General features: G+C 41.6%; 1 protein-coding gene across 3 annotated transcripts; it reads left to right on the forward strand.

Annotated features, from left to right (window-relative positions):
- The first annotated feature begins 28,336 nt into the window (after window positions 1-28,336).
- Window positions 28,337-59,242, forward strand: TLX1 (T cell leukemia homeobox 1). Of its 3 annotated transcripts, XM_073555793.1 has the most exons (3): window positions 28,337-28,799; window positions 31,279-31,480; window positions 58,304-59,242. In XM_073555793.1, exons 1-3 carry the CDS (start codon window positions 28,337-28,339, stop codon window positions 58,524-58,526), a joined length of 888 nt encoding a protein of 295 aa, XP_073411894.1. In that variant the 3' UTR covers window positions 58,527-59,242. The 3 variants fall into 3 exon arrangements, 1 of the variants encoding a protein (XP_073411894.1); XR_012222581.1 differs by lacking the exons at window positions 28,337-28,799; window positions 31,279-31,480 and adding an exon at window positions 45,087-45,158 and having other exon boundaries at window positions 58,304-58,421; XR_012222582.1 differs by lacking the exons at window positions 28,337-28,799; window positions 31,279-31,480 and adding an exon at window positions 47,761-47,895 and having other exon boundaries at window positions 58,304-58,381.
- Window positions 59,243-72,089: the final 12,847 nt, after the last annotated feature.

A 72,089-nucleotide genomic window follows, 5' to 3' on the forward strand; every position in this document is an offset into this window, starting at 1 on the left:
TAGTCCCCCTCCCCCTCTCACTTCATCATTTGCAGTCCCCCTCCCCTCACTCACTCCATCATTTGCAGTCCCCATCTCCCTCTCACTTCATCATTTGCAGTCCCCATCCCCTCTTACTTCATCATTTGCAGTCCCCATCCCCTCTTACTTCATCATTTGCAGTCCCCATCCTCCTCTCACTCCATCATTTGCAGTCCCCCTCCCCCTCCCACTCCATCATTTGCAGTCCCCTTCCCCTTACTCACTCCATCATTTGCAGTCCCCCTCCCCCTCTCACTTCATCATTTGCAGTCCCCCTCCCCTCACTCCATCATTTGCAGTCCCCCTCCCCTCACTCCATCATTTGCAGTCTCCCTCTCCTACTCACTCCATCATTTGCAGTCCCCATACCCCTCTCACTTCATCCTTTGCAGTCCCCCTCCCCTCACTCACTCCATCATTTGCAGTCTCCCTCCCCCTCTCACTTTGTCATTTGCAGTCTCCCTCCCCCTCTCACTTCATCATTTGCAGTCTCCCTCTCCTACTCATTCCATCATTTGCAGTCCCCCTCCCCCTCTCACTTAATCATTTGCAGTCCCCCTCCCCTCTCACTTCATCATTTGCAGTCTCCATCCCCATCTCACTTCATCATTTGCATTCGCAATCCCCTCACTCACTCCATCATTTGCAGTCCCCCTTCCCTCCACTCACTCCATCATTTGCAGTCCCCCTGCCCCCACTTCATCATTTGCAGTCCACCCCCCCCACTTCATCACTTGCTGTCCCCCTGACACCCTCACTTCATCATTTGCAGTCCCCTCCCCCTACTTCATCATTTGCAGTCCCCCTCCCTCCCACTTCATCATTTGCAGTCCCCTCCCCCTACTTCATCATTTGCAGTCCCCTCCCCCTACTTCATCATTTGCAGTCCCCCTCCCTCCCACTTCATCATTTGCAGTCCCCATCCACCATTTAATTCATTTTATAAAGAAAAAAAAATGTTTTTCCTACTTACGTCACTGACAATCCCCTGCAGGTGCAGCTCCGCTTCTGGTGTCCTTGTGCACCCTGTTACCTGACCGGCAGTCCAGAGAAGTCAGAGGGAGCTGGAGCTGTGCACCCGTTCAGGTTAGATGGGTGTGGAGCTCTGAGAAAAACTGCCAGCACCGCGCTCAGTACTTTATTGCACAAGGTGGCCACAGAGCATAAGCACAAGAGGTTCGTTTGGGCCCCCCTCTATACTGCTGCTCACCGGGCCCCATACAGCAGTAAGGAGAGGAATGCACTGATGGTGGCTCTATTCATGCTCTAAAATATGTTTGATTCTCTGCACCTGCATTGTCTCGCGGCTGTTCAGCAGCCTCAACACATGGAGGAATTGTCTAACAAACAGGCAATGTGTTGTGGCTGTCGAACAGCCGTGAGACATGCAACCGCGGGGACTCGAACATATTATTCGAGCATGTTGAAGTCACTCAGTTACCACCCGAGCATAGTCATATACCACCTTATCTAAGCACGTTCGCTTATCTTTAGCTGGCACCAATCCATTTTAAAAGGACATTTTCCACCCACCCCTGATATTGGGATCGTTTGGAGTCCCGGTATTCTGATGCACACTGATCCAAAGAATATGTGAAAATGTTTAATAATGGGCTTAATATTTTTATCTCTACTCACCTTTAACTGAGCATGGACCTTTTTAGCCATTGGGCTACATTGGCTGCTACCATGATCCATAGTTAAAAGAAACGTATAGATTCAGTATGACTTCCTGATTTGTCTGTGTCCACCAGAAAAGAGCAGAAACATCTGTATGTGTTTATTCAGGATTGATTCGGCTCCACGAAATAAACCAGCGCTGCCCCTGTTTCCCCTTGCTATTTGCTCGGAAGATTCAGCATTATCTTTTCCGGTTAAATTGGTCTCTAATGACGATACATTTGATTTATAAAGCAGCAGCTTTGGTAGAATTTTTTTTTTTAGTATCATGGAGAGAAGGGAATACATTGAAAGCTCTTTCTCTGTTGTCTTAATCAAACTGACAGATCCCTCTCCAGTGACTTTATTAATCCAGAACTGAAGGAATGAATCTAAACACCCCCTCAGGAACCGCAGGATCTTATCAGTTAATGTACTGCCATGATATACAAAAACTAATAAATACCCAGCTCTCCTACAGCCAAACAAAGGGTTTTATTGTCGATTTTAAATAAAATGCTCTGACACGCGAGGCCTGGCAGGTGGCTGCCATTTACAGCGTCTTATATCATCCAGAATAGTAAATGAAATGCTCGGTGCAGCAGGTCTCCTCTGTCATCTCAGCATCAGTCAGCGGCACGGAAAGCAACATATTCTCTTCTGTTTTTCCAAAAGAAAAAAGCCTAATAGGCAAAACGCTCCATAAAGAGACCATCGAAAATCCAAGCAAAACATAGTATCACCAGTTAATAACGTGCATTAAAGGGCTGTTCCTATGTTCATCAATGGGTATTTTTGGCGAGTGCTACTAAAAACCAAACAAGTTTGCAATTTATTGTTTGTTAAAATTTTCATCTGTTCTTGAGATAGCAACACTTTTCTTTTGTTTATAGCTCGTTGACTTGGAAACCGACCACTGCTGCGAAACAGCAGAACATGTGCCATGATTACATCCTCTTTTGTATTAAACCTGTAAGCACTTTATTGAAACTGACCAGGCTTGCTGGTACGTGCTGTCTGCAAGCTAGACAATAACAGTGGTCGGTCTCCTAACTGTAAATAAAAGTGTTAATATCTCAAGATTGGCTCCAAATTTACTGGGCCGTTTACTGCAAAAGTGCTGGTTTTTACAAGCACTATATGACAATATGCATCTATGAAGATGGGAACAACCCTTTTAGAAAATATGAACATCTTTGGGGATTTTTTTTTGTTACGTATATGCATGTATTTTGGGCTAAAACCAATTTTTGCCATTGGGTTTCATTAAGAAGTTTACTCCCCGAAGAAACCTACGTGAACGCGCGTCGGGGCTGCACTGGACATCACATCACACATTCAACTTTATGGGTAAGGCCTGTTTCACACATCCGTTTTACAGATCAGTCGTAATCCGTGAAAATGGCGGAAAACGGATCCGTCGGCAGATTGACAGCAACGTGTGGCACCGGACAGTTGTTCAGACGGATCCGGCGAATGTTGAATTTTAAAGGAACCCGTGCCCGGAAAAAAGGGGAGAGAGAGATTCCCCGGAACGGCATTACTGGGTTAAAAATGATCCCGGAGCAAAGCTCCCGGGCATGCGCACATGAAAATAGTGGACCGTCAAGAAGAAAAAACGTTGCAGTGTCTGTTTCATCCGCCCGGGAGCCAGAAAAATTTTGGCGGATCCGTCAAAAAACGGGGTGACGGACGACCATCAATCAAGATCCGCCAATAATGTAAGTCTTTTTTGGCGGATCCATTTTTTTCAAAAATTTGCGGATTATGACTGACGGGAAAAAACTGATGTGTGAAAGAGGCCTAAGTTGGCCTTTGTCCTGATATTGCCTCATATGTGACTCAGCCCGTGCTCTACTTTATATTATGCACGCTTTCATATATTAGGGAGTTAATAGTACCTGTTACCTCTATGGAAGCATGCCTGTTACATATAGCTTAGGGCTCAGCTAATGAATTTTTTGTGACATTTCTGGGCAATTGTGCTGCACTTTATCTGCAGTTAGCAGTTTATGCCTTCACTAATTATGAGACTATTGCCATTTTTTTAGACTTAGTTTTCCCTGATCCTGTTTACAGTTGGGATGTTTGTATGTCCGTTCACACCTGAGCCGTTTTCTGCTTCTTATATTTTTATGCTTCATTATCTATTAAAATTATTTTTATTATTATACTATGGACTTATACTCCACGTTTTTTGTAGGTGTAAGGGGAAGCCAGGACTATAGTCATGGCCAATCAAAAATTATAAGTTAAACCGCACCTCATATAGCCAGAGTCCTACAGAACACTAAGTAAGACGCACGTCACATCCAGGGAGTTCATCCCGGAAAAAAGTCCATACCAAATCGTAGAAAAGACAGCTCCTCAAATGTTGGTGAAAAAGAATTCACATTTTATTCTGCCTCCTGTGGCAATATTTCGATCCAAAGATCTTTCTCAAGCACAGTGCTTGAGAAAGATGTTTGGATCTAAACATTGCCACAGGAGGCAGAATAAAATGTGAATTCTTTTTCACCAACGTTTGAGGCGCTGTCTTTTCTACTATTTGGTATAGTCGTGGCCAGAGACACTGCAGCATCTGTGTCCCTACCTTCCCTCACAGAAAACTGTAATCCACTGCTCAGCATACCTGCGTCTTCAGGTTCGGGTCCCCCTGGGCACTTCCCAAGCGGCGATGACCCTTCTCCGGGGCGACTCCCAGTAATGGAGACACAGTCCAGAGTAACTTGAACATTTTCTTTACTTATGACTTCACACATTATATCCACTGTTGACAAATCACGGGTTACACATTCAACTTCACTTGTTCCCTGAGCTCTCCCTACTGTGCTGACGCATCCATACGGCACACATCTGGACAGGACCGTCTTAGACTGCTTCCCAGTTTCTTCCTGGCCTAACCTTGCCATGATGACAATTCCTTCTGCCTTTTTCACCCCAGACTTGAAATCATCTACTACCCGGTTTGGTTGCCTCTGGAAAAGCATCCGGCCCGTCTATATCATTCCCTGCGAAGCTTCAACTTCCTTCTTTTCCTCACTCAAACCGACTCCCGCCCTAAAGGCATCTGCCAAAGCTATGAGTCGCCACATCTTCTTCCTACTGTACTGGCCCACTGCAATGATGCCCAGTGGCCGTGGATAACGTGGACTGTCGCTGTCTAACATTGCGTGGCTGCCGAGCCGTCCTGGGCCTATAGCCTATGTGGATACTTGGGGCACTCTGGCCCCGTCTGACTAACTTCCCTTCTGCTCTAACCTTAACTCCCGGCAGCCCCTCCTACACTTAACCCTATATTGCCTACTAACTATTCTGTATACTAGAGTGTCCCCTCTAGTGTCTAAACAAGAGCACTATGCTTTCCCTATACTGTACATGAAATGCAGTGAACATTATCGCAACTATGTGCAAGTAATAGCAACAAAACATGAAGACAAGGCAATGGTATTACCCAGAAGGGGTAGCAGTTCCATACAATACATGAGGTAGTACATGTAAACATGTAGCAATGCCAGTTAGCAAAAAGTCATAAATACAACAATGAACATTAATAACTTAACCCCTTTACATAAGATCAATATTATTGGCAGTGTCCATCTATATTCCTTACTGGTCATTTATTATGGCATAGGGCCAGTTTTGATATTTAAGTAGTATGTTTCAGTGGATTTTTATTTCCTTTAACCCCTTAACATCCATTGAGGGGTATAACCCGTCATGGCAGGATGTAAGTTCCCGCACCATGACGAGCTATGCCCGTCATGCATTTAAACTCAGTGCTGAAAGCTGTCATAGACAGCTGTGAGGCACGGGAAGAGGTGCGGGGACCCTTGCAGTCGGTCCCCGCACCCAGAGCGCTGTGATTGGTCAGTCAATCTGACTGACCAATCACAGCATGAACGGGCAGGAGATGTTGAAATTTCAGCATCTCCTGCCCGGTAAGTGCAGGAGCTCAGTGCTGCCAGAGGCTGAGTTTCCTGCACTTACAACCAGGAGCGGCATCCATGCCTGCTCTTGGCTTTTAACCCCCTGACTGCTGCAATCAGGTGCGTTCAGGGGGGAGGCAGAGGGTCAGGGGCTCCCTCTGCCTTCTCATCGGCGTCCCCGTGATTTAATCACGGGGCCCGATCTCTGCCATGATGACCCGAGGTTGTCATGACACCAACCTCCGGGTCATTCAGAAAGCCTCTGAGACCATACTCACAGCATGGTCTCAGCAGCTTTCTCCATAGGTATAAAACATTGCAATGCTGAAGCATTGCAATGTATTACACCATCAATCTAAGTAAAAAAAAGTGATAGTCCCACAAAGGGACTAGGTAAAAAAAAAAACATTTTTTTAAAAAATATGTAAAAAAAAAATTTAAAAACAAATTTCCCAAAAAATACACTTTTTTATGTAAAAAAATAAACAAAAAAATACAAATGTTTGGTATTACCACGTCCGTAAAAATCTCATCTATAAAAGTGTCACCCTAGTTAACCCTTTCAGTGAACACCATTAAAAAAAAACACAAAAAAGTAGCAAATTATGATTTTTCCAAGCAGTATCATCATACCGCTTGGAAAAAGTGGAATAAAACGTGATAAAAAAAATGAAAAAACGAATGGTAATAAAAATAGTATCACTAAAAGCGCCATCTTGTTCCGCAAAAAACAAGCCACCATTCAGCTCCATCAGCGGAAAAATAAAAAAGTTATAGCTCTTAGAATAAAGCAATACTAAAATAATTATTTTTTCTATAAGAGTTTTTATTGTGTAAAAAACGCCCAAACATAAAAAAAGATATAAATGAGGTATCGCTATAATCATATTGACCCGAAGAATAAAGCTACCTTACTAATTTTACCACACGCGAAACGGAGAGAAAAAAAAATAATTCCTGAATTGCTGGTTTTTGTTAATTCTGCCTCCACAAAAATCGGAATAGAAAGCAATCAAAAAACGTTCTGTGAACAAAAATGGAACCAATAGAAACATCAGCTCGTCCCGCAAAAAACAAGCCCGCACATGACTCTGTCGGCCAACATATGGAAAAATCATAGCTCTCAAAATACGACGATGCAAAAATTTCATACAAAAAATTCTTCCAAAAAAAAGCGTCTTTTAGTGTGTGACAGAAGCTAAACATGAAAAAAGGATATAAATCTGGTATCGCTGTAATCGCACCGACCCGAAGAATAAAGTCACTTAATCACTAATACCGCACGAGGAATGGCGTAGAAAATAAGACCAATGCTTCACCTTTTGTAATTTGTTCATTCTGCCTCCCAAAGATCGCAGTAAGGCGATCACAGTGGTTTACCCTCACATATGGGGTATCAGCGTACTCAGAACAAATTGCACAACAACTTTTGGGGTCCAATTTCTCCTGTTACCCTTGGGAAAATAAAAAATTAGAGGCGAAAGGATCACTTTTGTGAAAAAAATATTTTTTTGTATTTTTTTAAGTATCTATGTTATAAACTTCTGTGAAGCACTTGGGAGTTCAAAGTGCTCACCACACATCTAGATAAGTTGCCTAGGGGGTCTACTTTCCAAAATGGTGTCACTTGTGGGGGGTTTCCACTGTTTAGGCACACAGGGACTCTCCAAACACGACATGGCATCCGATCTCAATTCCAGACGATTTTGCGTTGAAAAAGTCAAACGGCGCTCCTTCCCTTCCGAGCTCTGCCATGCACCCACACAGTGGTTTATCCCCACATATGGGGTATCAGCTAACTCAAATTGCACAATAACTTTTGGTGTCCTGTTACCCTTGGGAAAATAAAAATTGGGGGGTGAAAAGATCATTTTTGTGGAAAAAATATGATTTTTTAATTTTACGGCTCTACGTTATAAACTTCTGTGAAGCCCTTGGGGGTTCAAAGTGCTCACCACACATGTAGATAAGTTCCTTTTGGGGGGTCTAGTTTCCAAATTGGGGTCACTTATGGGGGGTTTCCACCGTTTAGGCACATCAAGGGCTCTCCAAACGCGACATGGCATCCGCTCTCGATTCCAGCCAATTTCACATTCAAAATCTGAAATGATGCTCCTTCCCTTCTGAGCACTGCTGTGCGCCTAAAGATTGGTCTTCCTGTACACATGGGGTATCGTTGTACTCAGGAGAAAATGCACAACAAATATTGTGGTTCATTTTCTCCTGATACCCTTGACAAAATAAAAAAAAAATTGTGCTCGAAGAAAAAATTTGGGGAAAAAAAGTTAAATGTTCATTTTTTCCTTCCACATTGCTTCAATTCTTGTGAAGTACCTAAAGGGTTAATAAACTTCTTGAATGTGGTTTTGAACACTTTGAGGGGTGCAGAATGGTGTCACTTTTGGGTATTTGCTGTTATATTGACCCCCCCAAACTCACTTGAAATGTGAGGTGGTCCCTAAAGAAATGGTTTTGTAAATTTTTTGGAAAAATGAGAAATCGCTGGTCAACTTTTAACCATTATAACTTCCTAACAAAAAAAAAAATTATGTTTCCAAAATTGTGGTGATGTAAAGTTGACATGTGGGAAATGTTATTTATTAACTATTTTGTGTGACATCACTCTCTGATTTAAGGGTACAAAAATTAATAGTTTGGAAATTGCATCATTTTCAAAATTTTTGACAAATTTCTGTTATTTTAATAAATAAACGCAAGTCATATCGAATAAATTTTACCACTAACATGAAGTACAATATGTCATGAAAAAACATTCTCAGAATCAGGGGGATCAGTTGAAGCGTTCCAGAGTTATAACCACATAAAGTGACGTGGTCCGATTTCAAGTTTAAGGACCGGTCATTAACCTACAGTGCCTTTGTCCTTAAGGGGTTAAACAATAAAATAAAGCAGTTAGACAGTGTAAATAGAGAAGGGTACAAACATTTTTAATAAAGTATATTAGAAAACAGATTAGATTATGGTGCAAGCGGCGGGTCTTTAGTGGTTTGTTTAGAGTACAGAACCACAATTCTACGTGCATAAATTCCACTTTCCTAAAAATAGAAAACCCCTTTAAGACAAGTTGCTGTGACCTCACTCATCATTGGAGTGTTTCCATGAGGTAAGCTCTAGGACACATACCCTCTGTATTTGTTGTGCGCCTCTGGTTAAGTAACATGGTATTTCCTTAACAGATAGTTATATTTAGAACATGGTACGGTGATTATATTTGTGATGGCAGCAGAAGATAAAGCACAGGGCACCATGAATCATAACGCTGGCCTTGCAGTAGCGTATAAGTAAGCAAATTTGCCTCTAGGGGCTTTTTTGTCTGTTTTAATAAATAGTTTACCCTTACTTTCTTAATTCTGAGTCTGTCTGAGAAAAAATTGTGACATCTTCAAGTTGGATCTTACATTCGGATCGTACTCAGCCATGCAAGTCAATGATGGTGGCGGAAAGATCTGACAACACTCAGATGACATCGGAGTACAGTCCGATTTCTGCCCACTGATAGAATGGAGAAAATATAAAAATTGCTTTCTCCATCTTCTCATCTGAGATAATTAGATCACACTATGATCAAACTCTGATCAGAGTGTAATTTGCATAATCAGCCCGATTCTCTCGTAAGAGAGAATCTACGGCCGTCTGCACCTAGCTTGACATCGTCCAATCAGTGCTATCAGCATCATATTGTATGGCAACACACTCCGTTTATAAGAGTATGGGCAGGTACAGATCACCATTTGCTCCACATCTGAGAAAATCAGTTTGATTATGCTAATCACATTCTAATCAGAGTTTGATCAGTGTTTGATCAGTGTGTGCCCTGATTTTCTCAGAGATGTCTCCTTCTCACCCAGTGTCTTAAGGTACTGTCACACTTAGCGATGTACCAGCGATCCCGACCAGCGATATGACGCGGTCAGGATCGCTGGTACATCGCTAAGTGGTCGCTAGTGAGCTGCCAAACAGGCAGATCTCACCAGCGACATCGCAGGGGTCGGGGGTCGCTACTTACCTGTCAGACAAGGCGATCCTGACGTCCTCCCGCCCGCATCCACGTATCGCTCATAGTCACAGCAGGAAGCCCAGCAGGAAGCTGACGACAAGAAACGGTCCAGGACCTTCTCGCGCGATCAGCGATAACCAGCGGGGAAGCCGGTCAGAGGTAAGTATCAGACATAGCGATATCGCTAGCAATATCTCTATAACGTCACAAAAACCAGTGACGTTATAGCAATATTGCTAGCGATATCGCTTAGTGTGACAGGCCCTTTAGGTATGGTTTTGTAGCCCATTTCAGCTTTTTGCAGGTCTATAATCTTGCCCCTGGCAGCCTTAAAAATCTCTTTGGTCTTGCCCATGTTGTAGAAAAATGCTAGCTGCTGTACTCCTACACTCATAAAGGTTTTGCACAAAGTGCAAAGCCAGGAAAATATTATAAGGACAGTCATCCAAAGACCACTGAAAGGCAGCAACTTGTAGACCTCATTCAAATATTTTAAACCACTAGTTGCTGCAATCCTACACTTATAGAGGCTTTGCAACAAAGTACAAAGCTAGGAGAAAATTATAAGGATGGATGGTCATCCATAGGCCTCTGAAAGGCAACAACTGGCAGGCCTGTTTCAAATATTTTAAAAGTGTACTTGCTGTACTCCTATACTCAGGGCCTGCATAACCACCAGATGCACCTGGGCAAGTGCCAGGGCTGTAAGAGTATGATCGGAATGGTTATATGTCTCCCCCATTTTCCCTGTGCCCTGTTACAGGGCCCTGGACAAATAGGAGACCAGCACGCTATGGAGCCTATGAGTCGAACTCCATGGAGCAATGTGTGGAGCTCATTATAATCAATGGGAGACTACATGGTGCCCATTATACTGTGTGGAGCAATATATGGAGCCCATAATACTGTATGGAAGACTATGTGGTGCCAATTATTCTGTTTGGAGAACTATGTGGTGTCCATAATACTGTATGGAGGACTATGTGGAGCCCATAATTGTGTATAGAGGACTATGTGGTGACCATAATTCTGAATGGAGGACTATGTGGGGCCCATGAAACTGTTTGGAGGACTATGTGGTACCCATAATACTGTTTTGAGGACTATATGGTGCCCATAGTACTGTATGAAGGACTATGTGGTGCCTATAATACTGTATGAAGGGCTATACTGTCTGGTCTAAAATGATAAGTTTGCAGTCACTCCGTGTGAGGATTCGACATTTTCTGAGCTATTGTAGAATTTACAATAGATATCACTCATGTAATTTAAGAAGTGAAATCTTTGGCATTGTACTATACCTATATTTCTTATCTGTGCATCATGAATTGTCGTATGTGTTATAGGGGCCCATTGAGACTCTTTCACCTGGAACCCAGAAATCTTGAAGCCAGCCCTACTTACACTTATAAAGGCTTTGTGCAAAGCCAGGAAAAAAATATAAGGACGAACGGTTATCCATAGGCCCCTGAAAGGCCACAACTCTCAGGTCTCATTCAAATATTTTAAAACTGTAATTGCTGTTCTTATGCACAAGTACAAAGCCAGTTAAAAAAAAATTATAAGCAGAGCAATGCAGTAATCCTCTTTATATGTCCGCTTCTTCTTCACCATGATGCCGGGGGGACTGCCTCCATCTGCTTCCTGGAGCCTGATTCCCAGGTGCCTGAGCTGTATGTGACCTGGCTTCAGGTAGTGCCGGAGCTACAGACATATGGAAATGAGCAACAACCCCTTATGTCACCTGCATCATCGGCTGCTCATGCATAGTAGGTGGGGAATCCCAGGGACAGTACGATCTCTCGGGGGTGGTAGTAGCAGTGTCTGGAGCTGCCTTAAGAAGCCTCTCCCAGGCCCGTTCATTCCTCAAGATGGGTTCATCTCGCTCCCCTCCTTCGGGAATCATACCCACTGCATACCAGCAATGTTCAACACTCTATTTTAAGAAGTGTGACCCTAGTTCCGTCACCTTTTCCAGCCTTCAAGGCAAGTGTTCCATTTCTACTACCCGATGGTTGCACGAGACATATGTGACTACCCCCCCCCCCCCCCGGGATGCCAACTCTCGGTACCTAACGGCTAGCAGGTTTGATAATATTTGACCAGACCAGGTCCTGGCTCGCCTCCTTGTCTCTTCCAACCAGCCTAGATCCTGCAGTCCGCTCACCAGTTACTGAATCCTGGCTCTCCCGTCTGCGATCTGCAAAATCTCTAGTGGTAAAGGATACGGTCTGAGTTCGTTCCTTGGTGGATCCAGAATATCGACCGGATGAGGACCACAGGCTTTTGTCAACTCTGCTGTTGCTCCGATATTCTGCCAGTCATTCCCTTGAGAGTCTCATGTGGCTGACTAATTGAATACAGTAAAAAAGTAACACTTTTTTTTGGAGTGTTATAAATCACATAATGATGTCACGGTAGCTGAAGCGGGTCAGTTGGACCCCTCAGCAATTCCCTCATGTTCACAACAATTGTCAATAGTGGGAAGTGGCACTTGTGGATGATATAGGACCCCCTGTAGCGGTGGTGTCTGGGTGCTGGTTTTGGAGCGCCCATGGTGTTTGTGCATTCTCAAACAGCCAGACACGCAAGTGAACTTGTAAACATAACAATTTTACTGAAAGAGGTAACGGCGTACAATCTCTCTTTTAAAGGCAAAGTTCACAGTATATTGTGCATATGAAAGTAATGATTCTCTCCTCATGAGACAAGCAAGGTTATGGCCTCTCAGGGCGGCTGGAGCACAGTTCTCTTCACTTGCTATTAGAGGAAGTGCTCTGTGCAGTCCAAGAAATGTTACACTGATGGAGGGACCTTCACAGATTGGCTTTCTGTGGAAGCACACTAAGGTGTGGAAGTACTCAAGGTTTTGAGCCTCCTGTTCCCTTTCACAGGGGGTAGGTTAAGCAAAGTCAGTAACGTGGCAGCCACGTGGATCTGGTCCTGGCTAGAAGCAGATAGGATAACCAGCATGCAGGAGAGTACATGTGCAGCTTTAACTCTTCTGACAGGATGAGACTTCACTCCCTTATGGAGGAGAGTATATGGAGAATGATGTCTCCTCAGTGTGGACTCACATGGAAAACTATAATGGGAGCAGTAGTGTTTGCTCCTTCAGGCAGCTTGAACCGCCCAGAACTGGAAGTTACCTTAGGAAGTATTTGAATCCTGAGCTGGGAGTTACCTCAGGAAGTCTATGTGAGCTGGAAGACTCCTCCCATCTGTTTCTATGGCAGCTTGATGTGAGGAGACTAATCACTTAACTTTCATATATACATTGGCCAGTAGATGGCAGCAAAGCACATTTTTGAGTCATCAGTATACAATGCAATTTATTACATTTTCTAGCTCACAGTTTCCAAACTAATTCTGACATACTGGAACAAATCTACTGTCACACAACAACTGCCTCATTCAGCAGAAGTAGGATGGGTACCGGGATACCACAATGTGACATGGCCAGCCAATCACAGTAATGCCAAAGCCAAGATGGCTACAGCATTACAGCGACTCACAGGCAGTCCCTGCATGCTTATTGGCTGCGTAACAACGCCAAAGATGCGGGGCACGGATTAAATTTCTATATAAAGCACCGCCCATTACTCGCCAAGTAGCGAGTGCATCCGAGCACTGTCATAGTCAAGTGATAACTGAGTATCATCGAGCATGTTCGCTCTTCCCTAGTGAAAATCCCTCAAGCAAGAATTGAGAAACTCTTGTCTGGCTATGAAAAATGTTTACAAGTTTTGATATTTGCAAAAGGGGTGCTACTAGGTACTAACTATGCAGGTCAGAGTCAATACAAACAGAGTAATCTATTTCAAGGGTTTATTTCTGTTAATGTTGATGATTATGGCTTGCAGCCAATGAAAACCCAAAAGTCATTATCTCAGTAAATTAGAATACTTTATAACACCAGCTTGAAAAATGATTTTAAAATCTGAAATGTTGGCCTACTGAAATGTATGTTCAGTAAATGCACTCAATACTTGGTCTGGGCTCCTTTTGCATGAATTACTGCATCAATGAGGCGTGGCATGGAGGCGATCAGCCTGTGGCACTGCTGAGGTGTGTATATATATATATATATATATATATATATATATATGTGGCCAGCCAATCACAAAAATGTGTATGGCAGACAATCCCCGCATGTTTATTGGCTGTCTATCAGCCATTAAACATAGGGCTGGGACTCGAGTACTCGCAATTAGAGTTGAGCGTCTTTGGTCGGATCGGGTTTTATGAAACAAAATTTGAGTCGGTAGAAACTGGTCCGACTAGGGCAAAAAAAATCGGAGTTTCGTCCGAAACCCGACCCCAATGCAAGTCAATGGGGAATAAAAGTCGCCATTGAGTGGATGAATGTCATCCGCTCAATGCCGACTTTTATTTCCCATTGACTTGCATTGGGGTCGGGTTTCAGACGAAACTTACTTTTTTTGCCCTAGTCGGACCAGTTTCATCTGACTCAAATTTTGTTTCATGAAACCCGATCCGACCAAAGTCGCTCAACTCTACTCGCAATACTCAATGGAGTAACTAGTGTACCCGAACACCCTGATGCTCAATTGAACATGAAGCAGTGGTACACTCTCTAATCACTACTATGTATCTATCAGAATGAACTTGTACTATTTTTGCCAATAGAAAAAGGTTGTAAGGCAGTCTCACGTCAAATGTACAAATGGCATATATAAGGGAGTCTCAGCGGATAATTGGTTAAGAGAATCAAGAGTGTCTGATTGTAACACAGAAATAAATGTTCTATTAGTTTTGGAAGGAGACACTTGATTCACTTCTGAGAATCAGTAATAGAGCCTAAATATATATTTTCAGTTACTATTAACTCCAGGACTTGCAACATCTGGGAATCTCCCATGATGTCATTAGAGCAGGAATGCTGGGAGGTGTAGTGCAGCAACAGATGAAGGTCGTATTACAGTCTCACCAGCCCTCTGTCAAGTGGAAAGTGATCACTTTATTCAGCTGGGAGAAATGAATTGAGAAAACGTTAAATTGTGTAATGCTATTGACTTTTAGTAAATTTAGGCTTAATGTCAATTGCTGTCTATGGAGCCTAATCGATGGGAAGATTGAATTTCACTGAACAGTTTGACTGAGATTCTAGCCAGACTGCAATCATTGGAGGTGAAAGCACTCAACACATAGAGACCCAGAGAAATGTTCTACAAGCATCAACTGACAGCATGAAATAGCCTGAAATGTGTCATGTGCTGGGTGTAATGAGTCTGGCTACAAAAGATGAGAGATAGATAGATAGATAGATAGATAGATAGATAGATAGATAGATAGATAGATAGATAGATAGATAGATGGATTAATATTAGAGATAGTGTTAAGAATACCAATGCAGTAGTCGAAGTTTCATATCAATAGTAGATTTTACTGGTTACAGGCCATTGTCTGTCTAAAACTCTCATATTAAATAGAAAATATCCCCAGGTGCCTTTTATTCGGATGGTGATATATTAGAATGACACAGAGAATAGTGCAGTCTGTGTTTATCCATGTATCTATAACCAGCCAGGAGAACCCTCACCTTTCACTGCTGCTAACAAGTAGGAGCTGTCACATGAGGGATCATCTGTTATCAAAATTAATATTACCCTTTCACCATAGAAATCCTATTATATCTGAATGACATATTGGACTTTTCTACTAAAAAAAAGAATTTAGGAGCAATAATACTATGTAACCTGAAAGTGACAATATCTCTCTATCTACTGTATCTATCTATCTATCTATCTATATATCTACTGTATCTATCTATCTATCTCTATATCTATCTATCTATCTACTGTATCTATCTATCTATCTATCTATCTATCTCATATCTATATCTATCTAAATGCAGAAGTTGGAGGCAGCACTACAAATAAAGTCCTTCATCATTTACTGGTGCACGGTTAAATAAAGGATTTTATTTGAAAAGTCACTTCCAACTCCTGTTTTCTGATTTGGCTACCGACAATTGGATCTGGTCCTGGAGGCTGGCACCTTATTCTGCCCAGTACTGCTACTTATCTATCTATCTATCTATCTATCTATCTATCTATCTATCTACGTATTTATCTCTCTTCTTCCTCATTTCGTTCTGTGTGAAGCACGCCTGTTATTTCTTTTATGTCTTACATGATTTAATGTAGTTCTGATGCCGGGATTATCTACAGATCGAGCAGTAACTACAGAAATCCTACTTGGAGTGCACATATTTCTACAGTGCAGACTTTGTTATACGCAGCAGTAGAGCCAGGAGACCCTGCAGCCTGGAACCCCCCCACCCGGCACTCCTGGGGGTCCAGGCTTCTCCTGTGTCGGTGATGAGTTGCCTCTTGGCTGGGACACTCAGTGTTAATCATATCCCTGGTGTCAGTTCGGAGTCTCCTCTCTGTGTCCTGGCTGAAGCTGTTCTCCTCGTTCTGAGCTATTGACAGATCATGGTTCTGGCAGAACAACAGGTACCGGATCGTCACTTAGAGGCAGTGTCAGGTCTCCTTGTCATGTCTTCTGTCTCTCCCAGGATCCTGCATGTTCCCCTTTCACTTCTACCAATGGCACTTAGAGGATTTTATCACCATATATAAATGATATGGGAAAACTAGTCCATCTGCAATCTGCAGCACCAGACAGACATCATTGATATATTTGGGGTTCTCATAGTATTTGTCTATATTTGTCTCCTATGTTCCTATTTTTACAAATCAATTTTTTTTTAAGATCAGTACATGTTACAGAACTAAACTGTATGATAATTCAGAGAGAACATTATGGCGCATTAGATGCGCACAGATTAGACAAAGGTCGCAAAGCATCACATTACACAGAATGCAAAAATGGATAAGTTTTATTTCTCCTCCTCTGTTAAATTTTTTTCCAGCCTTTATAAACCATTGGAAAAGCTAAGTGGAGACCAATGTGGCAGATTAAAAGGTAAAGCAACCTTGGTCTTTCTGGTGCTCTCTTTGGGCATCCCTTGGCAGGCAGGAGTCTGGGAAAGCTGGGTGGGAGCTGTTATTGTTATTGTTTAATTATTGAATATAAAAGAGACATAAGATGAGACTAGTAGCTGAATGTTGTGTGTCTATTACCAATTAAGGACTGTAGAGGGTTAATCCATTGGGGGCTAATGAGGAGGGGGCTGCTCCTTGAACCCTTCGTCAGCTTCTTTCCTTCTGAGTGCTCCTTCCTTTCCTAACCACAAGAAGTTTGGTTGATGGAGCTGGCGCCAGAGGGTTCCCAGCAGAGTTCACTGGGCAGGTAGGGCTGGAAATGTGATCCTCACAGACAGGGGATTCAGGAAGGGAGATCCAGGCAGACAGAGAGCTCATCAGGCCCCATAGACACTTACTCTCTGTCCATCACCGGCTAAAGTGGCCTTTCAACTAAGGTGCCTGCTCTTTACTTGTGTGTGCACCACAAAGGTACAAGGAAATCCTGTTCCTTCCATTAACTCCAAGCTATGCAGTCACTGGAGATTGTCCCTGGCTCCCAGTATAATCACACTCTCCATAGCTGCCTATAGAAAATGTTTTTTTTAATTCCATATAATAAAAGTTTATCTTAAAGAAGCAGGACACAACAGCCCACCCCAGACCATGGCAACTCATCCTGGAAGCCTAGAAGGCATCATCCCATCCTCTGCCTGCCTCATAGGCTGTGCTGAGACTTCTGCTTCCACAGATGCTCCTGATCCTGAACTCCAACTTGCCTAAAGTGCTGCAATTGATAGCTAAAGGGCAGTCAATAAAAGACTTTGATTGCTCCCATCCCTTTGGGGTGAACTGGATCACTTTATGGCAGATGCTTCACACGACTGGAACCATATGGCTGTCACATGTCGTGTTATGGGGGCATTACCCAGATAATCACCCCCAAGATATATACAGCTGGAATCATTCTACAATATTTCAGGTATTTAGCTGCAGAAGGTCGTTCAAGAGAGGAATAAGCATCAAAAGTCGCAAATTTAGATTGTAAGCTCTTGGGGGAAAAGCAATGAAAGTGGCACATCATATAGAGTCACTTTTATTACAGTCACAAAAATTATTATGTAATTATTAAAATTGATTATTCACGACTGTAGCGAAGAATGAGAAAAAGCAAAACTGCTAAATTATCAGGGTTTTTTTTCATGCCAACTTTTATTCCTAATAATAACACTGCACTTTTCTAGGTTAAAACCGTAGTTACTGTAAATAGAATCATAATATTAATAATAAAATGTACTATTGTATAAATTGCACTTGACACAATATATTTAATAATAAATTTAATAATTTATTCACCCCGAAGCTGCCTTACATTTGTAATATATATATATTATTTATTTTCATCCTCAGTAGAGATGGCAAAATGAAGAAAAGCAATAATGAAAAATGACTATAATGCAAATAATAAATATAAGTTAGCATATATTGTTTTGTCTTATTTGTCATTATCACTTCATTAATTTATTTAATTATATTTGTTTATGCTTAATTCTGAATTCATATATGTGTTTCTAAAAATGTGGCTATTATATTTATGATTTTAGATGTACTTTGAAAATATAATAATAATATTATTTCTAATACGTTATACAATTTAACTAAAAACTAATAAAATTTACAGAAATATTTACCCTGGTGTTGGCTGTTATAGTAATTTTTCACTATGAATATTATTATTATTACCATTAATTCTTATTTTATTATTATTACTAATATTATTTACTATTATTACCATTATTTTTATTATTATTATTATCATTCATTCTTATTTGTATTATTTATTATTAGTAGTAGTAGTAGTAGTATTACCATTAATTCTTATTTTACTATTATTATTATTATTATTTACTATTATTACCATTGCTTTTATTATTATCATTCATTCTTATTTGTTTTATTATTTATTATTATTATTATTATTATTATTATTATTATTATTATTATTATTATTATTACTATTATGATCATTACTGTTATTATTTTATTCTATAACTGCTTTTTTGTATAATGATTATTTATCATTTTTAGCAATATTACAATTTTGGAAATCTCGTGTTTGTTGTGCATTAGTAGTAATATTAGTAGCTGTAGTAGGGAATATCTGTTACTTCTTCCTAAAGATCTTTAAAAAGTTTTCATCAATTAATGTATTTATTAATTATTTCCCAGCCCCTTCATTCCCTCTCCAGTGATTCTCCCAGTCTCTGGGCTCTGCTGTTATTTCGGAGGCAGCTTTACCACTGAATTATTTACCTATAGAAGGAAACTGTTCCAAGTTTTCACTAATGGCCTAAAATCTGCGAGGAGGATCGTCACATGAAATCTTAATGCTGGTCAATTGCTGGACAGAAAAAAAAAAAAAAGAAAATCGTGCATAAAATATTCATATATTAATGCTGGATGTAAAGGGAAAAGCCCCCTGGTGCCAATCAATTGTGCACAATGCTCTGCTGCCGACTTCACAACAAAGAAGTGCAGCGATGGCTGCGGCTGCAGACCACATTGTCCTTCTACTCTGTGACTCTTTTGACTTGATCTGTCCATCTTATTTTTGGAACCAAACAGAAATCCCCCTGCGCTAAAACCTTCAAAATAATGTTTAATAATTGCCAAATGATATATAAATTAAATATACTTTACAATTGTGCTCATTAAAAAAAAAAAAAAAGCTTGATCCATTTGATTCCTGTGTAATAAGTCATCTTTATATGGGGTGTAAATCATCAATTTTCTTCCATTTGAATAGGTTTCTATCCTTGTAATATAGGGATCAGTTGGTTCCTCCTAAAACTTGTAGGCAAAGAAGAGTCCCAGATTTTTTTTCCACCTGTCCATCATTGCACCAGTCTTGCCAGAGAGGCTAAAAGACATAAAATATTGACATTCTTGCTATATATTTGTTGTAAAAAAAAATCTTAATTAAAATACAAATGGATATATTGAAGTTATTCTTTGTTTTTGGAACATTTTTTTTCTGTAATGAGTCACAATAGTCGATCCCAGCTCAAGGCCAAGACACACCATTTATGCTTTTTTTGCTGGGAATCAAATAGTATCCAAATGGATTTTTGGACATTTTTATTCAAATTGTTATCATTGGATCTGATTAGACTGGGATTCCTCAGTTGTGTCTGGCCAAGTCTTTATTAAGACACTGTTGCTGCAAAAGTTGTGGATTTTGCATGATACATTTTTCTGATTGGCGCAGATGTTCAGTGTCAAAATGAATGCCATCATTTGTGAATGGAGAGCTCTGCTGGGTTGACCCTGACATTTTAGCCTTCCTTATGAGGCCCCCTTATAATTCCATCATTTTTACTGGAAGAAAAAGCACAGGATTCTGCACTGTTGGTTCTGTTAGAATGAGGACATCCTAAAGAAAACCTAATGGACCCCACTAGGTCTAAACATTACAGCTGGCATCTCTTGGGTCTTGGGCAGAGCTTTACATTACCAAAATGCTAATGTAAATCTAAACTTTGATTTTAGGAGGAGAAAATCCAGGTGACCGGCGCTCCCAAAAGCAAAAAAATAGATCATTCACCAGAGTTGATGAAAATTAGAATAAAAGATCATTTTAAAAAATGCAACACGTTTCGCTGTTCCCAGTCTTCCTCAGGTGTCAATACATGGATACAATACTAATATTCTATATATAGGTAGTATGTTATTATTGTTGCCAGGTATTGACACCTGAGGAAGGCTGTACACAGGCAAAATGCATTGTGTGGTTTTTTTTTTTTAATACATTTTTATTATCATTTTCATCAACTTTGGTGAATGATCTAATTTTTGCCTTTGGGATTGCTGGTTGCCTGTATTTTTACCTCCTGATTACGCTCTGCTGGAATTCTTCTTAGAAGCCTATTCCACAGCAGTCAGGTCATTTGTTCCTTAGGTACATGGAGTGTTGCCCAATCTGCCCAACCCCAGCAGGTGAAAGGCTTTTCTTTTAATGGTCACTCATACCTATACTTACCTACTACACCCAGGAAAGCCCTACTCTCGCTCCCACTTTTTTTTTTCCATATAGTAAGTAAACTTTGATTTTGGTATAAAATGAGGGGCAAAGATATTCTAAAATGACTGGAATTTGCTGGGTAAAATAGCAATTTTTTTTACAGAGTCTGCAGTGGAGAAACCTTGTGGAGTCTAATATATAGATGGGCACCAAGACAGGAATTTTGGGAGAGTAGAGTTGACTAGTCCTGATCCCATTGTTAGCGACAACAGGGGCATAACTATAGTTGCTGGGGCTGTAGACCCACCTCTGTCCTGTATTTTAAATGGGCCTAAAGCAGAAGTGGACATATCATTGGTGCAACCAGTGCTGCCACACAGGGGTCCAAGAGGTAAGGGGGACCATTTACACCTCCAAAGAAGGTACGTTGAGCTAGTGGGTTTCAAGGGCCCATATATTGTTCTTGCCCAAGGGCCCTCTTCTGTCTGTGTCCGCCAGTGGCCCAAAGGTGTCACGCTGTGACGGTCTTCAGTAAGGAAGGGGTACTCAAACTGTCCCTGGAACTGGGACTCTAACTATCCCTGTCCCCAGGGGTTACTCTTGAAGGTACAGAGTTACAAGTCTCTGACTTTACTATGCTCCTTGTTATGATTGGGTCTCCGAGGAGGAAAGCAGGTCCAGGCTAAGCCACAGAAAACCAGAGAGGTTAGTACCTAAGCGGATTGCGGACCCCTGATCCTATCCACACAACTAGCAGTAGCCGTGGAGCGTACCTACGATGATCCTAGATGCCTCGGCACAGCCGGAGAGCTAACTAAGCCTAAAGCAAGAAAGGGGAAATCTAAACTGCCCCAGAGCAGACCCCAAAGGAATAGACAGCCCCCAACATATATTGTCAGTGAGACAAGATGAAAACACAAACGCAGGCAGGAAAATAGACTGAGCAAATGATGGGGCCCACTGTTGTGAGTTCATTTTCCCCTTCACTACTGAGGCCCGAGGAACTCCCTCTTCTGGTGAAGAAAGGTAGTGAGCCTGATTGTCAAACACCTGGGGCTGATGATGATGACTGGCTGAGTGGAGTTAATGACTGGATATAAGGCTGCCGACGTCCTTCTGGCCTGCGGGTGATTTCTCTGTGGACTTCTAGGAGACCAGTCTGATTCCTGCTCATCTAAAGCTAAGATTTCTGCTTTGCCTTTTTGCATTAGTGTTTTGTTTTCCTTGCTTTTCTGGATTCTGCCATTCCCTGCTGGGGTGAGCTGAATCTCCTTTTGCCTGTTGCTCTGTCTTCAGAATATTCCTGAGTACTGACATAGCCTTTTTTTTTAAGCCTAGCGTCTTCAGGGCCTTTTTTTACTGTCAGTTTGTTGGCTCTTATTTTCATAGGGTTTTTTCACGGATTGCAGACAGCAGCCTTCCTGTCCTTTCCTATCTATGCTAGCTTGGGCCCCATCTTTGCTCAGTCTATCTTTCTGTCTGTGTTTTGTTCTTTCTTCTTGCTTCACCGTCATTATATGTGGGGGGCTGCCTTTTGCTTTGGGGTCTGCTCTGGGGCAGTTTAGATTTCCCCTTCTGTCTTTAGGCTATGCAGTCCTCCGGCTGTGATCGAAGGGCCTAGGGCATCGTAGGAGCCCCCCACGGTTACTGCTAGTTGTGTTGATAGGTTCAGGGGTCTGCAATCCGATAGCTGCCAACTTCTCTGGTTTTCTGGACTTAGCTAGCATTTCTATTTTTGCCTCCTACGGTGACTCAATCATAACAGCCCACACTGACTAGACAGAACAGGAAAGGAAAGACACTGTCTGCAATCACACAAAAAACCCTGCAAAAAGTCCAACACGTCTGATGCAGAAAACACTGAAGTCACACGACTTCGCCCCCACTATATCAGCACTCTGGTATATTCTGAAAGCAGAGCAAAAAGAGACCAATCTAACAGGGGATAAAACAAACTGGCACAAGCAGTAACATATGGGCGGTGATTCAGCACAGCCCCAGCCGAAGCTGGCTGACCCGCACCAAGAAGAGATAGACAAAACCAGATCAAATGCAAACAGAATAGCAAATAAACCACTTAGCTGAACATGCAGGGACAGAGCTGGAGAAATCAGACCTCAGGAGGAACAGGAAGCAAATCACCAGCAGGGATAGAGGGAGTCAGGTGTCTTAAATCCCAATCTGAAACCCCAGATCTCCAATCGTCATCATCATTGTCAGGCGGCAAGCCTCTGTCAATCAGATCAGCTCCAATACCTCCAGTAACCACCAGAGGGAGCCCAGAAAGAGAAATTGCAACCACTCTGTCGATCTGACCAGCTCCACTACCTTCAGTAATAACCAGAGGGAGGCCAGAAAGCGAATTCACAACAGCTCCTGTTAAATGAAGATCTGTCCGCTCTCGCACCCCATGAGGCATGGGACAGGAATGTAAGGTAACCAAGACACAAAGACAAAACAGGGATAACAGAAAGCAACAAACATACAAACATCTCCAGTTCGGAGCAACGTCTCCAAGGAGCTAGAAAGCAAAACTGGCAAGGCAGAAAAGGTCTGGCCAGGTTTTATGGGGAGAGGCAATGACCAGTTAGAAGCAGCTGTAATGGAGCTGCAAGTTTCTGAGCAGATTAGAAAGGGTCGGTAACCTCTTTAGCACCAGAGAAAACCAAATCCATGTAATATCAGACACACACACAGGCTAAATGGAAGATCTGCGATTCACAATACGTAGTAATCTTTTAACGCCAGATCTCCCAGGAAGACTTGACACTTGTGACAAAAGGTAGAATTAATTCCATATGAGAAGACCAATGTTATTAATGACAATGATATTTAAGGACACTGTTGTAGATTTTATATGTGGACCCATGAGCTTCCAGTTACATCACTGGGCTCCATTCATACGGCTCATACAAAATCAATACTGGGCAATCCGTATCTGTATACACTTGCTATATATACTTATGTGTATGAGGCCTAAGAAGAGATGACAAACATGAAGTAACACTCAGTGGAGCAGTCTGATTACTGGATGAGGCCTAGGCATTTTTCCACATGTCCAACCGTCTGGCAAGGCAGTGAACCGCTGGTGGGACACTGATTTAAGAACAGATGCCATTGTTTACAATAGGATCATTCATATTCATCAGTTGTCGCTCCAACAAAAAGCTGAATCAGAAAATGCCACATTTTGCAAATATCAATCCAACCCACCAGTTTTGCAGTAGAATCTATCTGGTGGAATAGTCTGATGGCAACTGGTTTATTTTGACATCAGTTGTCATCGGTTGAGGCACAAAAAACTAATATGAAAAGTCTGGATATCTGGAAACCCAACTTTATGTGGACTTGAATTGGAAATATGGACTTTCAATTTAGTAGCCTATTATGGGTCTGTGTGGCCTAGATTAGTAATACAAAAGAGAGAGCTATGAGGGTACATACTGCACCACTGCATGGCTTTAATTTTACATGGTGGCACACGAAAAAATAACATTAGAAAAGGATAGAAAGTCTGCCCCAATAAACATGTTCAAGCAAATGCCATTCTGAGCCCAACATATAGAGTAAAGAAAGTGCAAGGCAAGGGTTTGTTTCCTGCCCAGCACATGTGATAATGGATTATAAATCCTTGGCAGGGGAGGGTAATGCACCTGTCTACATAAATATTATCAAATATGTCAGCAAGAGAATTTATCTACATCTTATGTGAAGATGCCATGAACTGTCTAGTTGTGCAATAAGTGCGGGTGGCAATTGGGAAATGAATCATTTCATCCTTCATTATTTTAATTGCAGTGTTTTATTAATTTGTACAATGCGCTTAGTACTTGTTTTGCATGTATATGTAAAGTTTCTGTCTATCTATCTATCTATCTATCTATCTATCTAGAGAAACAGAATACAGCAGCACATGTACATGAATCTAGGCCATGTGAAAACACAGAAAAACATTAAAACCATTCAATTTAGATAATAATCCTCAAAAATATTTTTTTCAATAAAAAATTTTTTATTTACAGTAAGATGAAAAATGAAGGTTCTTAGTGCACAAATTGGCCATTTCATGTAAGCCCATCAACCACGGCAAGGTGACCTCCCCTGATGGGTCCCTGCTCTACCGTACATAAGCCACTTCTGGGCCACCAGCCTACAATTTTGGACAAACATGTCACTACCGGGTTAAGCCTACAATTTATGGGCAGGTAGAGCTGATTGCGGCCACCTGCAAGGCCAATGGGAGGGGTGCAAGATCAGACTGTAGGCAGCTAGAATCCAGCAACTAAATAGAGAAAAAAAAAAAAACGACCAGCACCTTATTGGCCTTGCAGGTGGCTGCAATCAGCTCTATCTGCCCATAAATTGTAGGCTTAACCCGGTAGTGACATGTTTGTCCAAAATTGTAGGCTGGTGGCCCAGAAGTGGCTTATGTACGGTAGAGCAGGGACCCATCAGGGGAGGTCACCTTGCCATGGTTGATGGGCTTACATGAAATGGCCAATTTGTGCACTACGAACCTTCATTTTTCATCTTACTGTAAGTAAAAAAAAATTTTTTTGAGGATTATTATCTAAATTGAATGGTTTTAATGTTTTTCTGTGTTTTCACATGGCCTAGATTCATGTACATGTGCTGCTGCATTCTTTTTCTCTATATTGTGCAGTTTTTGCAGCTTGCACTTGTTCACACTAGGAGGTGCTGGTCGGCTTTTTTTTCTATCCATCTATCTATCTATTATTTATCTATCTGTCTATTTTTAACTACCATCTCTTTATTATCTTTTTTTCTACTATTTATCCATATCTATTTATCAATATATCTATAGATTGATCTATATATCTACCTAATTATCTATCAATCTATTTGATTAAAAAATAAGGCTGCCCTCTAATATTTACCAAAAAGTGAAGTGCATTTTCTTTAGCCCACATGGTGTGGCGACGTTTTGGCTCACATGAGCCTTTCTCAAACAGAAAGCCTCATGTGAGCCAAAACATTGCCACTCTATGTGGGCTAAAGAAAGTCCACTTCACTTTTTGGGAAATATTAGAGTGCTGCCTTCTTTATTTTGCTTTTATCTGTCTATTATCTATCTATCTATCTCTCTCTATCTCTCTATCTATTAATCTATTATCTATCTATCTCTATTAATCTATCTCTCTATCTCTCTATATATCTATTATCTATCTATCTATATATCTCTATCTATCATCTATCTATTATCTATCTATCTATGTATTATATATCTATTATCTATTAATCTATGTTTCTATCTATTACCTATCTATGTATCATCTATCTATCTATCTTTCTATCTATCTAGTGATCACCTTAGCATAAATTCACTTATGCTATAATTATCTTATAATGACCTAACCATAGAATATTCTATATATTATCTATCTGAGCCTCCTATATCTATATAGATAATTGCATTGACATCCCTTACACTGATTATTATAACCATTACTGAACACTGCTCCTTCTTCCCAGTGTCAGCTGCATACAAAAACAAAAATGGGGCAACAGAATGCGCTGATGGCTCTTCTTGTGTTGTCTTTAGTGAAGAGTCTGGAGGACAGTGGCAGACTGGTGGGAGATAATATTCTGCTGGAAAAACAAAGAGGACCGGAGCAGAGGATCACTAATGATGGCCCGAGGCTGGAGACTCTGCCTCCATGTCCTGGGTGGCAGGAGGCTCAGCTTCCATCCTCACTACCAGACACAGACACTCACTGCAGTGGAGGCTGCACTCAATCCGAATGGGGCTAATGAAGGAAAAATAAACCGAATTAGCGGCTCCTGTGAAGGTGATTATTCGTCCTGGTGGCGATTGTGCCAATAGCAATGGCAGGAGACTAGGAGGTGTCAGAGCCTGCAGGACCCCCATACACCCACATGTAATGTGAGGGGGAGGTCAGGAGAAATAATACCTCACCCCATCGCCATTACTCACTGATTAATTACACAATTGAAAGGGAATTGACATAAATTGTGTATGGAAGATGCATTGCCTGGTGCAAAGCAAATGACACTGATAACTGGGGGGCAATTTATAATGTTCTGGTGTCAACACGATGTTAAAGGCTCCAATTATGGCCCCAGATCGCAGAACCCCTGGAAAGAAAGTATCTGGAATAATAAGCACAGTGCTGGTAGTTACAGTCGCATTTATGTTATGGCATACCAGGAGCAAACCAGGGGGTGAAGCATTCACAACAGCAAAAAGAGAAGCATCACAAGGGGAGAGGTGGGAAGTAAAGAAAAATCATTATATACATATATACTCTTACAAAAGCATTGGTGGAGGAATAAGATTGTCTACGATAATTTACCTGCGTCTGTCGGGATTGCGGCTTTGAGTATAAACCAAAAAGAAGATAAATGATAGATAAATAAAGATTTAAAACTCAAAGGTATAATATATATGTAAAAAAGGAAGGCAGCACTCCATGGAATTCAAGGTGAAAAAAGGTGGACTTTATTCAAACCCACATAGCATGGCGACGTTTCGGCTCGCACTGAGCCTTTTTCAATGCTATGTGAGTTTCAATACAGTCCACCTTTTTTCACCCTGAGTTCTTTGGAGTGCTGGATTTGGGCAAGTATTGGGTCCATTGCTGAGGAGGCCTGAGCACCCGCCTGTTGGTATTGCGCTGTTCCATTTTTTCATAATATAAATATTAATTATATGACATTTAGGTTAGATCGATGAAAGACAATGGATGGACAAATACACCTATTAATCTATACATACAGTAATAATGAAGACAATTCAACATTTATGATAGGATAGAAATATACAGACAGATTGATAGATATGATATCGATACATTGCTGATTGACAGATGGATAGTTATTGAATGAATAAATATTTACATAATAGGTGTAGATCTAAATGTATCGATCCATTTGCTTACTAATCTATTCATCTATACACATATATCTACATACACAAATAGATATAAACAAACACACATATATATACACACAGAAGAATATATACACACAAATATATATAAATAAACACATACATACACATTGAAGAATGTATACACACATACACATGTATACACACAAATATATATATATATATATATATATATATATATATAAATAAACACACATATATATATATATATATATATATATATATACACAGAAGAATACACACACACACATATACAAACACAAACAGGCATGTATACCCATGCACACACAGAAGAATATATACATGCACACACACATATTGCACATATATACTCTCTGCACTATCTGCACTATATCTAGATCTATATCTCTATCTGTAGGCTGCTTTTCCTGCTGTGTGCTCTGCAGCCTGTCCTATAGGCCACGCCCCTTTGACCTCACTGTGTAGGGCTGTACCTGGCATATGGACCTATGGCCGCAGCGGGGTTTGGCTGGGAGGAAGGAGACTCCTTTCTCAGGATGTCATTCAAGTGCATGTTGAAGTGTTGCAGCCAATAAGCAGTGAGCTGGGGAGGCAGAGTCCTGGCTGCCTCTCTCAGGCCTCCTGGCTGGGTGATTGATGTCACAGTTTGCACAGAGAGCACTAACCAAATGCAAAAAGCACTATCCACTTCAGCTCTTCCTTTGCTCTTTTTATCCTGCCCCAGGAATTGGAAGCAACTGAAGCGAGACCAAGCCACATTTTTTATCTCTTAAGTGATCTGAGCTGTGGGGCTGGAGCTCCTCCATAGAGTGGGAAGGGAGCATGGATCACATAGGGGCTCATCACCTGCACCAGAGCCATGCAGAGCCCATCAGCTTTGGAATTGATCAGATCTTGAACAATCCAGATCAGGGGAGTTGTATGATTTCCAGTTCCAGGCTCCAGGATTCAGACTATGGCTTGGGATGCATTGTAAGCAGCGCCTACAACACCATGACAGGCAACTACAGCAGCAACAGCACCGGGGGATACAACAACAACGCCTGCAGTATGGCCTCCTATAACATGAACATGGGGATGAACATGAATGGAAACAACCTCAACTCTGCTGGGGTTATAAGGGTTCCGGCCCACAGACCTTTATCTGGCAGCGTGCACCAACCTATTTCCACTGGAATGCCTACTGTGCCCAGTGTGGCGGCCATGAACAATATGAACAATCTCACAGGGTTAACTTTCCCCTGGATGGAAAGTAATAGGAGATACACTAAGGACAGGTTCACAGGTAGGTACCTGCAAGCTCTGCCTGGCCCCCGTGCTTTACACTGCTGCTACCAGTGCAGGTAGGGCTGTCACTCTGTGACATCAAAGGAGGTTCCATGCAGGACATTAGACTTCTGCTAGGACCAAGAGTGTGCTGGCCTGCTGGACTGACAGCTTTAGAGGTCTCAAAATAAAATATATTATTATTATTATATTAAATTGTATTATATTTATTAATAATAAGAATACTACCAATAAAATATAATAATATAATTATTATTAGAATTATAATTATTATTATAACATAAATTAATATAATAATACAATTACTAGTATTATTAAAAGTATTATTATTAATAATAGCAATAATTATATTTTCATTATTATATTAATTCACTTCATTATTCCATAAGATTATAATTATCTTATTTATCATCAGTTATATATTATTTGCTAAGACTAAATATAAATTTCACTAGTCCATAAAATAAAAATGACTATTATTTTATTATGTATTATTATGATAGCAGTGGTAGTAATACATTCGTGTTTATTTGTATTTTGTTTAGTATTATGGATGTGCATATATATATATATATATATATATATATATATATATATATATATATATGACCATTTTAGTAATTCTTATATACTTTATATACTGCAGATTTTGTTTTCTACAGTTATTAACTGTAATACCAAAATACAGACATGGACAGTGATTTTGTCTATTTTATTAATATATTTCACCAGACTGCAGAAATAGAATAGATGGAACTGCATAGTATATGGTTAAGCTTCAAAACCTTATATGACAGGCTGATTAAATGACCCAATAACAGTTTTTAAAAAAATAGAGTTTTGGATAGGTTCATTTTATTTAGAACTGCGAGCCTATTTAGGTAATGCTGAAATCACAACAGATAATCAGTGCTTAGAAACCCATATATATATACATATCGATTGGTAATGCTGCAATAAAATTAGGGAAAAGCATTAAAACGTGCAAACATACAGATCCTATAAATATAAATAAATATATATATATATATATATATATATATATCATGATGTATAACATGCTAATTAATTAGTTGAGCCGAAAAATTGATCTATTATTATAATTGGCATTTCTCTTTGCTATCACACTATCACAATGTCACGTGTTTCATTTAGACACATGTAAATAATCTGTGCATTCCTGTATATATTTTTAAGAAAAAAGTAATGAAAAAGTAATAAAGCTCTACAACCAGAGCTAAGTATAAGAAAAAAATGTTAGGTGTCCTATAATTACTTTCCCAACGTTACCACAATTATAAGAAAACAGTCATGAAAAAATAAACTCCCTACAGCCAGAACTATCCTTAGAATGTGTAGAAAATATCATAAGCAGGTGTCTCAAAATTACATTTTATATATATATATATATATATATATATATATATATATATATATATATATATATTAGAATTTGTATTGTTGGATCTTTATTGTTGCTGCAATTTCCTTTCCATATTTTTTATTTCAACATTTTACTTTACACGTTCTTTTTAATGTTAATTACTTCAAATGTATTTAACTATTCTTTTCTTTATCTATAAATGTGCTTTGTATATTTTGTATACGATTTAGATAGAATTATAAAAACAGATAGATATGTTGGAAATGTTATGATATTGTACAGACAGATGAAAAGAAGATAGACAGAAAGAAACATATATATATATAGAGGGAGAGAGAGATAATAGATAGATAGATAGATAGATAGATAGATAGATATTAGAGAGACAGATAATAGATATTAGATAGATTGAAAGAAAGAAACATATATTTGTATAGATAATAGATAAATAGATAGATAGAGAGATATGGGTTAGATAAATAGATAGATAAATAGAAAATATATACAGTAGATGATAGATAATAGAGATAGATAGATAATAGATATTAGACAGATAATAGATAGATAGATAGATAGATAGATAGATAGATAGATAGATAGATAGATATGAGATAGATAAATAGACAGGCATATACATGACAGATATTGGACAGATAATAGATAGATATTAGATAGATAGATAGATAGATAGATAATAGATATTAGATAGATAATAGATAGATGATGGATGAATAGATAGATAGATCGATAGATATGAGATAGATAGATAGACAGGCATATACATGACAGATATTAGACAGATAATAGATAGATATTATATAGATATTAGATAGATAGATAGATAATAGATATTAGACAGATAATAGATAATAGATAGATATTAGATAGATATTAGACAGATAATAGATAATAGATAGATATTAGATAGATACACAGATGCTTTGCCGCCGTGTTCCTGTGTGTGTTGCTGTGTCCCCGCTTCTTTCCGGTACTGATGACCCTTGTCTGTCTCTCCGCTGCCGGTGCCGCTGCTGCTCCTCCTCCGTCCTCCGCTCAGTGGCGCTCTCACCGTTCACTGTAACACGCCGTATAGGTCACCCGTACCAGAACCGGACGCCGCCGAAAAAGAAGAAGCCGCGGACCTCGTTCACCAGGCTGCAGATCTGCGAGCTGGAGAAGCGGTTCCACCGCCAGAAGTACCTGGCCTCCGCCGAGAGGGCCGCGCTGGCCAAGGCGCTGAAGATGACAGACGCCCAGGTGAAGACCTGGTTCCAGAACCGCAGGACCAAGTGGAGGTAACGCCGAGGCCACACTCCCCACCTGCCGGCCGGCCTGTGTAGACATAGATTATAGTAAAGTACACATGTGGAGGGAGCACACCACAGAAATGGTAGGAGGAAATTAATGGCCCATTAAGTCAACGGTTCGGTCCAAAAGTGTGGACCTTTCTCGTTTGAAAAAACTTTCCCGCTTTTTAACCGAAGCTTCGCCTTAAAGGGGGGGGGGGGGGCATTAAAATCCCTTTTTCCATGATTGTGCTGTGCTGCCCCCAGGTGTTTTTCTCATGGTTGGATGTTTGGTTCTGGCCAGGGTGGCTCTGCACCTTTATTATTCCAGTGCTGCTCTCTTTTTTTGTATTCCTTCAGATAGATGATAGATATAATACCTGAAGAAGCCATGACAGGTCACAGTCAATGACGTAGGTTTATGACTTCACCCGAAGACATTCCCTGGCTCTCCATCCATTCCCATCAATGTAACCTTCTAACATGTAGAAGATGGAGAGACGTGTAGATAAATCTCAGATAGACGCACAGCAGACGGATGCCTGATATTACACCCTGCCTCTCCATTCTCCTTCCTAGTAAATGCCTCCTCTGGGAACTTTCCTCATGTCCTTGGACCTGTTGTCAGGGGCTGAGATGGAGTCTGGCTGCTGGCTGTCAGAAGCACACAGGCACCTGGTGCCAGCGCTGGGCAGTGTGGCCTCGTGTCCTGCAGCCAGAAAGCAGCCTGCGCTGTGGGTGCTGATTGTCCTGCGGCACTGAACGTGTGGCCTTGGTAATGGCAGCCATAGTGGCCTCATCCCCTGACAAGCAGGTAGCGCTGCACGGGAGCATCCGAGGACGTCTGCTGCTTACACAGGGGACTGAGAAGAGGGGCTGCCATGTGCCAACATCTGCACAGAGGGCTCTGGGGTGAGAGGCTGCTAGGACTAAGCTGTATCCGGGCTTCTGCTCATCTCTCCGGTGCATTTCCTTCCTTTGGGCCTTGGTTACTGTTCACACTGCACGATTCGTGCACATTGGCAGCTCCTGTGCCGGGTTTGCGGCATCATCTTTATGGACAGTGAGTGCAGAATATCCATTCAGTAAAATAGATCCATGCAACACTGTGAACATGCCAGTCACCTGGAGCTGACACCCTCACCATGAGAACGACTCCACAAGTCTAGGAAAGACAGGACACTGGACTGAAAATGGTTAATTAGAATTAGCTCACCTTTATAAGGACTTGAAACCGCTTCTCCTCTATCTATTATCTATCATCTATCTATCTATTTATCTATCTAATATCTATCTATCCATCTATCTATCCATTTATCTATCTTATTATCTATCTCTCTATCTATTACCTATCTATCTATCTATCTATCTATCTATCTATCTATCTATCTCTCTATCTATTATCTATCTCTCTATGTATTTATCTATTATCTATCACCTATATATCTTGTCTATTAGCTATCTACCTATCTATCTATAACAAAAAATGGAATAGCACAGTATAGATGATTTCAGGGTGCAACGTCATCCAAACAAATATCCATTTGTATAAATAATAAAAAAGCAAAAAGGAGACAGCACTCCAATAAATGAGGAAAAAAGTGGACTTATTGCTAAAAAAAATATGCAAAAAATTTTTTTATTTAATTAGCCCATGTGTCAAACATTTGAGAAAGGTTCTGTGTACCAAAAGGTTGCCACATAGGCTAAAATTAACTTTTATTTTGCATATTTTGGAGTACCGCTTTTCTCTAATTTCTTTGCATTACAACCATATTGTTATTTGGGAGGCCTTGAACCCACAATTCTCCATTCATTGTGTTGTTCTTTCTTTCTTTCTTTCTTTCTTTCTTTCTTTCTTTCTTTCTTTCTTTCGTTCGTTCGTTCGTTCTTTCTTTCTTTCGTTCTTTCTTTCTTCCCTCATAGTAATATTTATCTTGCTTATTAAGAGGAATATTTTAATGATCAGAAGGCATGAATGATATGTCATCTAAGGTTAACAATATTGCCGGCATCTGATGTTACTGTATATTGCCGCACAATATCCCATGGTGCATATAGGAAATTGTGCATTCAGATGAAATTGCAATTAATTTGAACAGTTAAACGACCTTTTTTTTCTACCAGTTCATAATTACATCAGCTAATTAACCCCTTGAGTGACTGAAACCTTCCGAGCATTACAATTTCTTATGTGTGATAGGATATCAATATTCGCACTGCATTTTTCTATTATCTATCTATCTATCTATCTATCTATCTATCTATCTATCTATCTATCTATCTATCTATCTATCTATCCTTTTATTTTATGTTTGTCTATGCCTCTTTATCCCCTGTCTTGTTGGGGTTGGTGTATGAATTTATGTTGATATGAGGATGGTATTATACTTAAAAAGGACATTTGATATTCATATATACACACTTGTCATTATGCATAATAACGTTTACAAGTAACATTATACCATTATTGCTCTGATATATATATATATATATATATATATATATATTACAACTGTGCTTATATATAATTAAACACAGTAGTAGTTGTTTAAGAATTTCTGATGGATGGATAGTTTTAATATATTCTGCGTATAGATATATATAAAAGCATGGTAATGGATAGTATTTCAAAATTTTTAGTGCATATATATATAGTCCTGTATCCTACTATATGGACGATCTCATGCTCATGTTACAGTGCTACATTACCTGTGCTGCTCAGTATTATGCTAAATTATTACAGACTTGTTATATATATATATATATATATATATATATATATATATCTCGGAAATACAAAGCTATACATCACCAGTTGTTATCTATAACACAACAATCCAGACTATATATATATATATATATAGGTGGAGTTTACTCACAATCTTGCTCTATTGCAAAAGATGTCATGAATGTCTTCTGAGCCCCCAAAGTGACAAGTGTGTAATAATTGCGGTGCTCGATGCCTCCATGGTCACATGGGAAATCACTACAGACAGGTGATATTTTTCGCTTTAGTTGCCCAGAACTACATTGTGTGTCCTTGTATATCATTATAGTGGACCATCCAGTGTTATATATAACAATACCTGACTATTCACAGCTGTGTATCCTATAGACTATTCAGTGCAGCACAATATACTACTAGCCTGTCTAGATCTGTCTGTTATAATACTAAACTATCAAGGGCTCCATTTTTCATGCTGAAGATAATAATACTAGAATAGTTAGAATTATGTATCATAATATTAAATTATCCAGTGCTGTATATTGTTATATTACTGTATTATCCAGTGCTGTAGATGATTATGTTACTGGATAATCAAGTGTTGTTTATTATTATTTTACTAGATTATCCAGTAATGTACATTATATTACTAGATTATCCAGTGATGTACATTATATTACTAGATTATCCAGTGATGTACATTATATTACTAGATTATCCAGTGATGTACATTATATTACTAGATTATCCAGTGATGTACATTATATTACTGGATTATACAGTGCTGTATATTATTATTATATTACTGGATTATACAGTTACTGGATTGTCCAGTGCTGTATAGGATTGAATTACTAGACCATCTAGTAGTGTATATTGCTATATTATTATAACATTATTAGACTATCCAGTGCAGTTTATCATATTATACTATGCAGTGCTATATTATACTTTTATGCTACTAAACTATCCAAGCTGTCAATTCTTATACCACAGTAACCATTGACATATATTTTATTAGACTTTCCAGTGCTGTATGGTATTCTAATATAATATTCTGTGTTGTATACTAGATTATTCAGTTTAGTACACTGGAATAATAGTTCCATGCTGTATTGTATAAAACTATTCTGTGCTGTATGCTACTATATAGACTATTCCTGTCTTATACTAAATTATATACTGCTAAAAAAAATACAGGGAACACTAAACAATACATTGTGTATGTATGTATATATATATATATATATATATATATATATATATATATATATATATATATATATATATAGCTAGACTTTCCACTCCTGTCTATTTTATCCCAGGCTGACCCCTACAATATATTTACTTCCAATCTTATCTATTATCATACTAAATTACCCAGTGTTGTATATTATTACGATGCCACATTATCCAGTGATGTGTGTAATGATATATCTACACATCACCAGACAATCCGTTCTGTATATCTTTCTGTTGTACATTATTATAGTAGGTTATTCAGTGTTGCACCATATTTTGCTAAATTATCCAGTGACATATATTATTACAATAGACTATCCTGTGTTTTATATTTTTTTATAGTAAACTATCCAGTGCTATATATCGTCTATCCTTGTTGTCTATTCAAGATGCATGAGCATTGTGTTTTATTATACTAGACTTCTCAGTGCTGTATATATATATTATAAAAGATTATCCAATGCAATATATATATACAGTATATATATATATATATATAATTATTCTAGGTTATCCAGTGTTTTATTTGATCAAACTACACTATCCAGTGCTCCAGTGCTGTATGTTATTTGTAGATTGCCCAGTGCTTTATTTTATCATACCAGGCAATCCATTATCCAGTAGGTTTTTTAATACAAGACTTTTCTGTACTGTATAGTATATTATTATATCAAACTTTTTCATATCAATAGACTATCCAGTGCTGTATGTTTTTGCACCGGACTTTTTAGCATCCTATATTTTATACTAATCTACCCATTTCATTTTACAAGACTATTCAGTAATATAAATAATTAATATTATCTATCTACCCCAAATATATTGCTTGTCCTATAGACCATTTGCTGAATTAACTCTCAATTATTCTGAAATCCTTTACATCCAGCTTTATGGTGATTTCATGTGGCGGAGATTGGCTGCTGCTCCCGCTCATATATTTCCTATTTGCAGTTTATAATTATAAAATCCCAATTTGTGCAAATTGCTTTCAACTATATGTATCAAGAATTGTGATACTACTTGTTTTGGGGAGGTGAAAAAATAATCCTGCTTGCTCGTGCTTCTCTACTTTGTCGTTAATGCTATTTTCCCACGATGAGCTTTTTGTGGTTTTTTTTTTTTACGTTATGTATTTTTGAAAAAATGTAGGCGACCTTTTTTACTTAATGGGTGCAGAAATGGTGGAGAAAATCTGCAACATCAAAAACTCACCAAAAGCTCATCATGGGGACGTAACCTTATGCTAGCAGTAGCTGAGCTTATGTGTACAGGGACCTTTTAGCCAAGTTTATGAAATGCAACATTTCATTAAAAAAATGACATACGCGTTGCATCTGCAACTGTTGTAAGACCTTGCTGCCATATATCCTCCTTTCTATAATTTTTCATCTTCTTTGTGATTTGTAAACTTTGGAGGAATTCTGACATCAGGTCTGATCGCCTTTATTTTCTATGGGATCATTCCCGGCATCTGGTGAACCAAGTCGGTCTTAAGCCCCCGTTACACATAGCGATATCGCTAGTAATATCGCTATAACGTCGTATTGCTATGTGCACACGCTGCGGATTGGTCTGCGGATTTTTATCTGCAGAACCGCAGGTAAAACCACAGGTAAAATGACCTTGGGTTTTACCTGTGGATTGGCCTGCGGTTTTGCTCTGCGGTTTATCACCTCTACAATGGAGGAGATGGTAAACCGCAGCGGAATCCGCAGAATAGAAGTCACATGTCATTTCTTTCTGTGGATTCAAAACCGCAGCTTTTCCGCAGTTAAAAATTCGCAGCGTGTGCACAGCAGAATGTAAATCTCATAGACTTACATGCTACTGTACACTGTCTGCAGAACTGCTGCAGATCCGCTGCGGCCAAAACCGCAGCGGATCCGCAGCAAAAACCGCAGTGTGTGCACATAGCCTTACTGAAGGATTATAAACATGGCATGAAGCATTTGTAAATCTACCTATTGACCCCGGACCGGTAGATAAAGTACACAACTTTGTCACCAATTGTATAAGGCTCAGGAAAAAAAAAATCTGAGGACCGGACGCAACGGAAAACCCAATGTCAAAACTATGGGCCACAAAGCAAAAAAATAAAAGCACCACACTTTCTCGAATATAAAAGCTGACAAATAACTGATGAGGCTGTCATATTACACCCAGAATTAGCACCTGGACTGTTCTGTCACTGACATGCCATTTGATTCATTGTAGCTACCAATCTCATGGACACCTTGACCATTGTTGGTCTCTAGTGATGAGTGAACGTGCTGGGATAAGGTGTTATCTGAGCATGCTCGGGTGCTAACTGAGTGTCTTCGGTGTGCTCGAAAAATATGGTCGAGCCTCTGTGCTTGCATGTCTCCCGGCTGTTCGGATTGCCTAACAAACAGGTAATCCCTGCATGTGTTACGCCTGTCGAACAGCTGCGAGACATGCAGGCGCAGAGACTTGAACGTATTTTTCGAGCACTCCGAGGACAATTAGCCCACGAGCATGCTCAGATAACACCTTATCCCAGCACGTTCGCTAATCACTATTGGCCACTACGGACACTGCACATATAAGAAGAGTGCCATAGAGAGAAGTCTGCTGACAACCCTTATCATATGTCCAGGCCTCCAGTCTCTGATAGTTTCCTGTGTAGTCATTGAGTTCCATTTTAGTTAGTTTTGAGGTTGGATTTTCATGCGACGTGTTGTGTCCAGTTGAAGCAGTGTCCCACAGGCAGGAGACCACTGAGTGACCCCAGCTTTTACATACTTCACAATGATCTGTAGTGATCTTGTATACTGTTTGTATATCTGTTATGCCTTGAACAATAATTGTCAGAATTTAAAGGAATAGTTTCCAATGTAGTGCGAAGAAGTCTGACAATGGAAGGCTTGGCTGCCACAAACCAGTTGTGTCCAGACAGGTGTTTTATGTCTGAGCCGGACACAACTGATGTGAGGTTGTGCACCTGTCCAGCTGGGTCAAAAAATGTTGCCCGCAAGGTTTCTTTCATATAGCTTTAGGACTAGTCCAGAGCGACCATGGATGTCTTGGAATTATCCCATCAAATTCTATGGGATCAGTACAGGCATCAGTTTCCCTACCACGCCATAGGGGAAGAACATAAGACAGACCCTTGAATGGAAACAAGGCCTTAAAGATATTGGTATTATTGCCACATGAAAGCAAGGATTCTTTTTAGTATGGGTATAAAGGATTCTTATTATCAGCCTGTCATTCTTGCTAAGGGATGCACTAAACCAAACATTTCTATGAAGCTCCATTGATCCTAAAGAATGCCATTTTGGGGCACACTGGGTGCGTTGGCAAACTTTTTTTTCTGTATGAAATAGCGTAGTAGACTACAGTAATACTCAAAGAGGCAGTATGAAATGCTAAGCAGTACGCTGTTTTCACAGTAGGACCGTATGACGGACTGAATTCATAAGTACTGGCATTTACAGTCTGCTAGTACTGCCAGACTACGAATAAGAGCTACCTAGTTCGAAATGCGTCAGATCTACTGGATTCACAGGGCACAGTTCCCAGGGACTGCCCTATTTTTTCTGCGTTTTAATGAAATTATAATATTTTTTTGCTTTTAACCACGCTCTCTCACACCTGTTGCTGCATACTCATCTCTATAATATGGAAAAAACACCTATGATGTGTCCAGAGCTTTAGGGCACATTCACACTAGTCTAGTTTTCCTTCTTGCAATTCTTGTCCAACTTTTCTTAAAAAGTTAGTCTCACAGAAGGCAACTAGAGCATATTTATTTTATTTGCTTATATGGCGCCAATAATTTCCACAGCGCTTTATCATCATCATCATCTCTGTCCCCATTGGGTCTCATAATCTAAATTCCCTATCAATATGTCTTCGGATTGTAGGAGAAAACCCATGCAAAGACTTTGCAGATGTTGTCCTCTGTGGGATTCGAGCCCAGGACCCCAGCGCTGTATAGCAACAATGCTAACCACTGAGCCACCGTGCTGCCCATCTATGGTATGTGCCATAAATGTCTAATAGATGCCACCAGTCCCACCTCTGGGACAGCCACCTAGCTCCAGAACAGGGGTCTATCTCTATGGTCACTGTGGTTGGGTGTCTGTGGGAACCCCCACTTTGGAGCTAAGCGATGGGTCCCTACAGGATCCATGTTGTATCCGGCATCATTGGTTTTATTGACGTAAATCTCTCTGAGCTGGAAAAAGAAACAATGAATATTGGTCTTTCCGGCTCTGGATGTTGGGCTTGGGCACAAAGTGCTCCTCTTTGCCATCGGCATTGTCCGGCTCAGGCAAAAAAGAAGTAACAGGACTCAATTGGTAAATGTGAACCCTGCTCTGAGGGATCTCTACAATGCCGGTAACGTTGCTGATGCTAAAAAATGGTAGCTCAAAAAGTGACCTCACACAACTCCCTGGCAAACATGTAGACCTTCGAGCAGCGGCAAATCTCTCAATTGTGGAGGGAAACTTAAAAAATTGAAAGGAGCTGTAGCCCTGAGGGTGAAAATCTAACATAATTAGAGATCAGTCAGTAAGATGGCGGTGTAGTAGCAAGGACATTTTGCAATTTTTGCCTTCAGCAAAGATATAGTCGTTAGGCTTATGTATCCGTGGCATCCAGCTTGTCTCAGTTGTCAGTCCAGAGAAAGACGTGAGCTGCACTGACAGACCTCAGTTTTTCCCATTGCCCCATCTATGTTAAAAATGTGTTAATAACAAGTATGTCATTGAAACACAGCATACAACAGTAATTGATTGAGTAAAACGCTTCTAGTACATGGCCCTACAGGACCGATATCAGTAAAGAAATGACACCACACACTTTAATAATGGAAGAAAAGTCGCCGTGAGTTTATTTTGGGTTAATAATAAATAAATAACCAAACCGTTAAATAAATAATTCCATAAAATTATCCAATATTACCATACCAGAGAAACAATCCGCCCCTTAACCCCTTAAGCCCCAAGGGTGGTTTGCATGTTCACAGGAATTTTTTGAATGTTTAAAAAACATGAACATTTAACTTTTTTTCACAAAAAAAATACTTCAGGTTCAATTTTTTTTATTTTATCAAGGGTAACAGGAGAAATCGGACTGGAAAAGTTTTTGGGCAATTTGTCCTGAGTACGCTGATACCTGATATGTGGGGGGTACCACTGTTTCGGTGCATGGCAGAGCTCAGAAGGGAAGGAGCGCCGTTTGACTTTTATAATACAAAATTGGCTGGAATTCAGATCGGACACATGTCACGTTTGGAGAGCCCCTGATGTACCTAAACAGTGGAAACCCCCCACAAGTGACCCCATTTTGGAAACTAGACCCCCCGCGGAACTTATCTAAATATGTGGTGAGAATTTTGAACCCACAGGGGCTTCACAGAAGTTTATAACGTACAGCCGTACAATTAAAAAATCATATTTTTTCCACAAAAATGATCTTTTCACCCCAATTTTTATTTTCCCAAGGGTAACAGGACCCTAGAAGTTATTGTGCAATTTGTCCTGAGTACGCTGATACCCCACATGTGGGAGTAAACCACTATTTGGGTGCATGGCAGAGCTCGGAAGGGAAGCAGCGCCATTTGACGTTTTTGGCTGGAATTGAGATCGGACACCATGTCGCGATTAGAAAACCCCTGATGTACCAAAACAGTGGAAACCCCCCACAAATTACACCATTTTGGAAACTAGACCGCCCAAGGAACTTATCTAGATGTGTGGTGAGCACTTTGACACCTCCAGTGCTTCACAGAAGTTTATAACGACGGGCGTGAAAATAAAAAAAATCGCATTTTTTCCACAAACATGATCTTTTAGTCCCCATTTTTTTTATTTTCCCAAGGGTATCAGGAGAAATTGGACCCCAAAAGTTGTTGTCCAATTTGTTCTGAGTACGCTGATACCCTATGTGTGAGAGAAAACTACTGTATGGGCACACGGCAGGGCTCGGAAGGGAAGTAGTGACGTTTTGGAGTGCAGACTTTGATGGAATGGTCTGCGGGTGTCATGTTGACTTGGAAAGCCCCTAATGTACCTAAACAGTGGAAACCCCCCACAAATGACCCCATTTTGGAAACTAGACCCCCTAAGGAACTTATCTAGATGTGTGGTGAGCACTTTGAACTCCCAAGGGCTTCACAGAAGTTTATAATGCCCGGGCATGAAAATAAAAAAATCGTATTTTTTCCACAAACATGATCTTTTAGTCCCCATTTTTTTTATTTTCCCAAGGGTAGCAGGAGAAATTGGACCCCAAAAGTTGTTGTCCAATTTGTTCTGAGTACGCTGATACCCTATGTGTGGGAGAAAACTACTGTATGGGCACACGGCAGGGCTCGGAAGGGAAGTAGTGATGTTTTGGAATGCAGATTTTGATGGAATGGTCTGCGGGTGTCATGTGTGTTTGGAGAGCCCCTGATGTACCTAAACTATTGAAACTCCCCACAAGTGACCCCATTTTGGAAACTAGACCCCCCACGGAACTTATCTAGATGTGTGGTGAGCACTTTGAACCCCCAAGTGCTTCACAGAAGTTTATAACGCCCGGGCGTGAAAATAAAAAAATCATTTTTTTCCACAAAAATTATATTTTTGCCCCCAATTTTTTATTTTCCTAAGGGTAACAGGAGAAATTGGACCCCAAAAGTTGTTTTGCAAATTGTCCTGAGTTCCCTGATACCCCATATGTGGGGGTAAAACACTGTTTGGGCGCATGGCAGAGCTTGGAAGGGAAGGAGCACCGTTTGACTTTTTCAACTCAGAATTGGCTGGAATTGAGATCAGACGCCATGTTGCATTTGGAGAGCACCTGATATGCCCAAACAGTGGAAACCCCCCAATTCTAACTCCAACCCTAACCCAAGACACCCCTAACCCTAATCTCAGCCCTAACCCTAGTCCTAGCCCTAACCCTAACCCTAGTCCTAGCCCTAGCCCTAACCCTAGCCCTAACCCTAATGGGAAAATGGAAATAAATACATTTTTTTAATTTAATTATTTTTCCCTAACTAAGGGGGTGATAACGGGGGGTTCGATTTACCATTTATGGCGGTTTTTATGTTTGCTGGCTGTCGCACGCTAAGGCTATGTGCACACGCTAGCATTTTTAAACGCTCAGGAAAAGGATCCCCTTCCCAGAAATCGCGCGTCTTTTTCCGCACGTTTTTTGTGCGATTTTTGACGCGTTTTTGACGCGTTTTTTGACACGCGATTTCTGGGATCATTGGGGATGGCTAAAAACGCTCAGCAATGCGGAAATTAATGAGCATGCTGCGTTTTTAGCCGCTAAGCGATTCCTGAGCAGTTAAAAACGCATGCATTGGCACAGAAAGCCAAAAACGCATGCTAATTAATTTGATGCATCTTTTAAGCGTTTCTGCAGCGTCTGAGCCGGCTCAAACGCTGCGGAAACGCTTAAAAAAACGCATCGTGTGCACACAGCCTAAAAGGCGCTTTTTATTGTAAAAATAGTTTTTGCATCACCACATATCGAGAGCTATAATTTTTCCATATTTTGACCCACTGAGTCATGTGAGGTCTTATTTTTTGCGGGACGAGTTGATGTTTTTATTGGTACCATTTTCGGGCACGTGACATTTTTTGATCGCTTTTTATTCCGATTTTTGGGACGCAGAATGAATAAAAACTAGCGTTTCATGAATTTCTTTTGGGAGGTGCGTTTACACCGTTCCACGTGCGATAAAATTGATAAAGCGGTTTCATTCTTCGGGTCAGTACGGTTACAGCGATACCTCATTTAGGTCTTTTTTTATGTTTTGTCGGTTTTATGCAATGAAAACTATTTTATATAAAAAATAATTATTTTTGCATCGCTTTATTCTGCGAGCTATAACTTTTTTATTTTTTCGCTGATGATGCTGTATGGTGGCTCGTTTTTTGCGGGACAAGATGACGTTTTCAGCGGTACCATGGATATTTATATGCGTCTTTTTGATCGCGCGTTATTGCACTTTTTGTTCGGCAGTATGATAATAAATCATTATTTTTTGCTTCGTTTTTTATTTTTATTTTTTAAGGGGTTTGCTAAAGGGGTTAACTAATGGGACAATTTTATAGGGCGGGTCGTTACAGACGCGGCGATACCTAATATGTGTACTTTTATTGTTTTTTTTTTTATTTCCAAAAAATGAATTTGTTGGGGGAATATTTTTTTTTTTCCAATTTACTTGGCGATTTTTTTAAATTATTCTAACACTTTTTTTTTTTTTTTTACTTTATTAAATTGTCCCAGATGGGACATCACTGTCCTGTGACAGATCGCTGATCTGTCTCATCACAGATCACTGTGACAGATCAGCGATCTGTCACAGGCACTACACAGGCTTCCTCCTTGCCTGCGCTTTGCAGGCACTCAGGAAGCCGGCTCCCTGCAGGCCCCCGAAGGTCCCCGTCGCCATCTTGGATTCGGGGGCCTGCAGGGAAGGGGCCCCCCGCAGCAGCGCTGCACATTGCGCTGCCGTGGGGGGCTCAGGGAAGCACGGAGGGAGCCCCCTCCCTGCCGATGCTTCCCTTTAACCCCCGGTACACCGCGATCGTGTATGATCGCGGTGTGCAAGGGGTTAACGTGTCGGGGGCGGTCCATGACCGCCCCTGACACATTGTGCCGGGTGTCAGCTGTGATAATCAGCTGACACCCGGCCGCGATCAGCGGCGCTCAACACGTGGGCGCCGCTGATCGCTATGATGTACTATCCCGTCCCTGGGAATTAAGTCCCAGGACACATGGACGGGATAGTAAATCATATGGGATTAAGGGGTTAACGGGCGATTTTCCCACCATAAAACATCACGACAGATAATCTGAAAATTAGGGAGGGAGGGAGGGGAATCTTCTTTCTTCAGTAAATGTTGTCTGAGGTAAAAACTGCCAGTGCAGGGCTTTTTATAAACACAGAAAAACCGCCAAGTTTCTCCAGCCAATCCTGGCCCGTTAAAACGTCACCAAGGAAACCAGTCAGAAACCAGATATGCCCTTCTCCACAAACCATACTGAGGGCGCCCAGCACACTTTTAACCCATTTTTTTTAAAATTAAAATTAAAACAATAAATAAATATTATTACGGCCCGTATGGCCATGGGACCCCCCCTTTATGTATTCCTTTATTGCGGGGGGGGCTGACAGTAGATCATGATGGTGACACCGCTTAGATTACATGTAAAATGGATCTTTGAATTGTAGTAGATTCTGTACATAAACGTGTGTGAGCAGTGGCGGATTATAATGAGGTCAATTTGGGCAGTTGCCCCGGGCCCAGTGGGGTTAAGGGGCCCACAGCCCAGGCCAGTAAATTGCCCCATTATAATCCGCCACCGCGCAGGGCCGGATTATAGGCAGGGCAGGCGGGGCTTCAGCCCCGGGGCCCCCACCACAAGAGCTTCTAAGGGGGCCCCCACCACATTCCTGCTGGCTGCTGCAATGGCACTCCATCTTCTCCCCACCTAAAAGTGAGTGACCGTGGGGGCGGCATTATGTGCTCTGCTACCAGCAGCATCTACAAGTAGCCTGAACGCTGATGCTGCTGGTAGCGTGCAAAGGCTTGTGATGAGATCACAGGAGGGAAGGTGTCAGGGCCCCCGATCATGTGACCCCTGTCTCCTCCCCTCCTGTGACCTCATCACAGGTCCTGTGCGCACAGCACAGAGCACTGAGAGCAGCCATGTATGTGGAGTGCGGCTCTGCGGGTGGAGGTCGGTGCCGGAGGCTCCATTATTCTCTATGTGGAGTGCGGGTGGAGGTCGGTGCTGGAGGCTCCATTATTCTCTATGTGGAGTGCGGCTCTGCGGGTGGAGGTCGGTGCTGGAGGCTCCATTATTCTCTATGTGGAGTGCGGCTCTGCGGGTGGAGGTAGGTGCTGGAGGCCCCATTATTCTCTATGTGGAGTGCGGCTCTGCGGGTGGAGGTAGGTGCTGGAGGCTCCATTATTCTCTATGTGGAGTGCGGCTCTGCGGGTGGAGGTCGGTGCTGGAGGCCCCATTATTCTCTATGTGGAGTGCGGCTCTGCGGGTGGAGGTCGGTGCTGGAGGCTCCATTATTCTCTATGTGGAGTGCGGCTCTGCGGGTGGAGGTAGGAGCTGGAGGCTCCATTATTCTCTATGTGGAGTGCGGCTCTGCGGGTGGAGGTCGGTGCTGGAGGCCCCATTATTCTCTATGTGGAGTGCGGCTCTGCGGGTGGAGGTAGGTGCTGGAGGCTCCATTATTCTCTATGTGGAGTGCGGCTCTGCGGGTGGAGGTCGGTGCCGGAGGCTCCATTATTCTCTGTGGAGTGCGGCTCTGCGGGTGGAGGTCGGTGCTGGAGGCCCCATTATTCTCTATGTGGAGTGCGGCTCTGCGGGTGGAGGTCGGTGCTGGAGGCCCCATTATTCTCTATGTGGAGTGCGGCTCTGCGGGTGGAGGTAGGTGCTGGAGGCTCCATTATTCTCTATGTGGAGTGCGGCTCTGCGGGTGGAGGTCGGTGCCGGAGGCTCCATTATTCTCTATGTGGAGTGCGGCTCTGCGGGTGGAGGTCGGTGCCGGAGGCTCCATTATTCTCTATGTGGAGTGCGGCTCTGCGGGTGGAGGTCGGTGCTGGAGGCCCCATTATTCTCTATGTGGAGTGCGGCTCTGCGGGTGGAGGTCGGTGCTGGAGGCTCCATTATTCTCTATGTGGAGAGCGGCTCTGCGGGTGGAGGTCGGTGCTGGAGGCCCCATTATTCTCTATGTGGAGTGCGGCTCTGCGGGTGGAGGTCGGTGCTGGAGGCTCCATTATTCTCTATGTGGAGTGCGGCTCTGCGGGTGGAGGTCGGTGCTGGAGGCCCCATTATTCTCTATGTGGAGTGCGGCTCTGCGGGTGGAGGTCAGTGCTGGAGGCTCCATTATTCTCTATGTGGAGTGCGGCTCTGCGGGTGGAGGTCGGTGCTGGAGGCTCCATTATTCTCTATGTGGAGGTCGGTGCTGGAGGCTCCATTATTCTCTATGTGGAGGTCGGTGCTGGAGGCTCCATTATTCTCTATGTGGAGTGCGGCTCTGCGGGTGGAGGTCGGTGCCGGAGGCTCCATTATTCTCTATGTGGAGTGCGGGTGGAGGTCGGTGCTGGAGGCTCCATTATTCTCTATGTGGAGTGCGGCTCTGCGGGTGGAGGTCGGTGCTGGAAGGCTCCATTATTCTCTATGTGGAGTGTGGCTGCGGGTGGAGATCGGTGCTGGAGGCCCCATTATTCTCTATGTGGAGTGCGGCTCTGCGGGTAGAGGTCGGTGCCGGAGGCTCCATTATTCTCTATGTGGAGTGCGGGTGGAGGTCGGTGCTGGAGGCTCCATTATTCTCTATGTGGAGTGCGGCTCTGTGGGTGGAGGTCGGTGCTGGAAGGCTCCATTATTCTCTATGTGGAGTGTGGCTGCGGGTGGAGATCGGTGCTGGAGGCCCCATTATTCTCTATGTGGAGTGCGGCTCTGCGGGTAGAGGTCGGTGCTGGAGGCTCCATTATTCTCTATGTGGAGTGCGGCTCTGCGGGTGGAGGTCGGTGCTGGAGGCTCCATTATTCTCTATGTGGAGTGCGGCTCTGCGGGTGGAGGTCGGTGCTGGAGGCCCCATTATTCTCTATGTGGAGTGCGGCTCTGCGGGTGGAGGTCGGTGCTGGAGGCTCCATTATTCTCTATGTGGAGTGCGGCTCTGCGGGTGGAGGTCAGTGCTGGAGGCTCCATTATTCTCTATGTGGAGTGCGGCTCTGCGGGTGGAGGTCGGTGCTGGAGGCTCCATTATTCTCTATGTGGAATGCGGCTCTGCGAGTGGAGGTCGGTGCTGGAGGATCCATTATTCTCTATGTGGAGTGTGGCTCTGCGGGTGGAGGTCGGTGCTGGAGGCCCCATTATTCTCTATGTGGAGTGCGGCTCTGCGGGTGGAGGTCGGTGCTGGAGGCTCCATTATTCTCTATGTGGAGTGCGGCTCTGCGGGTGGAGGTCGGTGCTGGAGGCTCCATTATTCTCTATGTGGAGTGCGGCTCTGCGGGTGGAGGTCGGTGCTGGAGGCTCCATTATTCTCTATGTGGAGTGCGGCTCTGCGGGTGGAGGTCGGTGCTGGAGGCTCCATTATTCTCTATGTGGAATGTGGCTCTGCGAGTGGAGGTCGGTGCTGGAGGATCCATTATTCTCTATGTGGAGTGTGGCTGCGGGTGGAGGTCGGTGCTGGAGGCCCCATTATTCTCTATGTAGAGTGTGGCTCTGCGGGTGGAGGTCGGTGCTGGAGGCTCCATTATTCTCTATGTGGAGTGTGGCTCTGCGGGTGGAGGTCGGTGCTGGAGGCTCCATTATTCTCTATGTGGAGTGCGGCTCTGCGGGTGGAGGTCGGTGCTGGAGGCTCCATTATTCTCTATGTGGAGTGCGGCTCTGCGGGTGGAGGTCGGTGCTGGAGGCTCCATTATTCTCTATGTGGAGTGCGGCTCTGCGGGTGGAGGTCGGTGCTGGAGGCTCCATTATTCTCTATGTGGAATGTGGCTCTGCGAGTGGAGGTCGGTGCTGGAGGATCCATTATTCTCTATGTGGAGTGTGGCTGCGGGTGGAGGTCGGTGCTGGAGGCCCCATTATTCTCTATGTAGAGTGTGGCTCTGCGGGTGGAGGTCGGTGCTGGAGGCTCCATTATTCTCTATGTGGAGTGTGGCTGCGGGTGGAGGTCGGTGCTGGAGGCCCCATTATTCTCTATGTAGAGTGCGGCTCTGCGGGTGGAGGTCGGTGCTGGAGGCTCCATTATTCTCTATGTGGAGTGTGGCTCTGCGGGTGGAGGTCGGTGCTGGAGGCCCCATTATTCTCTATGTAGAGTGTGGCTCTGCGGGTGGAGGTCGGTGCTGGAGGCCCCATTATTCTCTATGTAGAGTGTGGCTCTATGATTCGTGACCCCCGTCACGTGACGAGGGGGGCCCACAGAGTCTGAACTGCCCCGGGCCCTGGCTACCCTTAATCCACCCCTGTGTGTGAGACTAAGGCCTCGTTCACACATTCAGTCACTAAAAATGCATAGTTTGCAGAGAATAAAGTCAGCCAAAAGGGATTTTACTGTATTGATCAACTTAAGGTAGTGTTTGGTCAGTAATTTACCTCAGTATTTGTAAGCCAAAGTCAGGAGTGGAACAATCAGAGGAGAAGCATAATAGAAACACGTCACCACTTCTGGATTTATCACCCACTCCTGGTTTTGTCTTATAAATACTGAGGTAAAAAACTCCCCAAATTCTGAATGTAACATGTAGCATAGTTTTGAAGGCTGAAGGAAGACCTTATGTCCATCTAGTTTAGCTTATTTTTAGTGCAGCTGTTTTGCATTCTTGATCCTGGGGAAGGCAAAAAACCCACAGAGTAGAAGCCAATTTTCTCCATAGGGAAAAAAATTCCTTCCCCTAAGCTGGGTCAACCATCTACCTATAATATTCTGTTATTCGTAACCTTCTATACTGTTACTCACAAGAAAAGCATCCATTCCTTTCTTAAATTCATTCAGTGAGTTGGCCATCACCACTTCCTCAGGAAGAGAATTCCAGAGCCTCACTGCTCTTACCGTGAAGAACCCTCTTCTATGCTGGTGCAGAAATTGTCTTTCCTCCAAACGAAGAGAATGCCCCCTTGTTCTTGTCACAGTCCTTGGTACAAACAGTTCATTGGAGAGATCTCTGTATTGCCCTCTGATATACTTGTACATATATATTAGGTCTCCCCTAAGTCTTCTCTTTTCTAGAGTAAATAGACCTAATTTTGATAACCTTTCTGGGTATTGTAGTGAACCAACTCCATTTATCATTTTAGTAGCCCGCCTTTGAACCCTTTCAAGTTCAGTAATATCTTTCTTGAGCACCGGCGTCCAAAATTGCACACAATACTCCAAGTGTGGTCTGACGAGTGATTTGTACAGAGGGAGAATTATGTTTTCATCTCGTGTCCCCAGACCTCTTCTAATGCATCCCATGACCCTATTTGCTTTGGTGGCAGCTGCCTGACACTGGGCACTCCAATTTAGCTTCTTATTGACTAAGATGCCTAAGTCTTTTTCCATGTCTGATTTCCCCAGCAGTTTCCCATTTAGTAAGTAATTGTAGCATCTGTTTCTCCTTCCCATGTGCATAACCTTACACTTATCTGTGTTAAACCTCATTTGCCATTTTTCAGCCCAATGCTCCAATTTACTCAAATCTGTCTGTAGTTGCAAACTGTCCTCCTTTGTGTTAACTACCTTACATAGTTTTGTATCATCTGCAAATACTGATATTTTACTGTGTAAGCCATCCACTAGATCATTAATAAATATATTAAATAGTAGGGGGCCCAATACAGAACCCTGTGGTCCCCCACTAGTAACCCTGGCCAATCTGAGGATGCACCATTAATAACCACTCTTTGTTTTCTATCACTAAGCCAGCTACCTACCCATCTTCACACATTTTCCCCTAGCCCAAGCTTTCTCATCTTACTTACCAATCTTTTATATGGGACAGTGTCAAATGCTTTAGAGAAGTTGAGATAAATGACATCCAATGATTCTCCTTGGTCCATTTGAGAGCTTACATCCTCAGGCGCTGATCAGGTTAGTTTGACAGAAGCGATCCTTCATAAATCCATGTTGATATGGAGTTAAACATTTATTAAAATTGAGATATTCCATAATGGTATCCCTTAGAAACCCTTCAAAAATTTTACCCACAACAGATGTTAAGCTTACCGGCCTATAGTGTCCAGGTTCCCTTTTACACCCCTTTTTGAATATTGGTACCACATTTGCTTGCCGCCAATCAAAAGTGTGAACATGTGTGAACATGGCCTAAGCCTTTTTTTATAAGTTGCATGCATGGAGTCAGTATGATGGCAAATAGAAACACTGTGGCGTGCAAAGGTACAATAGAGCCTCACTGAAGTCTGTGGGCTTCATCTTATGCTTAAAAGGGTATTACCATCTCCAGGATCCTATCCAAATATGTAGTAGGTGTAATAATAATAATATTAGCAAATATCTCCAATTAGAAATATAGTATAGTTCTTATGATAAGCTATGTCGCTAACCCCATGTACAGGGCATTGCAGCAGCTTAAGTATCCATGGTTGCGACCACTTAAATAGAGACAGTTGTTAGTGGTCATAACCATGGATATCTAAGCTACTGCAATGCCCTGCATATGATTAAGTGACATAGCGAATCAGGAGAACTATTCTACATTTCAATTGGAGGTGTTTGCTAATATTATTATTATTGCACCTACTACATATTGGGATATACACAAACAAAAAAGAGTGCTAAAAACACCCAAAGAGTTTTTGGAAAGGTTTTTGTACATTTATTAAATACTTCTGCAAACAAACAATCAAAATCTCATCAAGCAGGAGATTTTGATTGTTTGTTTATAGAAGTATTTCATAAATGTACAAAAATCTTTTAAAAAAACTTTGGGTGTTTTTAGTACTCCTTATTATATGCGTATATTGCTATTGTTGGAGTTATTCACCTTAATATGACCTTATGAGATATTCGGAGAGTAAAGATAGATTATGCTCTTGGCCTTTGACATGAAAACGTGCTTTTCGATTATCATATTTTTACATATTGGGATAGGATCTTAGAGATGGGAATACCATTTTAAGTTAAATAATCTAAAACACTGAAACATTTACATTAATTCCATCCCCTGAAAAAGCAGAAACTGGGTGATACGTGTGTGCATCTCTCTGTCCCTCAAAGGGATTTTTTCTATTTATGCAATCCTTAACTTATTTTCCCTGGTTTAGTATTTATGTAACTTATTTTTTTCTATACCCCATTAAGTAACAGTTGAAGGTGATCCAAATAACCTACTTACCTGTAAATCATACTTGCCAACTCTCCCAGAACATCTAGAAAACTCCAATAAAAAGAGGAGAGCTTCTGAACTCCTATAAAAGTTGGCAAATTATCCTGCATGGTGCAAGAAACTATTATAACCTTCTGGATAGTCTCCGTTGCATAACTCTGGGATGCTTCATCTTCAGGCAGGGCCCAATGTCCAGACACACATTCAGAGGCAGAAAAATGGGTCATGGAAGTGCATGGCTTGTAAAATGGGCAAAAACCTTTTGGCTTAGAACGCTGCACTATAACTCCAGCACAACCACTTCTTAAAGCTGGCAAGTATGTTGTGTAAACTATCCCGAGTTTGTGGTGATTCAATGTGCATCACTAACACGTTTTTTTCATTAAAAATGTCGCTGTAGTGATGGCCAAAAAGCAATTTAGTTATATGGTGCCATCTCGTTTAGTCATAGGGGTGTGCATCATTTTCTGTCCAGTCAAGGGCGTCGCCGCCCACTCAAGTTGATTGATTTCCCTGGTTGCACTGACATCACTTAAATCCCGCGTTTGCGCAGTGTGGTGCTTGGAGCTGCCCTTGTGCAATGTCAAGTGGGCACCCATTCTTGCACAGTGTGAGGCGTGGAGCCGGCCACGCTTGCGCAGTGTCAATTGGATTGCCGCGTTTGCACAGTGTTGATCTGGGAGCCACGCATGCGCCATGATGCGCTGTTCCCCGCTCTACGCTGTTCAAACATGACCGACTCCATGCTACACATGGCGCATGTGCAGCTGCCCGCTCGAAACTACGCAAGCGCAGCACTAAGCGCCACCTTGCGCAAACGTAGGATTCCAGTTACGCCGGCGCAACCAGAGAAATCATTTAAATTGAGTGGGTGACACCCGTGACTGAACAGAAAATTAAGCACACCCCTATGACTAAATGAGCAGGTACCAAATAACTATACACAGTGCTTTTTGGACATCATTACAGCGCCATTTTTAATGAAAAAAGTGTTATTGGTACACATGGCATCACTAATCCCACACTGGGGACAGTTTGGATGCTTGAAATGACGTGACAGTTTCCCTTTAAATGAATGTTGAATAACTACCTTTAAATCAATCGACAGCTGTTTAATAACTTAATTAAATAGGCTGACCACCCTTCCCATGTGCACCGAATGATCAGTCTGTGTGTATAGACTTTCTTTGTTCTCGGTAGCACATCCAGTTTACTCAAGATGATTTGCTGCAGAAAGCGATGACTTTTAAGCAAACCAAATGATTATTTTATCTGAAAAACAACTGTTTTTCTTGTTTGTTGGGTGATTAGCAGCCTGTTTACACTGCACAATTATCGGGAAACAAACTTTCCTAGGAAAAGTCATTCACAATAATTCGCCGGTGAAAATGCACCTTAATGATTCTCATGGGCATGGGAAGATTGTATTGTGTAGATAGTTTTACTCTGGTTTGCATATTTGTATACTTTATTTTCAGAAAGTACAGGTATTACAAACCTCCTTTATCACTTCTGATGATTGGGTTGAGGATGTAACACAGGCTGCTGAGGTCATATAAACTTTTGCCTCCAATTAATTATTCTCATAGGATTATTGCTGTTTAATAATCATGACAAGCATTTATGCAAAAGACTCCACCCTGAAACAAAAGAACTTGGAGATAATTACAAAATATACTGCATCATTTATAGTGATACATATTAAAGATATACTTTCTTCTAAATTAATGTGATATCAAATGGAGTATTCAGCAATTTAAAAATATGATGTCAGGAAATATCTTTTCTCATGTTAAGGCTGGTTTTATAAAAAGGCAATATGGATGATATATGTGGCACAGCCATGGGTCTCGTAACAGTCCCATAATTTTCATAATGCACCAATATTATATTATTTTATGTATATTTTTATAAATCAATAGTGCACATGAAAATAAGCAACTTTAATAATAATCTTTATTTACATATCATTAAAATATTCCACAGCACTTTACAGTTTAACAGTTTCAAACACAACAGTCAGAAGTAACAACGTTAACAATAATACAATGATTAAAGCAAAATAAAACAACCCTGCTCACGAGGGCTTGCAATGTACAATGAGGTGGGGGAGATACAAATTACAGGTGTGTATTTACAATGATGCATTTACAATGATGGTCCAGCCATCTTGAGGGAGAGGGGGATAGATGGAGATAGTGAATGGGCTACACACACACTCTTACACATAAAATGACTTTGATTAGGGAATGTGATAGGCTGCTCTGAACAAATGTGTTTTGAGGGAGCGCTGCAAGTTGTGGATGGTCCTAATTTCTTGGGGTAGAGCATTCCAGAGGATTGGCGCAACGTGGGATAAGTCTTGGATTCGGGAGTGGGAGGTACGGATTAGTTCAGAGGTTAATCGAAAGCCGTTTGCAGATCGCAGCGATTGGCTAGGCTGATAAACAGAAATGAGGGAGGAGATGTAATGGGGTGACGCACTGTGGAGAGCTTTGTGGGTGAGAACAAGTACTTTGAATTGGATCTTATAATGAATGGGCGAAGAGTGGACGCATCCGAGTACTGATTAGCCAGATGGATGACCCTGGCTGCAGCATTAAGGATGGACTGGATAGGAATTAGTCTAGTGAGGGAGAATTACTAAAGCATTGCAGTAGTCCAGGTGGGAGTGGATCAGGGCGACAGTAAGGGTTTTTGCGGTTTCCATGGTGAGAAAAGGCCAGATTTTAGATATGTTCTTTAGGTGTAAACGGCAAGAGCGGGCAAAAGATTGTATATGGGAGGTGAAGGAGAGATTGGTGTCATACATAACACCCAGACAGCATGTCTGAAATATATCTTATCTATTAGTCTGCTTCTTTCTTCTCGAAGACTGAGTATTAATTTTTTAAAATTCTCAATTCATGGGTAATATCTGTATTCAATGAAGACAGGTTTTTAAATTTCATAGATAGTAGATGACAGTTGCTACTGAAAAGATTAAACATAGACAGAAGGGTCGAAGGAAGAAGGAGCTGTTCCTCTATCTCCTCCATTCTCCTCTACTCCCCCTCCTATCTGTATAGAATATTAACAACTGCCATTATCCACCTCAGTAATGTAAAAATCTGTCTTCACTGAATTTAGAATAATGAGAATGGATGATTTATTCAAATTTCTCTGATAAGATATATTACAAAGTTGCAAATTTTCATGTGTACCCATTGATTTTTTAAATAAAATTATTATTATTATTAAAAATTAAAACAATAATTACTCTACAAACTTGCCTAACACTACAAAATAAATCTACAATCTTTAAAAGTAGATCTGAACCCTCCTCACCCTCTCCCTTATCTAGTCTATTATCAGATTTTTTGCTCACAAATGTGCAAAGACAGTAGGCCAGTTTTTTCCTTACACTGATCAGGCATCACAGCATGTATTGTAGCCCAGGGCTGCATTCCTAATTGTGCAGCTTCATAGCTGCCAGCTCCTAGTGTCGGTAAGAAAATGGTACCAGTATCTTGCAGTCTCCCCTTGGAAGATCTTCTCACCTGGGGCATATATTCTCTTCTGACAACTCTTGCAGATCAGTCAACACTACTTAATGTAAATGCCCCACCAGCCCACCCTAGTTATGCCCCTGACACAAGACCTCCAGAATTAATCCAATATGGCATCAACAATAGGTGCCAATGTACATGAGATAACAGTTGGCGTAATGCAAGTTGAGACAATAATTATCTACCCCTGACTCAATTCTTCTCTTGAAACCATTCTCTGAACAATGACTCTTGTAATGCACAAAGGAGATAAGGGGCATTTAAGGCCCCATCACACATAGCGACTTACCAGTGATCCCGACAACGATATCAACGTGTCAGGATCGCTGGTGAATCGCTATGTGATCGCTGGTGAGCTGTCAAACAGACAGCTTCACCAGCGATTAGCACAGCGACGCCGCGCGTGTGGCATCGCTGTGTTCAGAGCTGATTCATGTCAAAAATAGAATTAAAATAAAAAATATTGTTATTCTCACCTTCCGACGTCCCGTGCAGCATTCCCGCCTCTCTCCACGCTCCGTTCCCAGTAATACTTTGCGAGAATGACCGCAATGACGTCCGTTCTCGCAGGATCGCGAAGTCTCGCGGTCATTCTCGCAAAGGATTACTGGGACTGGAGCGTGGAGAGAGGCGGGAATGCTGCGCGGGACATCGGAAGGTGATAATAGTAATATTTTTTTTATTTTTTTAAATTATTTTATCGCTGATCGCTGGTCTCCCGCCTGTCACACACAGCGATGCGTGCTGGCCAGCGGGAGATCAGCAACTAAAGAAATGTCCAGAGATTTCCCAGAGTGATCAGCGATACCGGCAGGGGGGCCGGTCGCTGATCGCTGTCACACACAGCGATCTCGCTGGTGAAATCGCTGTTGTGTCACAAAACTTGTGACTCAGCAGTGATCTCGCTAGCGAGATCGCTATGTGTGACGGGGCCTTTACACTGTAAAATATCCATGAATGAGCGGTATGAAAAATGCTTGTTTCACTATTATCTTGCCGTGTAAACAGGCTGCCAATCACCCATTGAATGAGTGGAACACAAAAGATCACTCTCGGAGGTACATCGTACTGTGTAAACAGGACTCACACTGCTGAGAACTATGGCAGCCTGTGCACATTCAGTGATCTAGTAGATCACTCGGTGTGCATCATTTACTTTGGCCTGTCTTTGGAAACAGGCATATAAACAACTGCAGATAAGTAAAAGTTTACCGATTGGCAGTCGTATCATGCAGCCAATTGGTCCATGTAAACAGACCTTTAGTTTTTCCTACACAGAACTTCTGTACAATACAGAAGGTAATACTTTTCATAATACATATGTTAAATGCTAGGATGTATTGAACAAACAGATGCTTGAGATAGCTGCCATAGGAACCCATAGTAAAGGGTGAATGAGCCCCAGAATGTAATAGTGTCCCATTTTTGAACCATTTAAAGAGCCATAATGTTCCCTGTAGACTACTTTGCAAGTTCTAATTCCTTAAATGCCCACTTATAAATTAATAATGCCCCAAACAGCCCTTAAAATGAGTAAAAAATTACCTAAGTGCCTCTTATTAAGTAATTATGAGACAAGTCTCTTAAGAACCCCCTTTCAAGTAGCAGTACCCCTTAACAGTAATATTAAAATACAATGATGACCCAAGTGCCCCCTAAATAAGTATTACTGTCCTTTATTTGCCCCCTATTAATAATGTCCTCCGAATGCCCCCCCAAAGAATTAATAATGCCCCATAACTATTAATAAATCCCCATGTGCCCCCCATAATGATTAGAATGACCTTTGAGTGAACCACAAACAGTAATAATTCTCCTTCCAAAAATTCCCGTGTCTGTAGAAAAGTGATATTGCCCCGAGTGCTCTGAAAAAGTAATAGTCACAGCGCACCTTTTTACAGACGGTTCCTACAGTGATGGTCCAGATATATATATGCGGCATCTGTTTAATGTATGCATCCAAGTTTTTACATTAAACATGTCTGAAACATGATGTGAACACAGCCTTACTGTGCAGACAACATTTCACATAGGTTCAGTCTATTCATGAACTGACATACTTCGGTCAAAAACAAACATACTTCTTAATGCCTGCCAAGCATAAGATGGAAACCGATCAATTATCACAAAAGACATCTTGTACTAATCCCAGAAAATGTGTACAGACTCTTTCAAAAACTGATTCATGAATCATTTGTCAAATCTAATAGTTGTGAACATTGCAAATTTTAATTGAAACATAAAAGAATCTGAGTGATCTGCTTGTTCCGATTATTCCTTAGTACATGGCCTCATTCAGACGCCCATTTTTTTGTGTTCGTTGTGCAAGATCCAATTTTATCCATTTTAGTTTCCATATTTTCACCATCAATATAACATATGTTTTTCTTATATGCAAAAAAATAAACGTTTCCACGTTTCCTAATACGTTACCATGCCTGAGTTTGATCCGATATTTGAATCACACGTGGCAATGCAGGTCAATGAGTGTGTGGAAACCATCAGACAATTTCCGCAGACTGACAGAACGGAGAAAATGGAGACAATTTTTTTTCTCCACCTTCTCCTCATCGGAGAGAATCAGATCACACTATGATCAAGCACTGATCAGAGTTTGATCAGAGTGCGATTTACAATCTATAATCTATGCGATAAATCTACTGTCGTCTGCATCTGCCCTTAAAATGGACAGCACTTAGGTAAGATCCTGATGGCATCTGCTATCCGTTTTTTTTTTTATGGACCCTTTCAATTGAATGAATTAAATGGAAAGAGGGTAAATCAGCACTCCATATAAAGTGGAGCTCGTGGGAAGCAGCATTATGAATAAAGAAGGTCCCGCCACTCACGTCACTCATAAAACGCTTTTAATCCAGCACATCCATGGAAACCCAATTGGATTTCCATGTTTTTTTCTGGATTAAAAATGATTTATTCTACACATAAGTGCCAGGACCTTATTTAGTTATTCAGTTGAACAGGCCAGATTGATCTGCAAATCGAATCAAAACCATCCAGGTCTACTTTTTTATTTTTTTTAAGTCAGCAAAAAAAGACTTTCGAACTTGTCCATAGACTGATAGAAATGGTGGTGGAGGCAGAAATTGCTCACAGCTATAGTTATGTGTCCCTTCACCTGGGGCAATATAGCTAAAGGCACTGGCTATGGCAGAGTCTCTTGATGGTGACACCCAGCACATAGGTCACATGAGCTTCCCACTTAAAAGAGGTCTCAGTTATGATGATATTGAGCCCAATCCTGACCTGGATTTTATGCCAAGCAGCAGTCAGATAAGGGCTCATCAGTGGGATCCTCCTAATCACCAACTCATAACACAATGCACATTTGATGTTGTTCAGACATTTTCATAGAGCGGCTTTCATACTAATGACATTTAGGTTTATTAGAATATAAAAAAAGAATTAAAGCAAAGCTATTTTACTTGACATGCTTGCAGCGAGAATGACATTATTGTTGTTCCACCTACAGAAGACAGACAGCTGAAGAGAGGGAAGCAGAAAGACAGCAAGCCAACAGGATATTAATGCAACTTCAGCAAGAGGCCTTTCAGAAATCTATAAACCAGCCTCTCCAGCCAGATCCAATCTGCATCCACAACTCTTCTCTCTTCGCCCTGCAGAACCTCCAGCCTTGGTCAGATGATGTCTCGAAAATTACCAGCGTCACCTCCGTGGCCTCTGCCTGTGAATGAACAGACGGACACAATATGACTTTAGGAGGCGCAAGAACTGGTTGAAATGAGGACTTTTTCCAGAAACGCAGACATAACCACAGGACAAGACTTGTCGAAGCAACGCCAGCCCCAACCTTCATCGTCCCTACTGAGTCACGTAATGCCTCCACCCTCTATTTTGGATCTAGGCTCTATTATAATATATCATTGTACTGTATTTTACACAATAACATCAAGGATCATACATGTTCCCAAAATATATTACTCTCATTACTGACACTGAGTTTAGATCTAAATCTAATTCTCCAATGTTAGATTTAATATTTTCTCACTAGAATAATAAAAATTGTCATTTTATATTAGAAGAGTTGAAGAGTTTTGGGGGAAAATATATTGATAGCCTAGCCTATGGACTTATATGTGTGATTGGTGGGGGTCCAAACAACCACATGAAATGCAAAATGGGGCTAAACTCCAGTTTAAGATACAGCTGTATGTATAGAGACACCACTTAACGACCTCCACCAATCATGCACTGTAGACATTTGCTAAGGATAGGCTCTCCTTATATTGCCCAGAAAACCACATAGATGCAATCACATCTAAGTAATTGGTTATACAAAAACAGATCTACCAGATTGGCAGTGGATTAATTTGATATATACTGATGCAACAGCAATTTTTAAAATGTCAAGCCCAAGGTTGGCCAACTGATTAAAGCCTCATTTGATTTATGTTTTGGCCACATGTTTGCGACTCCATCAGTAGTTCCTTCTGAATTCCCCAAAAATGGGATTTGGATGTGCCCATCACGGTGCTATAAACTTCAGTTATCAACATGCAACTTTAGACTTTGATTGATCATTTTTTTGCACATATCCATCTTTGAAGTTGGAACCAAATAGCATATTCTACTGCCCCACTGATTTCAACTTCCAAGACAGATAACGTTATCAAATCAACTCTCAAAAGTAGACCAAAGCTGCATGTTTGGACTTTTTTGATAATTGAAGTCTAGGGTTCTGTCAGGGGCACGTTTGAATCCCATTGTTTGGAATTTAGACAGAACCTATGACTGAGTGACAAACATACCGTAGCTCAGACCAGGCTTTAAAAACAATTTGCGACTATTTTTTATATGTGTTCTCAGCCACATCGCGTTAAGCTAAGGCCAGAATTGCAAGATCAGCAATTTTGGAGTAACTTTTCATTCAAGTAATGTCTGCAGTTGCCAAAAATGCTGCAGTTGGGATGGTAAATCCTGAGAGTTGATACTGAAAAACAATCTCATCACTTTACTGTTGTGTAAGTTGGTGACAATGGTAATGGGTTACTCATCCAGGGAGTGGATAAAGCAAAAAGACAGTGTTCAGCGTGTAAAAAATACAGATTTATCTAACGTTGGCTTGACACGATATTTCACAATACAAAATGGCACACATTATTTAATAGATCTTAGACCTGTTAAGGCTGTGGTACTTACCTTGGTAAGTACACCAGTTTAATCAGGTCTAAAGCTGGTCATACACACAAGATAGATGTCGGCTGAATGTTTGAAATTTCAACTGACTAATCCTTTTCACCCCTCATATCATCTGATGGGGAAAAGTTGGGAGACCCCATATGCATGAGATGGTTTGTCAGTCCCTCCAAGATAGGCACATTCGGCTGACTTTCATCTAATGTGTATGGGAGTGTTAGGCTGGGGTCACACTTGCATGTGCAATTCGAGAAACTTGCACGAGTCTCTCGCATCAATGCCCGGTGCTGCCGCTGGCACTTGGGACCAGAGTGTGCGGCTGCATAGAAATACATGCAGCCGCACACTCCTGTCCGGGTGCCAGCGGCAGTGCCAGGTATTGACGCAAGTTTCTCGCATTGCACATGCAAGTGTGACCCCGGCCTTAATAGAGTTATCCAGGACTATATGATTGTTTTTGATGGGGGCCTAAGAACAAACAGGCAGGTAATTGCTAACTACCTGCCTGTTGTGCCTGGCACAGATGTCACTGAACGGCAGGATCGGTCAGAGGCACAGAGCGGTCACTGACCGCTCCTGCAGGCAATTCTGCGGCTTCCACTGATGTCATGTGGAGAAAGCAGCAGCTTCTCTTCCGCTCTGCTCTGTTGATGGGGCGTGACTGCCTATGTCATGCTGATTAACTCCCTGTTGCCTAACTGCGGGAAGCCAGTTGTCAATCTGCATGACATCGGCAGTCACGCACTGTCGACAGGGCATCCCGGAAGAAGAAGAGTTTCTATGTTGACGTGGAATAGCTGAATCACTCTGACCTGGAGCTGGATAGAACAGGTAGGTATTTAGCAACTACTTGCCTGATATTTTTTTGACTCATGGCAAAAAAGTCTCAGTCCTGGATAATCCCTTTAAGAGATCTATTTAATAATCCAAGCAGTTTGTATCTGCTTTTAATATAATTTTCTTTTTCTTATATTGTGCTATTTACTTTGGGATACATTTAGAAAAAGTATCATACACTGTTCATGATGTGCCAAATGCATCAAATTTTCACAAAGTGCATATATTGCACTGTTCAATAGCCTTGGATAGAGTAGCACTGGCCTGACCTGATGTACGCAGGACAATAATTTCCTGGCATGGAAAATGATGCATGTGCTTTATAAATTTGGCTATGTGTGCAAAAATGTTATTAGACTCCCAAACGGAAAGCTATTAGACAATTTTATTTATTTATTTTTTTTTAAATAATAATTGTCCTTTTGTGTTTCAGTTCCTGATAATTTTCAAGATTTTTGCTTGCTGACGGATGAAAAAATTAATTGTATACAGTCTATTCAGTGGCTGAAAGCAAGTCCTGGTCTTGTTCTAGTTATGCAAGGGTGCTGAGCACATCAGAGAAGTTGTATGAGATTGTAAAACAATTAGCTTTTTTTTTTTGCTTCTTTTGATTCCAGAAATAGCGCCACTCTTGTCCAGTGGCTGTTTCTGGTATTACAGTTTGGCTCTAATCAATGTGTTTTTTTTTTTCTCATACAACTATTTTATTTGAGGCAGAGCTCTTTTGTAATGAGTCATGCACCTTTGTTTCACATGATCAGGACAGATTCCCAGCCTGAGGTTGGAGACAAAAATGGTTTCATTCATCGACAGTAAGTACAGATTTTGAAACTGGGAGAAATTAAAAAAGGAATTAAATACATTATAATCATGAGCCGGAATATCTTTCAATTAAATAGTCTCCATTATGCACTAAAATTAGTTTAGTAACATTGTATACCCTTTGTGATACTGCTATATTATAGTCCAGAGCTGCATTCATAATTCTGCTGTTCATCTATGGAAGCAGCCAACAATTTGTCATTGAACACCTCCATAGCAGCTTATCTGTACTCCTATAATGCGTTAGCACTGCAGTACTATTCCCTATAATGAGTGTCTTCCAAGTGACAGCAGTAAAGACTAGATGGGTCACTTCTTTAACTCCTGTGTGTCTTTACAAATGTGAAGCAGTTAAAAGAAGCTCAAAAGACTGGACAAGTGAACGACAAGTTGTTTTTACTTTACAGTCCATATATTCATTTTTTAATACTTACTTTTCAATACGTATGTAGAGCTTTTTCAGGGTTTTCTGAATGTCCTCACCTGAAAAAGACATCATGTGCACATACCCTTAGGGTGTGTGCACACGCTGTGGATTCTGCTGCGGTTCCGCAGCGGATTTGGCCGCTGCGGATCCGCAGCAGTTTTTGCTGCGGTGTACAGTACCATAATATCCTATGGATATTAAAAACCGCAGTGCAGACGGTGCAGGTTTTTCCGCGCGGTTTTTCTGCGGTTTCAAAACCGCAGAAAGAATTGACATGTCAATTCTTTCTGCGGATTCCGCTGCGGTTCGACATCTCCTCCATTTTGGAGATGAAAAACCGCAGGGCAAAACCGCAGAGCAATCCGCAGGTAAAACCGCAGGGCAAAACCGCAGGCCAATCCCAGGTAAAACCGCAGGTCTTGTGATCTGCAGATTTACCTGCGGATTTTACAAAATCCGTGCGGCCAAATCCGCACCCCATTCCGCAGCATGTGCACGTACCCTTAGAGTTCTGCTCTGAAGCCGCACATCTGATTTCAGCTCTGGACTTAAATATAGGCTGTAGCCAAAGCCCCCATACACATTAGATAATTGTTGTCTGAATGATTGTTCAGCTAATGGCGATCTCTCCCAAACCCAGGTCTCAACATTCATGTGGTTTCATAGGGGAGAGTAGAGAGAGTCGCTGCCAGACTCCTCACATCCCTTGGACAACTAAAGTGTTGGGCGTTAAAAGTTAAACTGGGCCGTTCATTATCACCCCCAATATCAGCTGTCAGGGAGAGTCAGGAGGCCTCCATACTCTTTAGACCATTGACCGTTCCTGCCAATATCGATTTAGTCTAATGTATATGGAGGTCTTTAGGATGAGTACAACATATGAAATACAATTTATTTAGGGAGCAGTCAGACGGCCTTATACATTTTTCCGAGTTTGGAACGCATGTGCACAGACTGGCCGGCGGCTCTCCCTACCCGCGAGTGACAGCTGCATAGAAAGACATGAAGCTGTCACGCTCAGGTCGGGAGAGCCACAAGGCCAGTCCAAGCACTGCGCTCCAATCTAGGAACGATTTATAGGGCCGTCTGACTGCGCCATTGCAAAGGTACGAAACTTTTTATGTTGATTATTGTAGGGTTCTTTCAGCTGTAACACAGCAGCTTGGAGGAATTTGAACAGTAGATAGGTGATTAGTGTTTCAGGCTTGAGTACCCCTAAAATTACATTTGAAGATAACCAAAAAGAGCCAATGTCCCCTTAGTCCTGGCTACATTACAGCTATTGTGGTCATCAGAAGGAATGCAAAAAAAAGCAAGTCATGTAAAAATGATCATTGTTACCATTTTACAACCCAACAAATTTTTCCAATAGTATTCAGCTGTCAATTTTCATCATTTTCCTTTGGAGTCTGACCGAAAGAGTAAGAGTTGTGATGTTTGACTTGCGTTACTGTAATCTGGTACTTAAAAAATTCCCACCATCTTAGGCAGAGCTGCCCAATAATCCTTTCAAAACCAACAATAACCATGTATGAAACTGACTAAGACTACATGGCGCTTTTCCTTTGCACCATTCATGATAAAATTGCACGGCCATCACCACAAGTGTGATGCATCTTTAAAGGAGTATGCCTTTCTTAGCATGTGATAGCATATTGATTGGCTACGCCATTACCTAATGACTAAAAATATATTTCTGCAGTCACTACATGTGACTGCAAATTGCAAATTCTGCCAATGTGCAATATGCATGCTGTCAGGATTCCACTCTGTTGCCGGCTTGGGTGGTCATCGCGTGCGGAGTAGATTCTCATCAGATTCTCTCAATAGCACATTGAGAAAAGCAAGAAAAGTTGCTAGTCGACCTAGAATGTAAAACGCATACTTGCTGTCCCGTGACATCTGCTCTAGCTGGCAATAGAGGGGAATCCTGACAGTGTGCATATTGCACATTGTCAGGGTTTAGCAATCATTAGTAACATAAAGTGATTGCGGAATTTTATTCTCAGCCAGGAAAACCCCACACATTTTATATTATGGATTCAGGGGCTTCAAACAACATCGTTCTTTGCCATTGTTAAGATATGCTGGGATCTGTATTTGTGGCCCAGTCGGAGAGCCTTGGATTTCAGTGCCACGTACTCACCAACCTAATAACCATATACAATTACTTAGGAAGCACTTCTGTATCACTACGTATTCAGTGACGTACTTGATTCTACTTTTACTACACTTTCTCTCGATATTGTTCCCACGTCTCAGGCGAAACGTGTACATTTCTGAATGATGCACTTAGGAGGTGCCTGTGTCTATGAATGAATTATTCACACGCATGGAGGACTACCGCCTTCACTGCTCACATGGACTGATGGATGCAGAACCTATGGCCGCGTGCAGACTTGTCTGTGAAGATGGGGATGTCAGACTTTGTGCAGTATTTTAACCCTTGTCCCCCAGAGAATGGGTTCATGAATAGGGAGAAATGTATGCACACAGCCCATTTACTAGGGGCCTGAAGTAAAAGCAGCCACATCCTGTATGTGTGTTTTTGTTCTTTTTTTTTTAGAAATTTTTATTTATTTGTATCTTTATGTTACAGTTTCAATCTACCGACTATTTATGTGTTACGTACACTCAATTTTCATTGCAGTTTACAAATGGAGATTTATTAACGGCATTGATATGAATTGTCTACACACCGTGTAAATAAAATGAATCATTTCTTTTTAAGCTTCTGCCTAAATTTGATTATTTACAATGCATATTCTATCTTCTATCAGTGAGTGTCCTGGTCATTCTCTGTTTCTTTCTCTATCATTTCCCCTTCTTATTCCATTTTATTGTTTGTCACCTGTTGTGACATAATTTCAGTGGTGCACAAAAAGGACAGTGTAGGCCATAGCAAATATAAAAATTAGGTGCTACAAGACACCTCCATACTCCTGACCACCTGTAACAGAAGGTCCTGTTACCCACATTTCATTTTCACTAAAACAAAAGGACAGAGAGATGACAAACATGGGGTATTTATTGAGGCCCTGGAGAGATAAAAAAAATCAACCGCTCCCTGTGTAACACCGTGGGCAACTGAAGAGGGTCAACTGGAGGGCTGGTCCCTCACCTGATCATGTTATGCCCAGCACAACTACGTAAAGAGTGAAGTATAACTAACACCAAAAAGAGAGAGGATATAACAAGTAAAAGATAGAGGAGTGCAGGATCTCGGGCGCTGACGCTTTAATTTAGGGGTTATAAGTGTAAAAAACCCTTAAGCTTATGCTTGAAGAACCAGTAAGTTCTACTCCGAAATGCGTTGCAGTAAATTGAAATTTTTTTATACTTATCTCCTGGATTAACCTTTGTCCACCGCACTCCTCTCTGTTTTATTCATTGGGGCTCTGGCACCCATGACTATCCATTAAGTGAATAAGTGCCCCCCCCCCACATATGACTTCTTAGATGTCCCAGTTGCTAGTGATTAACAGTAGCTAAGAAATTAAAGTGCCATGACTGAAGCTAGCTCTGATCGTGGAAGTTTCACGTGGCAGCTGTAAAACATAATGCCTCTTGGTTATGGAGAAAACTCATTTCTCTCCAACCTCTGATGTTAGGAAGTGGTTATAATGGAAAAAAATCAACCTGGGTTGTATGCCAGCCTTAGGGTTTCATTGGCTCACCGTATTACCATCCCGGACTCCACCATGGGTGCCAAGAGTCCTTTTCACCACTGCTGCTCTGCCTATTAGTATACAGACATGTATAGGCTACTGAACTCTTAAATGGAAGCCACAGATACCAACCAATGCCCAAGTCCCCGAGGCTTTATAAGCTTCCTTACCTCATCACTTTGGGCCTGACCAATAGGGACCATTTGCCTCCCAGTCTGCTTTGAGGTGTTTTTTTCTGCTCTTGTGTTCCTGTCCGCATTCTCCTGTCTGCTGCCCATCCGGACCTCATCCAGTTCTTCACTTATGACAGAGCTCGGTTAATCTAGACCCTTGCTCCATCTGAGTACATGCATGCCTGCTACCTTGGTAATAATTGCTTACATACATTATTCTGGGGGGTAATGATCTGTAGATTCTCTGGGGAAGTTCACACCCCATGTGGAGATAATAATATACAATCACTTAGGGTTTTTTTTCTATTTATCCAGCAATCTTTTTTTCTCATACTATAAAAACAACAGAAGGAAACTGATGACAGAACCGATCTTATAGATTTCTTTATGATTTTTCCTTGGCTCATTGGTTCTCTTATCATGGATGCCTAACTGGTACACAAAAAGGGGGCAGACCTAAAACTTTGCTTCTTGCTTTAGCCATAAGTCAAATGCATCAGTGGGTTCAGATGGACACCACTAAGTCCAGTTGGGTCATCGCTACAAAAATAAAGTTGATTTGAACTTATATATTTATTAATGGGCCAGTAATTTACACATCTACAATGGGAACATGAAATAATTCTCCTGATTCAGCAAATACATGTCTGTGTATAGATGCAATACCATTTTATATTTAGACAGTAAAATTTAGTTTTCCTTAATATGAAGTCGTTCAGAATTACTCATCGAAATCAAGAAAGTAAGCGTCTGTAAAATGTGGTGCAACATGTAGTTTATTAATGAAGCACGCAACCCTGCTGCTCTGGGGTCCGGAGAGTCAGACCCCTGAACTTAGGTTCATGTACAGGATTGGTCATCTGTATGTAAATGACTTAAATCATTATTGCAGCATCAATGCAATGATCATCATCAGGTTGATGGAAGACTATATCTTCAAGCCTGGACTTGTAGGAGCAACATCTCTAGAGCCCAGGTTCTGGGCCAGAATTAGACTAGTCATATACTTTATATACTCATTTTCAGTATAAAGTAGGGAGGTAAGCTTAACTTCTTAAAAAGAAAGTATCGGTCATATTGAAATACAACATGCCTTCCCCAATATTTGCTAGTGGTGGAGTCAGGGCAATAATATACACATTGGATGGTTGCCAGGTCTCACTGAGATTGATATGTGTATGTCTACCACAAAAGTGACCAGATCTTTAAGGCTCACAGCACTTTATTGCAGGCTCAGTACATAGAGTACTCACGACTCTAGAATAGTAGTTTCTTAAGACTCCGTGTAACTCTGTGCCCAGAACTTTGTTGTGTGCACAAGGCATTAGATGAGTATTCTCAAGTTTGAAATTTATCCCCTATCCATGGGATGTGAAAGGAGCAGTGGTTGATCAGGTGCTCCACTGCTCCATTCATTCTTTGTGGGACTGCAGCGTTCAACTGGTGATTTGGACGCTCACACATGAATGGAGTGGATGGATTGGCAGTGACCATGATTGACTACAATTCCATTCTCACGGGGCTCACTGGATTCTGTGTCTTGGTATTGAAGGGTGCCCCAGCAATAAGGAGGTTGTCACCTATCCTTCAGATAGGGGACAACTCTCAGACTTGAGAATACCCGTATAAAAGAGTTTTTAAAATCTACACGTTATCAACAAATCAATGACAGTGATCTAAAATGACAAAAGGAATAATACTAGCATTAACAGTCCCCAGCTGCTAGGGTCATTCCACGTGATGGTCTATGAATTTTGGTCAAAGCCATGATATGTTGAAATGACATGATAGATGAAGCATATCTCACTGGGGACCTCAATAGGCTTGATATGTCACCACTGCAGCTAGTGATTGTTAGCAGCAGTCTTGTTTCGAGTCAAGTCTAGTAAACAGAGTTCAGAGAAGAGTGCCATGTGTCCAACAGATGATTGCTAAAGTGACTGATACTTCTTTTGTCATTGAATGTGGGTTTATAAATTAATGTAATGTTGGAAAAGATCCTTTAACCCCTTCACTACCAAGGGTGGTTTGCACGTTAACTCCCGGGCCAATTTTTACAATTCTGACCACTGTCCCTTTATGAGGTAATAACTCTGGAACGCTTCCATGGATCCCGGTGATTCTGACATTGTTTTCTCGTGACATATTGTACTTCATGTTAGTGGTAAAATTCCATTCAAATAGCTTGTGTTTATTTGTGAAAAAAACAGAAATTTGGCGAAAATTTTGCAATTTTCCAACTATGAATTTTTATGCTCTTAAATCACAGAGATACAGCACACAAAAAACTTAATACGTAACATTTCACACATATTTACTTTACATCAGCACAATTTTGGAACCAAAATTTTTTTTTGTTAGGAAGTTATAAGGGTTAAAAGTTGAACAGCGATTTCTCATTTTTGCAACACCATTTTTTTTTTACGGACCACATCACATTTGAAGCCACTTTGAGGGGTCTATATGATAGAAAATACCCAAAAATGACACCTTTCTAAAAACTGCACCCCTTAAGGTGCTCAAAACCACATTCAAGAGGATTATTAACCCTTCAGGTGCTTCACAGGAATTTTTTGAATGTTTAAAAAAAATGAACATTAAACTTTTTTCACAAAAGAAATAATTCAGGTTCAATTTTTTTTATTTTATCAAGGGTAACAGGAGAAATTGGACTGGAAAAGTTATTGAGCAATTTGTCCTGAGTACGCTGATACCTGATATGTGGGGGGGAACCACTGTTTCGGTGCATGGCAGAGCTCAGAAGGGAAGGAGCGCCATTTGACTTTTTCAATGCAAAATTGGCTGGAATTCAGATCGGACGCATGTCACGTTTGGAGAGCCCCTGATGTACCTAAACAGTGGAAACCCCCCACAAGTGACCCCATTTTGGAAAGTAGACCCCCCAAGGAATTTATCTAGATGTGTGGTGAGAACTTTGAACCCCCAAGGGCTTCACAGAAGTTTATAACGTACAGCCGTACAATTAAAAAATCATATTTTTTCCACAAAAATAATCTTTTCACCCTCAATTCTTATTTTTCCAAGGGTAACAGGACCCTAAAAGTTATTGTGCAATTTGTCCTGAGTATGCTGATACCCCATATGTGGGTGTAAACGACTATTTGGGCGCATGGCAGAACTCGGAAGGGAAACAGCGCCATTTGACATTTTTGGCTGGAATTGAGATCGGACACCATGTCGCGTTTGGAAAGCCCCTGATATACCAAAACAGCGGAAACCCCCCACAAATGACATCATTTTGAAAACTAGACCTCCCAACAAACTTATCTAGTGTGGTGAGCACTTTGAACCCCCCCAGTGCTTCACAGAAGTTTATAATGCCCGGGCGTGAAAATCAAAAAATCGTATTTTTTCCACAAACATAATCATTTAGTCCCCAATTTTTTTATTTTCCCAAGGGTACCAGGAGAAATTGGACCCCAAAAGTTGTTGTCCAATTTGTCTTGAGTACGCTGATACCTCATATGTGGGAGAAAACTACTGAGTGGGCACACGTCGGGGCTTGGAAGGGAAGTAGTGACGTTTTGGAATGCAGACTTTGATGGAATGGTCTGCGGGTGTCATGTGCGTTTGGAGAGCCTCTGATGTGCCTAAACTATTCAAACTCCCCACAAGTGACCCCATTTTGGAAACTAGACCCCCCACGGAACTTATCTAGATGTGTGGTGAGCACTTTGAACCCTCCAAGTGTTTCACAGAAGTTTATAACGCCCGGGCGTGAAAATAAAAAAATATTTTTTTCCACAAAAATGATATTTTTGCCCCCAGGTTTTTATTTTCCTTAAGGGCAACAGGAGAAATTGGACCCCAAAAGTTGTTTTGCAATTTGTCCTGAGTAGGCTGATACCCCATATGTGGGGGTAAAACACCGTTTGGGCGCATGGCAGAGCTTGGAAGGAGCACCATTTGTCTTTTTCAACGCAGAATTGGCTGGAATTGAGATCAGATGCCATGTTGCGTTTGGAGAGCACCTGATGTGCCCAAACAGTGGAAACTCCCCAATTCTAACTCCAACCCTAACCCCAACACACCCCTAACCCTAATCTCAGCCCTAACCCTAGCCCTAGCCCTAACCCTAGCCCTACCCCTAACCCTAGCCCTACCCCAAACCCTAGCCCTAACCCTAACCCTTGCCCTAACCCGAACCCTAACCCTAATAGGAAAATGGAAATAAATACATTTTTTTTAATTTTATTATTTTTCCCTAACTAAGGGGGTGATAACGGGGGGTTTGATTTACTATTTATGGCGGTTTTTATATTTGGCAGCTGTCACACGCTTTATTAGGTTGTCCCAGGGGGGACATCACTGTCCTGTGACAGATCGCTGATCTGTCACATCACAGATCACTGTGACAGATCAGCGATCTGTCACAGGCATAGACGCAGACTTCCTCATGCCTCCGCTTTGCAGGCACTGAGGAAGCCAGCTCCCTGCAGGCCCCCGAAGGTCCCCGTCGCCATCTTGGATTCGGGAACCTGCAGGTATGGAGCCCCCCCGCAGCAGTGCTGCACATTGCGCTGCTGTGGGGGGCTCAGGGAAGCACGGAGGGAGCCCCCTCCCTGCCGATGCTTCCCTTTAACCCCCGGCACACCGCAATCGTGTTTGATCACGGTGTGCAAGGGGTTAACGTGTTGAGGGAGGTCCGTGACCGCCTCTGACACATTGCGCCGGGTGTCAGCTGTGATAATCAGCTGACACCCGACCGCGATCAGCGGCGCTCACCACGTGGGCGCCGATGATCGCTAGGACGTAATATTCCGTCCATGGGACTTAGGTCATAGGGCACATGGACGGAATATTACGTCCATTGTAGGAAAGGGGTTAATATCACTGACCTCTTACCAACCATAGATTGTATGTAAAGACTACTTGTCACAATCCATTTTTGGATCTGTGGCAGATCTGATGCTCAGATTAAAACTTTTTTCCTTTCAGGCCATCGGAGGTTAATGTCAGTTTTTCCCCCCGCTGGTGTAATTGCATTGCTGCTGGTTCAGTTGATGTGGGTGGTGACCACTCCCACATCCATTAAAAGGTCACCTGATGCATCAGCTGACTGTCGGTGTTAGTTCATTCTACAGCGACCGTGCTGGAGACAGGAGCTTCCTGGGTGCAGTGATACTTCAGCTGCAAACGTTCTATCTGATATCTTTATCCTGATGTGCTGTGCTTTGCAGCTGAGAAAAGCTAAGTTGTATTTTTATTTCCTTGTCCTTTTGGTGTCTGTCAAGTCCCCCGTGTGTGTTATCTGTAGAGGTGAGGCTAGTGCTCCTTGCCGGCCAGTTCACTAGCAAGGGCAGATTTAGGTATCCTGACGTTGGCAGGGGGAAGGACCTGCATAGGGTGTTAGGTGAGATCAGGGACAGGCTCAGGTTGGAGCTCAGGAGTTGACCGTCCCTGACTCCCTATTGTCAGGGCCTCCCTCTTCCCTATTCCATCTGAGTTGTGTTTTGCCGTTTGGTGACCGACCAATCGTTGGGTCATGTCGCACTGGTCAGTCACTCCGTGACACCACTTATCTCATTCATGTGTTTCTTAGCGGACCCTCTGACCATGAGTGCTCATGCCCCCTAATATCACATTTTTACTGGGATTTCCCCAGCAAGAGGAATGCACAGTGAGTGTTACTTAGGCAAAATTGTATAGAAATGGGTGTTTCTGGGATGTTTTGTCGGAAAAACCCTAAGTGATCAGAGGCGAGTCATAAAAGTTCCCAAGAACTAGGATGCAAATATTGTGAGGTGACTATCCTGATGCTTAAATAATCAATCACCCCTGGCAAGCGATATGAAGAATCCTGCCCAATTTCTAAACAGCACATTTTGGAGTTTTTACATGATGTATTTGTGGTAGAGGTAGTTATGACCCTGATGATGTTAATAGGGGCCAATGACACAGGTACCAGAGTCTTCAATCTCTAAGACCTCTGCTGCTTGTGGGCATAGACTGTTAGGAATCCCTAGACCTGTCACCCAAATAACTTTCTATGATGAAATGGTTAATTGGTCCAGACCTCTTGTCTGTAGCCCACGGCTAGAACTTAGACTTCTGATAACCTGTCTTCCATCTACTGTTCAGATCCTGTCATCTAGACCCTAACTTGTCATCTGCTACTTGTAAAGCTTTTACCCAGAAGAAAGAGAATGCCTC

Source organism: Dendrobates tinctorius, unplaced genomic scaffold (genome assembly GCF_039654945.1).
Source record: "Dendrobates tinctorius isolate UK_male_01 unplaced genomic scaffold, ASM3965494v1 ptg000230l, whole genome shotgun sequence".
Taxonomy (NCBI): domain Eukaryota; kingdom Metazoa; phylum Chordata; class Amphibia; order Anura; family Dendrobatidae; genus Dendrobates; species Dendrobates tinctorius.

Bases quoted from the DNA above. Each gene is read 5' to 3' on its own strand.
- TLX1 (XM_073555793.1), top strand. From the start codon at position 28,337: ATGGATCACATAGGGGCTCATCACCTGCACCAGAGCCATGCAGAGCCC. The intron at 28,800-31,278 runs GTAGGTACCTGC...CACGCCGTATAG, and splicing joins CACTAAGGACAGGTTCACAG to GTCACCCGTACCAGAACCGG. The intron at 31,481-58,303 runs GTAACGCCGAGG...TTCCACCTACAG, and splicing joins AACCGCAGGACCAAGTGGAG to AAGACAGACAGCTGAAGAGA.